This window comes from Drosophila ananassae (genome assembly GCF_017639315.1).
Source record: "Drosophila ananassae strain 14024-0371.13 chromosome Y unlocalized genomic scaffold, ASM1763931v2 tig00000097, whole genome shotgun sequence".
In the NCBI taxonomy this organism is placed as follows: Eukaryota; Metazoa; Arthropoda; class Insecta; order Diptera; family Drosophilidae; genus Drosophila; species Drosophila ananassae.
The window spans coordinates 264,646-336,734 of NW_025319059.1; the positions used below are offsets into that span (position 1 = coordinate 264,646).

General features: G+C 41.2%; 5 protein-coding genes across 5 annotated transcripts; 3 read left to right on the forward strand and 2 right to left on the reverse strand.

The window, feature by feature from the left end:
• The first annotated feature begins 4,947 nt into the window (after nt 1–4,947).
• On the forward strand, nt 4,948–5,814 carry LOC123258179. The gene has a single exon (XM_044718055.1). The coding sequence runs from the start codon at nt 4,948–4,950 to the stop codon at nt 5,812–5,814; it is 867 nt and encodes a 288-aa protein (XP_044573990.1).
• Nucleotides 5,815–18,191: 12,377 nt separating this feature from the next.
• Nucleotides 18,192–22,984, reverse strand: LOC123258180. The gene is made up of 2 exons (XM_044718056.1): nt 21,052–22,984; nt 18,192–18,499 (listed from the first exon to the last, which is right to left on the reverse strand). The coding sequence occupies exons 1-2, from the start codon at nt 22,982–22,984 to the stop codon at nt 18,192–18,194; spliced, it is 2,241 nt and encodes a 746-aa protein (XP_044573991.1).
• A 99-nt stretch (nt 22,985–23,083) lies between these two features.
• On the reverse strand, nt 23,084–24,855 carry LOC123258181. Its single transcript, XM_044718057.1, has 4 exons — nt 24,634–24,855; nt 23,823–24,579; nt 23,470–23,763; nt 23,084–23,280 (listed from the first exon to the last, which is right to left on the reverse strand). Exons 1-4 carry the CDS (start codon nt 24,853–24,855, stop codon nt 23,084–23,086), a joined length of 1,470 nt encoding a protein of 489 aa, XP_044573992.1.
• Nucleotides 24,856–56,834: 31,979 nt separating this feature from the next.
• On the forward strand, nt 56,835–59,804 carry LOC116655073 (rho GTPase-activating protein 26-like). Its single transcript, XM_032452126.2, has one exon. It carries the CDS (start codon nt 56,857–56,859, stop codon nt 59,521–59,523), a length of 2,667 nt encoding a protein of 888 aa, XP_032308017.1. The 5' UTR covers nt 56,835–56,856; the 3' UTR covers nt 59,524–59,804.
• A 5,208-nt stretch (nt 59,805–65,012) lies between these two features.
• Nucleotides 65,013–66,362, forward strand: LOC123258182. Its single transcript, XM_044718058.1, has one exon. It carries the CDS (start codon nt 65,013–65,015, stop codon nt 66,360–66,362), a length of 1,350 nt encoding a protein of 449 aa, XP_044573993.1.
• Nucleotides 66,363–72,089: the final 5,727 nt, after the last annotated feature.

The following is a 72,089-nucleotide window of genomic DNA, read 5'->3' on the forward strand; positions in this document are numbered from 1 at the left end:
CAGCACCGCGGACCCCGGACCAGCAGGGCCTAACGTGCTTGCGGCGAAGGCGGCTTGTCTCGTCAATCAAGCAAACGTTTTGGCAGCGATGGTCCCGGGAGTACGTCTTGGGACTACAGGTGCGGTCGAAGTGGCATCGGGAGCAGGAAGACGTCAGGAAGGGCGATCTGGTTCTGGTAGAAGACCACCAGCCGCCCCAACAGGGGATTACAGCCATGGTCATCGCCATGGTTAGGGTCGCCGTCGTGAGGACTAGCGCTGGAGCGATATTCAAGAGGGCGATCCATAAACTGGCTAGGCTGCCGGTTAGTTGAAGCCGGATGGAGGCCTTCAACGGGGCCGGTGTAGAATAATTAGATTAGATTAGTAGCATAATTAAAAGTCGAGAAAAATTGAATTGAAGTCTAGTCTAAGTTAGCATAGGGCGAAGCGAAATAAAAGCTCGGTTGCGCTTTCTGGAAAATTCGGCCTGCTTCGCCGCAATAGATAAGCTAGGCTTAAGTTCTTTTGGTTAAAATATAGCGAATTATAACGTTGAGTCGAACGCTTGGTTTTTCTTTTCGTCGTTGTTAAAATTATAGTAAGCAGCCACTTTTAGTTTTTTTTTTAAAGTGTGAGATAAACTACTCTCAATAAACATACCTCTATAGCATATTTTCGTCACTAAAATTGATATCAGATATTTTGGGTTTCGCATACAGGTTCGTCCCGGGTAATTTACCTCGTCAAGAGGTTTTTTTATATGATTGATGAATAAAGATTATTAATAAGAAAAATTGAGTGTTCGCTAAAGAAACGTGGGAGCCATACGTTCCGGCCATAACATTTCTAAAAAACTTCGTTCTAAAAAACTTCGTTACCTACGGATCAAAGCGTCGAATTCCTAGCAGATGACAGCTAGGTCGAGTTGATCACGTCGATTACAGGAACGAAAGGACTCTTGCGGATCAAGGCAGAGGTAAAGCTATTGCTGATTTCAGCAACAAGAGCCAGAGCAGCATTCAGGAAGAAGGATTCACATTGGTGGACGACACCGAAGACATTTAGCGGCCGATTTTTTTGTTTTACAAATACGTGATTTTTTCCCAGTCACCCCCAATCTTTAAAAGCTCAATGAGTGATTCCATTTTAAGTTGATTTGTCATAGTTAAATTTTCTTTATTTAAATTATTTTGCGTGTTCCTACTCTCATTTGCACGATAAGTGTTATTAAGTTAAATCTTTAACAATAAGATATTTTTAAGTAGGCCACCAACTTAAAATATGGTAGATATTATGTCTGTTATTATTGGGCTGCCGGCCTTTCAAAAATCGGATATACTTTTTGTGTAACTTCTTGATTCTTTATATTTACAACTTAACGCCAGGGATTGTTTTTTATATAGATTTGATTTTATTAGCAGTGAGCGGGCGCTCGGTTTGAGTTGCGTATTAATTGAATGTAAGCGATAATTTAAACATACGGTCATTCGAACCGTGTAAAATCTAATTCAATATGTATACAACTAATATATTTAATATAAATATTATTCCTATATCTATGTATATAGATCTATATGGTGTGAGTATATATTTGTAAGAAAAAAAGTTAGTAAAGAACATCGGTGTAAATATATTTATTCGTTGTATTTTAAATCATGCACTTAAAATGTATTATACTTTAATTACAATTAATTTTTATTATAATTTATATGCAACAAAATATATTTACGCATTGTATCGCATAAGTGGAATGTATTGTATGCAATATGTAATCAAATATACGACACATTGTACATTGCAGGCCAAAAAACAAAAAAAGGCGTGGCTGCCCTAGAAAGAAAAGCTAGGTAAGCACGCAGATCGTTCGAAGAAGCACACGTATAAATGCAGACGCGTCAGAACACGCTCCACGCCGGTTAGAGTCGCCGGGCACACATAAAAGTGTGCCAAATTTGCGAGAACAAGAACGAGACAGCGTCAGCGTGGTACCATTTTGAGTGTGCCGGCGTAGAGGACGACATTGAGAGTAAGGTCTGGAGTTACGATTTCTGCCTCGCGGGTTGCAGCCACACAGCACCGTACGGCAGTATGTAAAGACAGCCTCATATGGTACAGCCTCAAACACGCGAAGACGCAATGGCCACCACCGAACCGCAAGACAAAGCACTGGCTGTCGATACTCTAATCGACACGGCCGGCAGCGGAGATAAGGCAATCCGGAAAGGACTAGGAACCAATTGCTTTTAAAGATGCTAGGGGAAAAAGGGAGAAAAGGCAATCGGAGGCAAAGTTTATAGAAGAAAAGTATAAACTTCTCATGCAAATGAATCCCACTACAGATTCACCAACGAGCAGTCAAATAGCGGCCCGGCAAGCAAAGATTTTCCAACATTCAGTGGAGATCCGGAGGAGTGGCCGTTAATTATCAGCACATTCAAACACTACTGTGGAAACACTAATGTGGAAAACATGCTACGTCTGCAAAAGTCGCTTAAAGGAAAGGATCACGAACTGATTAGGGATAAACTTCCTCTTCCTAACCTAGTTCCAGATGTCATCAGCACTCTGAAGATGTTCTTCGGCAGACCAGAGTATATCCTAGAAAGAATGGTTTAAAAGGTGCGAAGACCGGCACCACCCAAAGACAGATTGGAGGCGTTATTAGAGTACGCGCTAGCAGTTCGCAACGTCCGTGCGATTATGGAGGCATGCGATCTGAAGGCACATCTTAACAATCCAAGCTCGTAGATAAGCTTCCCAACCAACACAAGCTAAACTGGGCAATGCACCCTCGAGACGATAGGATAGCAGCAGTTAAAGCATTCAGCGATCTTTAGTAGTGGCGCCACCGTTTTACAAATCGGGCGCAGTTATCACTCACAACAGTCGTGCAACGCAAAGAGATGAGGCGGATGAGCCTGGACCATCACGAGGACAAGCACCATCAAACGCGAGCCAGACGGAAGCAGCTCAGCACCAAGTTCAATCAGGTGCGACATCAGTCACCGCCCACCACAATGTCAGGTGTTCTTGAACCTCGACACGAATCACAGGTGGAAGATAATCACATCGAGTACAAAGTCTCGTGATTACGCATAAAGACGATAACCATAGAAGTCAATTTTTTCGCATCATTTCAGTTAAGCTGCGCAATGGCAGCAGGATGATCGAAATCTATGCATTCCTAGACGAAGGATCGTCCAAGACCTTAGAAGACGCATCTGTATTCCAAAGATTAAGAATGCAAGGCCAAGCTGCTCTAATGTGTTGGCTGTGGACCGCAGAAACAACCCGATTTGAGAGTGAATCCGTGGAAGCATCAGTTTAAATCTCGGAAACCAATTCCAATAGATTTTATTGGCTGAATAACGTCCAGACCGTTCAGAACCTAGCACTGCCAAAACAGACAGTCGAAATGAAAGAATTACGCAGCAGATTCCAGCATTTGAGAGACTTACCGCTAGATTAATATTCTGCACAGCCGATATTGCTAATCGGGTCAAATAATTGGAAGCTAGCAGTCCCTCGCAGGATCCGAGAAGGGAAATGAAACGAACCGATAGCATCGAAGTGTATGCTAGGATGGACCATCCAAGGATCGACGAACCCACAACGATCCATTGTCATGCATCACTGCGACTGTGATTGGCAGGAGCTTCATGACGACATCAAGGACCATTACAGCCTCGAGACGCTCGTACCACGTAAGCTATATTCAGCCGAAGATGAGCTAGCAGTTAAAATATTAGAGACCACGTGCCAAGAGAAGTCAGGAAAATACGAAGTCGGTATGCCGTTTCGTGGTGGCATCGACAAACTGCCAGAGAGCCGCGGTAACGCTCTGAAGCGCCTTACCTGCACAAAGAAAAGGATCTCGCAGGAATCTGATATGTACGAAAAGATTGACGCCCAAGTCAGGAATCTTCTAGACAAAGGATACGTGGTTAAGCTATCCAAGGAGGAAACCTGCCGTGAGAACAGCCGTACATGGTATCTGCCGATATTTATAGCGCGAAATCCAAATAAGCTGAGTAAGCTAAGGCTGGTATGGGATGCAGCCGCGAAGTCACACGGATCTGCACTGAATGACTACTTAGTCAGGGGACCAGACTGCCTGAACCCACTCATAGAGGTCTACTAGCCTTTCTTGTCAACAAGATTGCGATATGCGGAGACATTGCGGGAGTGTTTCACAGGATCAAGATCCGCAGGGAGTATTCTTATGGTTTGACAGAAGCAGCGATAAAAGAGAAACCTACGTTATGGGGGCTTTGACTTTTGGGATCAGTTGTGCACCATTCATAACTCACATTGTTCGAGATAAAAATGCAGAAGCCCATTAAGAAGATTTCCCATTGGCCTTAAACGCCATCCAAAAGGCGCACTACGTCGACGTCTACATATATAGCATGAGAAACGAACAGGAGGCCATCCAGACCACCAGACAAGTCATAGAGGTTCACCGAAGAGGCGGATTCGAGATCCGCAACTGGTCATCAAATTCAAAAGAAGTCCTTAAGAGCTTGCAAAGTAATGGCAATGTTGGTAGCCAAAAACCTGTGGATTTTTGTTCGACTGAAAAGATACTTGTATGTTCTGAGACCCACATAAGGATGAGTTTTAGTTCCTCTGCAGATCTGCAAAACGTAGTCCCGACCAAGCGAGAAATTCTGCAAGTTTTTATGTCGATCTTCGATCCATTAGGATTCTTGTCGTGCCAGACGATTGGGCTGAAAATACTTCTCCATTGTATATGGCGGCTAAATATTGACTGGGATGAGGAGCTGCCCAAGAAGATGCTGGAAGACTGGCGCCATTGGAAAACTCTTTTAGAGCAGATCATGATTTTCGAGGTGCCTAGATGCTTTTCCCCAGACACATCAGATTCAAGTCAAACTGAGCTCCACACATTCGTCGACGCCAGCGACGTATGCGTATTCTGCTGTTTGCTACTTGCGTGTAGCAATGGATGACAAAGTCGACGTCTCTTTGGTGATAGCGAAGTCGAAGGTGGCACCTTTAAAACCACTTTCGATTCAGCGTATGGAGCTTCAGGCAGCAGTTATGGGAGCACGCTTAGCCCACAAGGTGATGAGCACGCGCAACCTGCGAATCGATAACGCCACATACTGGTCGGATTCAAAGACAGTACTGCAGTGGCCAACTATGGACCCCCGTAACTTACATCAGTTTGTGATGCACAGAGTCGCCGAAATCCTGGAAACAACGCCAGTCCTATCGCCAGCGGTGGGTCCTTTCGCAGCTGAACGTAGAAGATGGACAAAGATAACCGACCAAACCCAGCAGAAGACGTGGATAACGGGCCCTGGGTTCCTTAAAATCCAGCCATTGGCCAAGACCGACAAAGCGGGAGATCATCATCGATACTTCAGAAATACGGAAGCATGTGATGACAACGCGTGCGAGATCAGCAGTTACGTTCAATGCGCACTTTTCTCGAACTGGTGGCGGTTGTATAGAGCAGTGGCGCTGTTCGTCGATCGGTTACGAGCGAAACGGGCCAAGCAAGACATGCCAACCGCCACGACGATGGACCATGTGAGCAAAGCGAAGATGCTACTTTATAAGCAATCTCAAGCCATCGCCTTCGCCGAAGAGTTGGAGCGGCGCTGCACAAAGGAAACAGATTGGTCGAACAGATTGAACGCATATCTAAACAACGATGGAGTACTGCAGACTAGAGGCAGACTGAACTCAATTGACATAGCTGAGGACGCAATTATACTAGTTCCAGGATGCCGGATAACTAACCTAATAGTGAGAAGCTTTCACGAGAAGTACCATCATCACGCTACCACCAGCAAGCAATAAACGACATCAAGGCTTCGTATTAGATCAGCCGCCACCGAGTGTTGTACAAATCCGTGCGGAGTACATGCCAACGAAGCAAGGTTGACAGTGCAGTTCCCAAACCACCCCAGATGGCATCGATTCCGAGAGCAAGAATAGGAAGCTTCAAGAGACCGTTTACCTACACAGGCGTCGATAATTTTGGCCCGTTATTGGTGAACGTCGGCAGGCGCCAGGAGAAGAGATGGCTCTGTTCACCTGCCTCACGTTGCGCGCGGTGCATTTCGAGATCGCCTACAGTCTTGACACAAGTTCATGCATCATGTGCCTATCCAATTTTATGGCGCTTCGAGGGACACCAAAGGAAATATTCTTAGACAATGGTACGAACTTCAGAGCCACAGAAAAAGCCGTGCAAGAGGAGCTGAAAAAGATCGAGCACGATAAGATCGCCACCAGGAGCATCACACATGGGTGAAGCATGGAAAAGACTCGTCCGGACAACAAAAGGAATTTCGAAGAACATTTGCTCAAATTACTCCTTCAACGATGAGGTCCTGAGAAACTCATAGATGGAGGCACAATTTATCATCAACTCGTGACCGCTTACATTCGTAAGTTTGGACACTGAGGATGACGCCGCTCTGACCCCGAACCACCTACTGTTGGGGTCAGCGAATGAATACAAGCCACTGCCAAAAGAAGGGATGAATCTGCAGCGTATATGGATTGTGACTCAGCGATGGTTTATTAACCTGGCGCACCAAAAGGTTTGAGATGGTACCTCCAATAACCATTGGGAGCATCGTAGTCATCGTGGATGAGCTGCTCCCCAGGAACCTGTGGTTAAAAGGACGAGTGATCGACACAATGATGGCCAAGGATGCTTTTCGGATGGAGGAAGGTAACTGACCACGAACCGGGATCAATTACGGGGAAGGGAATGTTGCCGCCGTAATAGAATTTTGATTTAAATTTGAATTGTTAGAGTGATATAAACTTATCGATAGGTTAGTGACGGCCAAAAGAAGGCAAGGCGTCGGTCATCACTAGGCCGATAGAAAAGAAAAATACGGTGAAGTTAACGTGTGGAAGAAGCAAGAAGTTTTTTTTAGCGGTTTTCATATTACGCATATTGATGAATAAAGATTATTAATAAGAAAAATTATGAGTTCGCTAAAGAAACAGTTTAGTCCTGCTTCAGCAAGCATATTGTTCCAATGGTTGTCGTCTTCAACCAAGCCTAGAGCAAGGCATGCATCTTGATACGTTGGAATGACAATGGTACGGTGATATTAACCAACAACAGTCGCAGATAAAAACACTCAATCTGCCGTGGATTAACTGTATATACACGACCCAAAGTATTTTATTTGAATAAACCGGGGCACGCATCAACTGGTGTCCCTTTCTTGCGGGGCATCCATTTTTTTGATTGAGCAAGATTGCACAGTTCAAAAAAATCGGTGAGCGTGTTTTTTGGTAGATTAGCAGCACGATCAAGCCCTGATTCGTTCGTGAAATATACGCGCTGGCCGTTTTTAAGATGAACAGCTAACGGTTGGATCTCGTTCATGAATTGGGAAACCAAAAATACGCCAGACAGCTTCATTCGAGCTGATATATCGGCCAATTTAATAATTAGTAATTTCATCATTTGTATTTAGCCGAGATGCATTTACATTAGTATTATCAATTCTAAACACATACCACTTCCTTTATTGACATACTTGCAAATATATTTCATATTCTTCACCGAACTACATGACTCGACATTAATATGAGCGTGGAATGTTTTCCTCAGTAGAGGTGAATATGGTACCACCCACCGATTGTTAATGTGGTTTTTTGCGTTTTTAATAGTTGTAATGAACGATTGTCCCCCTTTTTGGATACATCTGCGACGATATATTGGATATCCCTCAATATGCGTGATCGTATCATTAGTGAAATCCTTAGAAAAACGTTTTGTACATTTTCCGTCTACCATGCAAGGTAATGAACGATTCAAATTCCCGCACGGACCATGAATCATGTTTGTAGAGACAATGTCAAACAATAATTGATCAATAGACGGATCGGGAATCTCTGCAGAAATTAAATTATCGATGTCTTCAGGACGTATTTTATAAACTAACCAAATTAAAATGTGAGCATGTAAATACATGCATATGTATCCTTGCAAGTGACGTGGGCTACCTGTTCGTCCGTAGAGCGTTATGCGGCAACTACGTCAAACTTGAACACGCGGGAGTAGCGGTAGGTTCCGGAGTCGTAGTCAAAGACCGTCACTAGTCTGACTAAATTTACCTGGATTCTGCAAGGGACTGCTCGGGTTGACCAGGCGCTTGCTGTGATCAGGCTGGAGTTGATGTGGGGTGCTTGAAGTCCTGGGCTGGTTTTCCTCAAGTACCGGTGGTATGGTGGGTCGGCTGATTCCTTATCGGACGGTCCTACTGGCGGTCCGTTTCACGGGAGCACCACTCGAAGTAGGTTAGGTAACGCGGGGTGCACCGGTGGTCCGTTTCACGGGAGCAAACCTCGAAATAGACTGGTGTGGCGCGGGATCTCCTCATGGTCCGTTTCACGGGAGCAACACACGAAGTTGGTGATATGTACGATGATGGTAAGATAACAGAGTTACCAATTTCAGCAGTGTTAGCGCTGTTCGCAATAGCATCTGGCAAGTGGATATATTCTTCCGCACGCAGCTTCTGTTGATTATGTCGCAAGTATTGTAGTCGTTCACTCTCTATCTTCACATACATGTCGACCATAAATTGTTGACAAAGCTCACGAAATCGAAAAATGATATTGTCTCGGCCGCGTCTAATCATCAAATAATACAAATAAAAATCCTTCGAGCTAACCTTCTTGTTTGTTTCGGCTCCTTCAATAATATATACTCAAATAAATTGAAGTTTTATTCTTTAAAAAGACATTAATTAGTTGTTAAAAATTGATACCTGTTACGCGATCATGTTGTTTAATATTAATGCAATATCCGTCTTGTCCCTTCCAAAAAATTAATGGATATTGGAGGGCGTCATATGAACGGTGAGTGTCACTGCTGAAATGAAGATCATTATTTCTTCTTCGAATCACAATTCGAGTCCCTTCGCGACAAAGATGTACGGTCACCAACCATGATTCCAGCAACGTCCTTAACAACAGGAGCGTTGAATCTACATATATGCTCACCTGCTGGTGTTCTATCAGGATTGATGACATTTGCGTGATTGTCACTTTCTAGCTTTTGCATGTGCGATTTCAATGAATTCAATAAGTCATTGTGCTCATTTAACAGAGCGTCTAGCTCGCCGAATTGAGATTATGGTAGTCGCAACGTGCATCCACACGATTGGCGAGTGCACTTTCCAGCAATGAGCCCACTTTGTGATATACTTGGCCTTTGATTTTGAACGTGGAATTTAAATGTTGACCGTTTCCAGCAATGTTATTAACTATTTTTGTTGCTCCAAACGATCATTTAGAAGCCTGAATTGAATCTACGAATTGACTTCAGGAACAGGGTAGAATCTGGAACTGTACAGAGCAGTAAACCGCGCATTGGTTCAGGTGGTGTTTCGATTTCGGGTCAATTTTGTACTTTTCCTGATGAGCAACACATCCCAAGTGGCTCATTTTTAAATTTAAGTGCATAACAATACAGGCATTCCTTATCCAAAGTACCAATAATCACTTTGGAATGAGCAGAATATTCAACATCAGGATCGTACTGGAATGCAAGTCGAAAAGTGCAAGTTCATCTCGTGCCTCGTGCGATTCTGATTGACGCAACTGCACCATGCTCACACGTGCATTTGCATTGTCTTCTTCTATTTGTCCCCCTGATCTTCTTGCTTTTATATCTTGCTTCAAATTGAAACAAATCATCATTAAAGGAAATTTAAATGATAAGCTCTGAATAAGAATTTATGGTACTAAATTATTATATTCGATTGCCACTTTAATGTTCGTCTATTCACTTTACTTAAACTAATAAAAAGTAACAAAAACGTAGCAGTAGCGGGGGATGAGGCTATCAAGTCATTAGGAGCAAATGTGTTGTTTTTCTAGAGATGGCCTCCAGAGATATCGATATTCCCGAACCAAAAATTTTGTCAAAAAAAATAAAATAAAAAAAATTTGGGGCGAAGCATCATTAACGTTTACGGGGATGAAAAATAGATGTTGTCAGATCCTTAGCCCTAACGAATATGCCCACAAAATTTTACGAAAATCGCTGGAGCCATTTCGGAGGAGTAGATCTACTAACACCGTGACATATGAATTTTATATATTAGATAATCAAATCGAATAGGCAGACCTATTCTTCTCCTAATAATTGTTCCTCTTTGATATTAAATATGCGCATTTATGAGGCTGTTTGTAGTTCGGCACTGTTTACTATTTGTAAATGGTTGGTTAATATTTATTTCTATTTTTGATTTGGATGCTGGTGTCCACTTCCATAGGCTCGCTTCTGTTTTGGAATGTATAATTCCTTTGAGTCCATGTTATAACATGGATTATAACGAACATTATTGTGTTGATAGCTATTATGGTTTTGATAGCTATTACTATTTAAAAAAAAATTATTTTTTTTAAATTTGCCCATTTTATCTTATTCATGATGACGCATATTTAAAGATAACGGAACTTTTTTTATTTCGCTTATATCTGGCAAAATTCGTTAACCGTTCGTTAATTCGTTATAGTCCTATAAGTGCTGCTACCAATTTTGTGCAGCCACCTTTGAAGCTTGGGGAATAATTTTTTTGAACTTGTGCAAATTAACTAGAAGTTTAAGTCAAATTTTACATTAATACAAGAAAACCCAGCAAACGTTGTTTTGCCGTAAATATTTTTTCTAGAAAAATTTTTTTTAGATCAATAAGAATAAGATTATTCTCTCAGTGCAATGGAGTGCACAATATTCTTAGTTAGTCCGTCTTTAGCCAGCACAAATAAACTGGATGGTTTTCCCACGCAAGAACATGCCCCATATAGTTGTCCGTGGGAAAAGCATTGTGTTTCCAAATCTGCTTAGATTAAGATAATGTTTGGCCTTGTGACTTATTTATCATCATAGCGAATGCCAATCGAATTGCAAATTGAGTCCGTTTGAATTCAATTGGCACATCTGTAGGAATCATATTGATTCGTGGCAATAACACATTTTCGCCTCGATACTTCCCATTCAAAATGCTGGATTCAATGATACTTTTCATTAATTTCTTAATTACTAATCGTGTACCATTAAACATCCGTGGTGGGTTAGAATGTAGAATGATCGGACCTCCAATCTTCAATTGTAAATGGTGCGGCGGCATGCCTGGCAAATCCAATGAATTTAAAAACTCAATTGTATAATTCACAGTTTCGTTGCCATCACAAATTGCATCAATCGATTTGTATGACATCAAGTCCCTAGGCAAAAACTGTTGTATTTGTAAATTTAATGCATTGACGTCCACATTTTTGCTGAAAAATTCGCTTTTTCTGCCAACCACTTATAATTTTCATATTTTGTGCGTACATTAGGAAATATGCGATCAATGAGAGTATTTTGCGAGTCGACGATTGTGCAGAAGTCCGTTTGTATTTTTATACATCTAGCATTTTCATGTACAGCAAATTTTCCCTCGCCAATATCTAACAGTTGTTTAGAGAATGTAAGCATTTGAATGCGAATGTTCTTCGTCAGTTGTACTTTTTCAACATTACGCCAAAGTCGCGATGATTTTAAGCAAGCATTGATTTCATCAGCGTACGTTGAACGTGGAATAACAGGAAGAGTTTGTATGAAATCACATGAAAGGAGTAACAGAGAGCCGCCAAATAGTATATCATATTTTTTTATTTCCCTGAATGTCCTATCCAATGCCTCAAGCGATTGTTTATGAGCCATAGTGCATTCATCCCAAATAATTATTTTACATTGTTTCAGCGCTATGCTCATAGACGATTGTTTTTTTATGTTGCACACTGCATCTGGATTATTTTAAATGTTCAATGGCAGCTTAAGTTCTGAATTAGCTGTTCTGCCTCCATCTAATAAAGTTGATGCAAGGCCAGAAGATGCCATGGCCAAGGCGATCCCATTTTTTGATCGAATCTCGGCAAGAATTAATGTTTTGACAGTTCCACCAGGTGCATCAACAAAAAAGAATCTTCCTTGTCCTGCCGCAACTGCGAGCATAATGCGGTCGTAAATAATTTTTTCTTTGTCATTAGGTATTGCTACTTACAATGCCTGTCATTTCTACAGTATCGTACTGTAGTTCACGATTCATATCTGTGTTGTGTAAATCAGATGCACTTCGATTCGGTGATGTCATACCGAAATGACTGATTTGTAAATTCGCAATAGCAATACAAAGATTCTCGATGTCCATCTACTTTACTACTTTACTGGACTTCCTGATGTCCATCTACTTTACGTATATCTTGAAATGACAATCGTCTTGTGATATTAACCAACAAAAGTCGCATATAAAAACACTCAGTCTGCCGTGGATTGACTGTATATACACGAACCAAAGCATTTGTTTGAATAAACCGGGGTGTTCGTCCGTAGAGCGTTATGCGGCCACTACGTCGAACTTGAACTCGCGGGCATAACGTTAGGTCCCGGAGTCGTAGTCAAGGAATGTATGAAATCTTGACTAATTTACCTTGACTAATTTACAAACTGGTATGCCGCGGGATCAACTCGTGGTCCGTTTCACGGGAGCCACACGCGAAGTAGGTTAGGTACGATAGGTCAACGAGACGATTGACTCTGATTTTGCAACTATCTTTATTTCAGAAGAACAATTTTTATATAAGATGATTAATTATACATAATTAAATATAAGGAAGGTCAATGTTATGGTCAAACTAATGTTAATGCCATGGTCACCCACCTCTGACTCTGCTGACTCAGACTACTTTTACATACATTACGGCTTAAGCTGCTTTTTGCTTGCTTCGGTCATTCTTCCCGCTGATAATGCTGATTTCTGCTTCTGGCGCCGTCTACTAGTGCTGGGTTATTAGGTTAGATATTGTTTAGTGCTTATTGCTAATAGGTTAGTGGGTTTGTATATTGCTACATGCTGATGACTATTGATTCTATCAACTTACTAAGTGTGCAAATAGGGTAGTCGGTCTTGGCACTAGATGCCAACATTCTCCCCCCCCCATTGAGGGACTCAATCCAATGCGGCTGTGCATTGTTGTTGGACCGTCTCAGTGAACCGATGTTTACCCTTGCACTAGAAAATATTGTGGATGTTAAAACTAATTACTAAAAATCTAATGTTAATACCAAAAAAATTTGAATCACATGGGTGAGATCTCCAACATTGATAAGATACCATAGATAATAATATCCGACCTGTTGTCTCCTTCGCCTTGTTGCGCGCCCTCGTAACCATTCTCCTTGGGCATCCCATGAAGTACTAGACCTTCTTTCTGGTTGGTAAGTGCGCATACAGGACTCATGATACTCTCTTGACCTTGCTTCTTGCTCCCTTTTGGAGATGCATGTTACCCATACCAGATAGGAGGTGACTTCTACTCCTTGAATTTCCTTGGTTATTGGCGGTTGCACTCTGTGTTCTTCAGTTGTGAGTTGACAACCTTGGGCTTGTGGTTCGGGGTCCGTCTGCGGCTCTCCTTGTTGACCCGCAATGAATGGGGAACTATGTAATCTTCCGGATTTTACTATTTGCTCCTTGCCGATGCATGCAATCAAACATTGTCGTGGCTCGTTAGCTTCCGGTGTCCAAGCCGTCGTATAACCGACGACTTGTTCTGCCTTGATATTAGGAGCTTCTGCCTTGATATTAGGAGCTATCCGGTCGCACTGGCTTCATCACAATCCATCCAAGCGCGGTATTTTTTAGTAGTGGCTGTCTTTCTCCCAAATATGCCTGTTGTGGCCTCATAAGTTGGGAGATGATTTCGACGCCCAACAACAGATCAATATTCTGGGGCTGCGTAAATTTAGGATCGGCTAAGCGCAACTGAGGTGAGATATTTCTTGGCGCTTGAATAGGGTGGGATGGTTGATTGGGCATTATGTCCGGTAGTACAACGACGTTGATTTGATCTTCGAAGTCAGTAGTTAATGATGATAGGGTCACCACAGCATTTTTTCGTGATCTTTTAGTTGTTCCTTCCAGTGCAGAGATTTTCAGGGTTGATGGCTCCAATTGTAGTCCAAGTGTGTCAGAAATCCTTCTGGTGATTATGTTAACCTGTGATCCAGAATCTAGGAGTGTGCGGCATTGCTGAGGGGTTCCGGCTGGTCCATGTATTGCCACTTGGGCGGTTGGTAACAGAACGGTGGGCTTATCTATAAGCAGAGCTGTGGCCGAGCACACCAATCATGATGAACTGGATCGAAGTCGAGCTGTCGACGTATTTTTTTGCATTATTACTTGACTGGTTGCCTGACGCTCAAGGTTTTCTGACATCTGCTTCAGAGATTGTCGATTGGATCGGTGATGGCTAGTTCTAGAGATGACAGCGTGTGTGGGTCCAATCTTTCCTTAATGATGTGTATCAAGATTGGCTCCCAATTGTCTGTTGACAGCTTGAGTGCGTTGAGAGTGGCGATCGTTTGGAGCAAGGTATCATGTAAGCTGCGCAGCTGGTCCGCTGATCCATTTGTTCTGGGGTGTCCGAAAAGCTCTTGGATCGCGGATTTAATCAACAGCCGATAATTTTAGTATCAATTCTTTAGTCGTTGCCAGGCATCCTTGTAACTGGTCTGTCCGCCAATTGAGGTTGAGATTAAATTTTTTGCTTCACCTGTTACATAATTCTCCAAATGACGGAATTTTACAGCATCGCGGTAGTCTTGATTGTGGATGCATTCCGTAAAAATTTCGTAGAATCTTAGGAGGTGCGATCGGAGGTGCGAAATACTCATTCTCAGGACTTAGTTATAGCTCATGGAGCTTGGCATTATTTTTTTTAAACTCTCCTCGAAGCATTCTCCTGATCTTTATTTCAGAAGAACAATTCTTATATAAGATGCTAAATTATACATAATTAGATATAAGGAAGGTCAATGTTATGGCGTGCTCAAACTTATGTTAATGCCGTCTACTAGTGCTGGGTTATTAGGTTGGATATTGTTTAGTGCTTATTGCTAATAGATTAGTGGGTTTGTATATTGCAACATGCTGATGCATATTGATTCGATCAAATTACTAAGTGTGCATATAGGGTAGTAGGTCTTGGCACTAGGTGCCAACACGGGGCACGCTTCAACTGGAGTCCCTTTCTTGTGGGGCATCCATTTTTTTTGATTGAGCCCATGTAAAATATCGTGGATCATCAGAATACAGCAATGTTCTTGCGAAGTTACCAAAAGCATCAGCACGATTGCACAGTTAAAAAAATTCGGTGAGCGTGTTTTTTGGTAGATTAGCAGCACGATCAAGCGCTGATTCGTTGGTGAAATATACGCGGTGGGCGTTTTTAAGGTGAACAGCTAACGGTTGGATCTCGTTCATGAATTGGGATTCCAAAAATACGCCAGACAGCTTCATTCGAGCTGATATATCGGCCAATTTAATAATTAGTAATTTCATCATTTGTATTTAGCCGAGATGCATTTACTTTAGTATTATCAATTCTAAACACAGCCATACCACTTCCTTTATTGACATACTTGCAAATATATTTCATATTCTTCACCGAACTACATGACTCGACATTAATATGAGCGTGGAATGTTTTCCTCAGTAGAGGTGAATATGGTACCACCCACCGATTGTTAATGTGGTTTTTTGCGTTTTTAATAGTTGTAATGAACGATTGTCCCCCTTTTTGGATACATCTGCGACGATATATTGGATATCCCTCAATATGTGTGATCGTATCATTAGTGAAATCCTTAGAAAAACGTTTTGTACATTTTCAGTTACCATACAAGGTAATGAACGATTCAAATTCCCGCTCGGACCATGAATCATGTTTGTAGTGACAATATCAAACAATAATTGAATAATTGATCGGGAATCTCTGCAGAAATTAAACTATCGATGTCTTCAGGACGTATTTTATAAACTAACCAAATTAAAATGTGAGCATGAGGTAATCCACGCATTTGCCACTCGACTGAATACATCCAACAACGTGTGGTCCCAAAAACATGCAATTTTTATTACATTTGTAAATACATGCATATGTATCCTTGCTAGTGACGTGGGCTACCTATGTAGGATGATGGTAAGATAACAGAGTTACCAATTTCGGCAGTGTCAGCGCTGTTCGCAATACCATTTGGCAAGTGGATATATTCTTCCGCACGCAGCTTCTGCTGATAATGTCGCAAGTATTGTAGTCGTTCACTCTCTATCTCCACATACATGTCGACCATAAATTGTTGACAAAGCTCACGAAATCGAAAAATGATATTGTCTCGGCCGCGTCTAATCATCAAATAATACAAATAAAAATCCTTCGAGCTAACGTTATTGTTTGTTTCGGCTCCTTTAATAATATGAACTCAAATTAATTGAAATTTTATTCTTTATAAAGACATTAATTAGTTGTTAAAAATTGATTAACCTGTTACGGGATCTCGTTGTTTAATATTAATGCAATATCCGTCTTGTCCCTTCCAAAAAATTAATGGATATTGGAGGGCGTCTTATAGATATAGTGTCATATACATAGAGTGTCATCATCACTTCCTTTATTGACATACTTGCAAATATATTTGATACTCTTCACCGAACTAAATGACTCGACATTCATATGAGCGTTGAATGTTTTGTTCAGTAGAGGTGAATATGGTACCGCCCACCGATTGTCAATGTCGATTTTAATAGTTGTAATGAACGATTGTCCACCATTTTCGATACTTCTATTTGTATTGGACGGATATATTGGATATCCGTTATATATATCTAATATATCAAATTCTTTCTAATATATAAATTCTCATGTCACGGTGTTAGTGGTTCTACTCCTCCGAAATGGCTCGAGCGATTTTCGTGAAATTTTGTGTTAGGGCTGAGGATCGGACAACATTTATTTTTCATCCCCCTAAATGTTAAGGGTGGTCAACCCCTAATTTTTTTTTATTTTATTTTTTCGACATTTTTGTTTTTTTATTTTTTTATGATACAGCATATAAAAATATTATAAATAAATCCGAAATAGCTTTTCTAGGTGGCAATCGAATATAATAATTTAGTACCATAAATTCTTATTCAGAGCTAATCATTTCAATCCTTTAATGATGATTTGTTTCAATTTGAACTACGAGTATCAATCGATCAGTTATCCCCGCCAGGTGATTTATTCTCAGTTTTGGTTTGGTAATTTATCATGAATAGACTCACGCCTGAACAACGCTTGCAAATAGTGAATCTTCCGCAGCTGCAGCTGGTCCGCCAGCCTTGAAGTGACAGCCTTGAGCTGGCGAATTGCCACCAAAATGCAGTAGACTATGATGTCTGTGTCTAACTTCGCCTAAACGATCGTCAGGCGACAAGCTTAAAAATCTTGGGCGGGTTCACAAATGCAGAGTTACCTGGATGAAAGGGTCGTCGGCAAATCAATGCTCTCCAAAGTCCGCATCTTTGTTCAAGAAAACTGACGATGGACTCCAACGTTGGAATGGAATCCAAGGAATCCGAGTCAGCTTGCATTTCCTTCCACTTAGACTGCGTAGCATCATCAACCTTCTGCAACATCACTTGGATTATGATGCAGCCAGTAATCTGCTTCGCTGTGCCCATGCTTGACAGGGCTCGCATATGCGAATTAAGTTTATCCGAAAGCTCGCGAAGCCTCGTCGCCGATGCGGACTCTAAGGCCCTCAGATGCATTATCTCATTAATATGAGCTTAAAAAATATGCCTGCGATTATCAAACCTTCTGTTTTGCAGCTCCAATGCAACCTCATAATTTTTGTCTGTGAGCTCCAACGATCGAACAGTCTCCAAGGCAGAATCACGAAGGCAGGACCGTAACCGTTGAAGCTTCTCGACCCGACTAATGAATGGGTTTGTGTCCACCATGATCGAGAATAGTGACAGAAATTCAAGCCACTCCGCATAACCTCCACTAAATGTGGGCAGAGGCAGTCGCAGCAAAGCCTGGAAAGATCTGCCGAACGACGCCGTTGACAAGCGTTGAACTCGCCGGCAACAAACTGGAGCGCCGCTTAATATCCTGGTCCAGGATGAATCGTACCTCCCTCGCCGCATCGTTGAAGTTGGTGCGCAAATCGCTCCTGAGTTCTGAAACATCCAGTCTCCAAGGCAGAATCACGAAGGCAGGACCGTAACCGTTGAAGCTTCTCGACCCGACTAATGAATGGGTTTGTGTCCACCATGATCGAGAATAGTGACAGAAATTCAAGCCACTCCGCATAACCTCCACTAAATGTGGGCAGAGGCAGTCGCAGCAAAGCCTGGAAAGATCTGCCGAACGACGCCGTTGACAAGCGTTGAACTCGCCGGCAACAAACTGGAGCGCCGCTTAATATCCTGGTCCAGGATGAATCGTACCTCCCTCGCCGCATCGTTGAAGTTGATGCGCAAATCGCTCCTGAGTTCTGAAACATCCAGCTCGCACAGCTCCTTGTGTGCGCTCATGAAATCCACGACGATGCTTTCCAATTCGCCAAGCCGCACATTTATTATCGCCTCCGGAAATTTCCCCACTTCTTTTAAGGAGAACAGCAATTCTTGAAGGTCCTCAAAAAGGACAACTGCACTTTGGCTCAGGAATTCTTTCCTTCCAGGAGAGGCACAATCAAAAAACGGATTCATTTTCGCAACAAAAATATTATTTTAGTTTGATTATTTATTGTCAGCTCACGGCCCACTGTGCAACTTCTATATAACAGGGTAATATGCACTGTGCAAATAGCGTATGTATGTATGTCAACAGATGCTAATATTTCGCGCACAAATTACAAACCGAATAATGTTTTCTTAATTTGTTTTTTTTGTTTATGTTTAAATATGTTCAGTTACCGAGCGTTTTCGGGAGCTATATTCAACGTTTTAAATATTGGCTTTAGTAAAAACAAGCACAGTTCAATTTAGAGATATTCATACAATTTATTTGAAATGTGTTGGGTTTATAAAAATGATATATGAATAGATGTGACCGCGAGGGGGTGAAGACCGAATTAGAATACAAACGCGTGAGCGCGGCTCAACGCTTGATGCTGTGGAGCGATCGAGAAAGCCCGGGACAGAGCGAGACAAACGCCTAGTGCATGACGGCAGATGCAGGTGGCCGATCGAATGCACGAGAGCGGGCGACGCGAACATAAGTATAAAAGAAAGTGACGTCACGTACTTAATAAATTATTGCCGGCCAAACATCTTTCCGACGGCGGCTTGACACGACAATATATTTTAAGCCGCGCAGCACAAATCCTAAGCACAATCACGTTCCAAATATTGTCTTTCATAAAAACAGTCACAGTTCGATTTATAGATATTGATACAATTTATTTAATGGTTTTGGCGTTTTTTCAAATGATATATGTACATATGTTATTGAGTAGGGTTGACGGCCGATGTGATTACATTGATGTGATGTTTTAGTGTCCTTCTGATGGGATGTTGATTTTTTTTCATCCTTTTCGGTTAAAATACAATGCCATGTTAGATATAAGATCGGAATACAAATGAAATCTTATAAAGTTTTTTAATTTAATAAACAGTCGTGATTATAATTGGCGCTCAACGTGGGGCACGCGGTAATTAAAATTTCGATAAAAAAAAATATTCGCGACCTGAAACATAAAGGTTTCTATGTAAAGAAACTTATATATCACGAACCGGTAATAAATACAATAGCCAAAGTGGAATTTTAAAATAAGAAAATACGACAACAACCAACCCGAAGAAAAATAAAATTAATAAGTCAAGAAAAAAGTGAATCAAAAGGAGAACAAAAACAGAAAAAAAATACAAACTGAATAAAATTTCTTTTAACCACCAAAAAGTGAATATTTTTACTTCAAACATACAAAGACGAGTAAAAATAACAAGTCAAGGAACAAAATCGAAAAAGGTGAAAAATTAAATAAAAATAAAAAAGAAAAACAAAAATTGAACAAAAAATTTTAAACCAGCAAAAAGTAAAAATTTTTACTTCAAACATACTAGAAGAGTCAAAATAATAAGTCAAAACTCGAAAAAAACTCTAAAAAAGTGAAAAACTTAAATAAAATAAAATAAAAAAACCAAAAACACAAATCAAATAAAAAAAATTTAAACCAAAAAAAATGGAAATCTGTATTTCAAACAAAGCAAGGAAACTAAAGTGAAGCCTCACAGGAACCAAAACAATTTCTGTAAAGCTTTACTAAACAAGCTGAAACAATGATGGTCATCTTCATTACACGGCCTACATAATTCAATATATCGTAAAATTTGATACATTTCTTCTCTTAGGTGTCCCGTGGAAACTGTGGGTGATAGAACCTATGTTTGTTCTGGACTTTGGTTCAGGGGAGCTTAAAAATTATGGAGCAGGTGAAATTATGCGTGGAGATTTTTTGCTGTTGACGTGTGTTATATAAGAAATTTTATTCAGTTTGTATTTGTTGAGCTATTAATAGTTTTTAATAGCAGCCGAATAACTACACGCGTTTTAAATTATATTTTCAATATATTTATTTTGGGTTAAATTTAACCCTAATATATGCGGCTCCAAATCACAACAAACGCTAAACCAAGAGCTTGCGCAGAAGCTCAACCAAAGCTCCCCAAAGCGCATACGCTACAAATAACAATAAAGCGCATGCGAAACTGGGAGAGAAAACAGGAACGAAAACATGCTGATAACAACAGCTTCATCTAAGCATATTATAATTATTTTATTATATAATTAGCATATTATAATTATTTTATTATATAATTAGCATATTATAATTATTTTATTATATAATTATTTTATTATATATGTCGTCTCTCGTGTGGGAGATGCCTTAAACAAATGTACGGCGGCGATGGGGCAACCCGCTTCCAAAACACAAGCCAATCTGTATGCGTACAACTTATGTTTTATTCTATGGGGATACATGTTAGGGTAAGAAAGAATTATAAATTACAAAGCTTACCGCAGTTTAACCTCCCACACTTTATCACAACAACGACAAATTCACCACACGCGCCATTATTTTCTATCCTAGTGTGCCCAACCTCTTCACGAGTGCACAATAACAAAATTCTACTTAAATACTAACTATCGATAATCGATCCGCGATATCCCCACCTCCGTGAAGAACTTCTTCACTCAAATCCAAAGCCGCCAACTTTGAAGCGGGGCGCATTATCCAGCGGGTCCGATCTCCATCCATGATCCTAACGCGGGCTCGTCTGACCTCACCATCCGTTCCAGCAAAGGTCTCCTCCACGACGCCTTTTCGCCAGTCTCGACGCGGAATGGCTGGATCGCAAACGAAGACGATGTCTCCTCGTTGAATCGGCTTCTCTCTGCGGCACCACTTCTCTCTCCGTGTCAGCGTAGGTAGGTACTCCAAGACCCACCTCCTCCAGAATCGATCTCTCAACATCCTTGCCACGCGCCACTGCTTCCGCGTAGCTCCTTCCTTGACGAGGCCTCCATCCAGGCCGGGGGTATCCGGTGGGCAAGCTGCTCCCTTGAGGAGATCATTGGGTGTAAGAGGGGCTTCCTGGTCCGCACTCACTGGCAAGTGGGTAAGTGGACGAGAATTAACGACGTTCTCCGCCTCTATTAGGAAACTCTCCAGGACGTGCTCCTTCGGCGCCACTTCCTTCACTGTGTGGCGTAGCACCCTCTTCACGCACTGTACCATTCGCTCCCAAACTCCACCCTCTGACGGGTTCGCTGGGCAGTTGAAGATCCATTCAATTCCTTTGCTTGACAGCTCCGACTGGATCCTCTCGGGTTCGAAGATCTCCGCAAATCTCTTGGCCTCTCTGTCTGCTCCAACGAAGTTCCTGCCATTGTCGCTGCGCAGTCTATGTACAGGCCCTCGACGGCAGATGAAATTCCTGATTGCAAGTATGCAGGAATCAGTCGACAGGTCATGTGCCAGTTCCAGATGAATCGCCCTGGTCGTCAGGCACGTAAACAAGGCCACCCACCGTTTCTCCTGGTGCCTAGCAACGGTCACTAGCAGCGGCCCAAAGTAGTCGAGGCCTGTGCTCTTAAACGGCCAGCCATAGGCGTCCAAACGATCATCTGGCAGGGGTCCCATAATCGGCGGCATCGGCCGTGCTCTGTGCAGCTTACACTCGCTGCATCCCGAGATCACATTACGAAGCACTCTCCGTAGTCTCGTAATCCAGAACCTGGTGCGGATCTCCGCCATCGTAGCATCCACGTTTTGATGCTTCATCCTCACATGGGCGTCGCGCACAATCATCTCCGTGAGACCATGCCGGTGGGAGAGGATCACTGGCCTCCTGGCGCTGTAAGGTATACATAGCGCCGCATCGATCCTGCCATACGCTCGCAGGATTCCATTGCCATCTAGGTATGGCGCCAGTCCACATATGTCGGTTCCTTTAGCGACGTCCAAGTCCTTCTCTGCGGCCTGCACCTCATCGGGGAACGCCTCACGTTGTGCTCTACGGAATAACAAGTCCTCAGCTGCTTCACACTCAGCTACATTGAGGCCGTAGTTCTCCAGCTCATCTCGTTGTCCACGGCATCGACGTATGAACCTTAGGACCCAAGCCGTAGTCCTCAGCAATCGCCTGTAGCTTGAGAATCTCTCCAGCGATATGAATGGGTCACTCGCGCCAACAAGCACGAACTCACCCGGCATCTCCTCTTCGTCTTCTGCATCCGCTTCGTCGGTGGGTGTAGTTCCTGGCCAGCTGCCCGCTGGTCTCCTCAGGAATGCCGGTCCTCTTAACCAGCGTGACTTCTCGCTTAGGTTCACGCTGCGTTGCGCTCGAGTTGCATCATGTGCCACGTTGTCGGCGGATGGTAGCCATCTCCATTGGGCCACCTTCGTCGACTCCAGAATCTCGGCTACTCTGTTCCCTACGAACTGCTTGTAGCGCCTGTGTGTGCTGCCAATCCAACGCAGCACTGTCTTCGAATCCGTCCATAGCACAGTCTCTGCAATGGCCACGCTATGGTCCTGTCTGACTGTCTCCATCAACCTCGTTCCTAGAACTGCTGCCTGCAGCTCCAACCGTGGAATCGTCATCGTTCGCATCGGTGCACACTTCGTCTTTGCGCACACGAACCTCACTTGCACGTCGCCGTCCTCGTACGTGATCCTCCAGTAGACCACTGATGCGAATGCCTACTGACTCGCATCCACAAATACGTGCATCTCGATAGTCTTCACCAGTCCGGATCCAAAGTAGTGACGTGGGCTCCGAAATCGTTCCACTTTCTCCATCTCTTTACGCCATTCCATAAAGGCGTTGTACATCTCAGCCGGTAGTGGTTCATCCCATGAGATCTTCCTTCTCCAGACCTCTCGCAACAACAACTTCGCTGTTATCATTAGACAACACAGGAATCCCAAGGGGTCGAACGTTCACATGACCATACTCAAGAATTCCCTTTTTGTGGCAATCTTCCCATCGGACACGACGGGGGCGACTTTGTGGTACTTCACTCGAAACCTGAAGTCGTCCGTGGCTGGCTGCCACCGCATTCCCAAAATCTTTTGCTCGGCCTAACCCCATCCAATACTCTGGGCGTGATCACTGGGTCCAAGCATCCTCTCCACTGTAGGCGAGCTGGACGAAAACTTGCAAAGCTCAAAACCGCCTTCTGCATGTATCTTCTTCACTCTGCTAGATACTTCGATAGCTTCGCTCTCTGTGGCAAAGCTGTCCACATAGTCATCCACGTAGTGGTAGTCGACGATGGCTTTGACTGCTCTGGGATCCGAATCCAGGAATCGATTGGCATTCACTGTCTTCACATGATGCGCCTCGGTGAGCATGCTGCTCCAAAGGTCATCACGCACATCTCGTAGACGTCGGGGTCCCGTTGGTCATTCCCATCTCTCCACAGAAATCGTTGCGCACATCTATCCTCGGGTCGGATCAGCACCTGGTGAAACATCTCCTTAATGTCGCTGCAGACTCCGACGGCACCTTCCCTAAAATGGAAGAGGATAGATGCCAAGGCCTTATAGTGTTGCGGCCCCTTGCTCAGCGCAGAATTCAGCGATACTCCTCCAACTCGTGCCGCTGCGTCGAATACTAATCGGATCTTCCCTGGCTTGTTGGGATTCTCCACTCCAAAATGCGGCAAGTACCATATTCTATCGCTTTCCGAATCGAACTCCTGCCGTTCCAGACGCCGAGCGTATCCCTTGTCGACATAATCATTGACAATCCGTGAATACTCTTGGGCGAACTGCCCATCTCGCTTTATTTTCTTCTCGATGTTGACCAATCTATTGTACGCCATATCATAACTACGTGGCAGCACAACGTTATCCGTCTTCCACAATAATCCCGTCTGGTATCGGCGGCCAACTCGCACCGTAGTATCCTCCAAGATCTTCTGAGCCCTCACGTCGTCGCTGGCTGCGGCCGCTGGCGCCGCCTTCACACCGAAGTTCTCGATCTCGAAGTAGTCCTCGACGATCCGTTCCACGTTATCATCCAACGACGTGGCTAGCAGACAAGACCTCGGTGATAGCGTGTCTCGTCGTCCTTCTACAGGCCCAAAAACAACCCATCCTAATTCGGTTCCGGCCGCGTACGGTCCCTCGCTGGCAAACCGTCTCGTTTTCAACGGCAGTCCTAGATGCCCATGGTCCAAACCAATAAGCAGCTTCGGCACTGCATTTACTTAGGGCTTCATAGGTAATTGAGCGTCCTTGTTCACGCTCCTAACATCCCTTCTGTGCAGGCTCTGCATCGGCAGACTCAAGTTCGAAATGGCATAGACGTTCCTCAGCACATGTCGGGAGGACTTGCCTGCTCCACTGATCTCCAGACGTACCACGTTAGTAGGCTCTCTTGTGGCCCTGCCTCCGAACCACTGAACGTTCAGCTGACGACGTACTCCTTGTACGCCTAGCTCTGCAACCAGCTCGTTGTCGACCATCGTCACCGAAGAACCTTCATCCAGAAGAGCGTACGTGTCACTTGAACGCCTTCCCTCGGTCCGGCTGCCTGCCGGTTGTAGCCTCTCCAATTGCCGCCTCGCTGTGGCGGTCTCCTGAAGCCTTCGTTGTTTTCCTCATGAAGAAGACGGTGATGCTTCCTCCTGCATCCATTCACGGGGCACTCTTCTGACGCAGCGCAGGATCCAGTCATATGCCCGGTTTGCAAGCACATGAAGCATAGGCGATGTCTTCTTGCGAGTCTCCACCTCTCTGTAGGTGTGGCTCCAATAAATCGTTGGCAGTCCCGAACTGCATGTTGTCCAAGGCCTTCACAAATTGCACAATTCCTGCGGCAGCTCTCCTGTTGCTCGTCCTGCTCTCGGTCGACGCTGGCATGAAGCAATCGACGCCTTGGCTCCCTTCCATCAATGTCCGCAACCACGCAGACCACGTTGGCTAGTTCCATCAACCACGAACTGAAGTCCACAATCGTCGGATAGGGCTGAATAGTTGCAGCGTGCCTTGCCCAGTCCACTCGTTTGCTTATTGGGAGCTTGGCCACAAGTTCTTCCATCAGCATAGGGTTACCCAGGTGCTGCTCCGCCTTCGCTGACTGTAGGAAAGCCTTGAGGTTGCTGACATGGGTGGCGAATGCGACGAGCTTTCCCAGGTTGTGCTCCGTAATTGCAGGCACATCTCGAATGCTGTTGAGCTGGCTGCGTATTAGTTGCTCCGGTCGGCCGTATCTAAAACGCAGCTGCTCCACCGCTGCATTCGCATTTCTGGGGTGAATCAACAACGACTTCACCGTCTCACGCGCGTCGTCCTTTAGAGCCTTCAGTAGCCTTTGGTTGTTCTCCAAGTCCGTACAACCATACGCTTGCGTCGTCTCCGTAAACGCGCAGTAGAAAAAGGGCCAGTCCTCTGGCTTCCCTCCGAACGTAGGCAGTTCAGAAAGCTTTCGTGGCACCCAGCGTGCAGTTCCTCCAATGCTCGTCGCCCAAGCACCGTCTCCAGGAGAAGGCGCACGTACCGATGTTCCGCCGGCCACTTCATTCTGTAGCCCGAAACCATGCGCTGGAACAGTAGTGCCGGTAGCGTAAAATGGCGATGCGTGATTAATCCTCGTGGTACAGTTCTGCGAGCACGGTACCGTTTGAGATCCGCTCCAGGATGGCGGTCTCTCTGACGCCGCATGATACACACTTGTTGCGTTGGGTACGGTCAGGCCGATTGCAAATGGCGGCTGACCTACCCCAACCTCACTCGACATAACGGGGTCAGTGCGTTCCATATTAGCGCTGCGAGCGCGTTCCAACTCCTTCTCCAACTCGGCGATCCTATCCATGAGGTCGGCCACCTTCGTGGTTTCCTGGTGGCTCCAGATGCTGCCAGCTGCGCTGATGACGCCGGGGCTTCACTGCCTCGGCCGCCGGCTTGCGACGGTTGCGGGGCCAAAACGCTGCCATCTGCTTGCGGTGCGATATTCTGTCCCTCGTTCAGTCGGGGACTCCTTCTGGGCGAATGGTGCATCATGTCGTCCAGGCAATATCGATCCTCTCACCAGGGTGTTGTTCCAAAACAATGTCGCCAGTCGCCTGACTGCGAATAAAAGCTTCTGTCGTCTCTCGTGTGGGAGATGCCTTAAACAAATGTACGGCGGCGATGGGGCAACCCGCTTCCAAAACACAAGCCAATGTGTATGCGTACAACTTATGTTTTATTCTATAGGGATACATGTTAGGGTAAGAAAGAATTATAAATTACAAAGCTTACCGCAGTTTAACCTCCCACACTTTATAACAACAACGACAAATTCACCACACGCGCCATTATTTTCTATCCTAGTGTGCCCAACCTCTTCACGAGTGCACAATAACAAAATTCTACTTAAATACTAACTATCGATAATCGATCCGCGACAATATAATTATAATATGCTTAGCTGAAACTGTTGTTATAAGCATGTTTTCGTCCCTGTTTTCTCTCCCAGTTTCGCATGCGCTTTATTGTTATTTTATAAAATTTTTATTCTTTGGTGGCTGCTTGGCCCAACATCCTCCCCCCATTGATGGGTCCTCCCCCCTTCAATAACAATGTTGGAAGGGGCAGCAGTCACATTATTGCAGAGGTTATTCCGTGGGTTGTCCTCCCTACCACAGAGCGCCGACACATCCCGTGATAGTCCACCGCGGCCAGAAAACACCCAGCCAAATCGAGTGTTCTGAGCAATGGGGAGCCCGTGACCTAACTGGATTTGGCCAGCCGACAACAGATCAAAGAATAAGCCGGCTCCAATCAGCAGGTCCACTCGCTGCGTTTTGTGGAAGTTGGGGTCAGCTAGATCCATATTGCCAGGAATCTTCCAGCCCGAAGCATCTATGTGCTGGCTGGGCTAATAGTCCGTTATATGTGAAGCTACAACAGCCTCAATTTCAACTGAATATGTGCTAAGGCGGGACTTCAAGCAAACATTAACGGATCTGTTTCAAATCCAGCGCCGCCGAAACCGGCCACCGTTGTGGAGCATTTGGAGCGGCCAAGCTGAAGTTCATTTGCCAGCCGCGACGAGATGAGATGCACTTGTGGAACGGAATCCAATAAAACTCGGCAAGGCAGGAAGTTTCCAGATCGACCTCGAACGAGTACATTTGCTATTGGCAGGAGCACTAGCTCAGCATTGCGATCCTGGGTCACAACAGTGTTAATTGAGCGGGATGGATTCGCACCAGCAACTGCACCGATGGGACGTGAGACTCGTGCGGGTGAAACCTGCCCGCGAGGGTGCAACAGAATATGATGAAGGTGATTGCACGTCGAGCAGCGGGAAGCTGACCATCCGCTAGATAAACAAAACAGCGAGTCAGACGCCGCACTTCGTCGTACCGTTCCTCAATTGGCAAAGCACTAAACTTTCGAAGCTCGTGCGCCGAAACACCACACAGGGCGCATAGAGCAGGACTGGCGTTAATAACCATGATCGGCACGAGGATCGGTTATTGCCATAGACTCCCAAGATGGAAGGCTGTTATCAGTGCTTCCTGCCAGAGAGTCTTCCCATTTGGCCTTTGTAGCAGGGTCCAGCTATTGGAAGATGATCTGGATGAGGAGGCACCCTTGAATTTCGGCCGACGTCCCGGAACTCATGAGGGCCCGCATGTATCGATTGAATCGGTAGGATAACTCCTGAAGAGTAGCAATGGATCCCGGCATTGGCTCAACCACCCTTAGCTGCAGGATCTCGTTGATGTGAGCCTGGAAGATTAACCGACGGTTGCTGAAACGGTTGCGCAAAAGGTCAAGGGCAACATTATAGTTAGCGTCGGTAATCTCTAGCGCCCTCACAGTCTCCAGGGCTGAGTCCTGCAGGCAGGAAATGAGCCACCTGAGCTCTTCCATCCTGCAGCGTTATGAAGAGATCGCGCAAACGCTTCTCCATAGTCTCGAAGGTCAGTATAGTTGAATCGTCGGTCTGCATCGCAGCCTTGACCTTCCGATGCAGTACCTCCATTTCTTGGCATGTTACCTCTGCGCATCTCCGCAGCATCCTTTCACGCAGCTTGAGGCAGTAGATGCATTAGCTTCAGCTCCCGTTTCCATTGTGCAATTAAATGAGTATGCTACTTTTTGACAACAAAAAACAACAACGGTGTTTTAGTGGCACTTTTAATGCTGATCACGATAATTAAACGGGATGCGATCACGTCGGGGTCACCAAATGTTGAGCTATTAATAGTTTTTAATAGCAGTTTTTAATAGTTTTTAATAACTACACGCGTTTCAAATTATACTTTCAATATATTTATTTTGGGTTCAATTTTCTTTGTGCATGGAGGGCCAGACGAATCGTTGTTTTAAAAGTTTTATAGTTGCCTTAACTCCATCGTGTGCAATGTTGTGTAGCTTCTCAATGATTTTGTTTCTAAGCGGCTGTGGTATGAAAGGCCGTACGCTAAAAGTAGACATATCGCAAATTAGTGAGTGATGTATATGAGGAATATTTACTGCTTTTAACTGAAGCGAGCTGGTGTTGGAATTGAGTAGTTCTGGAATGGAATGGAGTGAATGGAATGGAGTCTGGAGTGGAATTTGAAGTTCTGGGCGGCGTAATTGCGCATCGCTTATTTTATTAAAATTAATGCAATCGTCTCCGATGGCTTCGATGCAGGAAAGCGTATCTGCGGTTGTATTTTCGTCTCCTGCTACGTGTGATATAGATGTGGTGAATTGTCCTATGAAATCCCATTGGCAAAGTTGGGGATGCTTTTTCGGGTTTTTGATCGAAGGCGTATACTAAAGGTTTGTGGTCTGTACGGATGTGAAAAACTCTGCCTTCCAGCATGTGGCGGAAATGTTTTATTCCGAGGTAAATTGTTAGGAGTTCCCGTTCGTATGTGCCGTATGTGCCGTTCGTATTTTCGTTGTGTTTCTGAGAGCTTAAGCTGAAGAATCCCATTGGTTGGTATTCCGAGTTGATGACTTGATGTAGAACAGCTCCCACTGCTATGTTGCTCGCGTCTGTGCGAAAGGTTTGCAAACAAAGTCCAAATCTCTGAATGCTGTATGCATATAGCGTTGAAATGTTTGAGCTGCGTTACACAGTCCTGTGTGTGAGTTCAAACAGACCAAATGGAGTTGTTATGGCCGTTTTAGGGATGTCTTTAGGTTCTATTGGGATTTGATTGTATGCGCGGTTGAGATCGATCTTGGAGAAAATAGTTTTTCCATAGATCACGTGTGTGCAATCTTGTATGTGTGGTAGCGGATACCGGTCCGGTATGGTTTGCGCATTGAGGGCGCGGTAGTCACCGCATGCTCTCCATTCACCAGTAGGTTTTCGTACCATGTGTAAAGGTGAAGCATATGGGCTCTTAGAAGGTCTGCATACTCCCATGTCCATTAAATATTGGAACTCGTTCTTTGCTGCTCGGAATTTCTCTGGGGTCAGTCTTCGTACGCGCGAAGAGTGGTGCTCCTTTGATGTCGATGACGTGGGTGACGCTCGTCGTTGACGATGGACGATGTGTGATTGTGTTGAATTGTGTTATGTCTTTGAATTCCTCCAACAGTTGAGCGAATGCGTTGGATGTGTTGAATGTTTTAATAATTGATGAATTTTGATGGGTGTGGATACCACAGCATATCAAGCGTGTTTTGGCATCAACTTACTTAGCCTCCTTGATGTTGACAAGGAGGTTGTAGTGGTGTAGAAAATCGGATCCAATGATTGGAGTATTGGTATGTTCCAAGTGTAAGGACGACTTAGTCCTAGGTCCAGTGTGAAGCGGATGGTACCGTATGTTTTTATTTCTGTGCCGTTCGCTGCAAAGAGTGTATGGCGATTGGCGTTTTGTATATTCTTGTGAATAGTACTGGATGGAATGATCAAAACGTCGGCTCCTGTATCGACTTTTAATGTTCATTTTATTCACTATATATTTGCTTAAAACTAATGAAAATTAACAAAAGCGTTGCTAGCTGCGGATGAGGCTGTCGATGTTGTGAGGCGCAGAAAAAGGTTGTGTTTCTAGAGAGGGCCTCCACTCTAGACTCTTATAAGATATCGAGTTCGATTGTGTTATGGTAAGCACTTAGGGTTGCCACAGTACCCCCCTCCTAGAGTTCCTGTTAGGAAAGATATTTTGCTGGGAATCTGACTCGTCGTCCTGATCTTGATAACTGCTCGGTTGGCTGGGCAGTTGGCGCTGTCGTTTTCTCTTGAGTCGAGACGGATTCGTTTTGGAAGATGTATGCCGGTTTAAGTCTGTCGATAGACACCTTGTTGTCTTTTGTATGTCCTTTGAGTGTAAAGTACTTGTCGTGCTTTGCTAGCACTTCGAACGGACCCTCGTAGTTTGCTTCTAGAGGGGTTTTGACTCGATCCACTCTGACGAAGTCGTGGGTACAATGGTTTAAATCCGGGTGCACAAATTCCTGCGGTGTATGATGGTGCACTAGCTTAGTAGTTGGTAGCTGAGATATGGTTTCTTGAAGAGCCTCGGCGAACTCAGACTCGGTATGTTTTTGTGTGTTTGGTGTAAAAAGTCCGCCAGGGACACGTAGAGCGGTGCCGTAAACCATTTCAGCTGGGCTCAACCCGATGTCGCTTTTAACTGTTGTACGTAGGCCTAGGAGGATTAAGTGCAGGGAACTGCTCCAGTTAATAGGATCGGCGCATTTTAAGGCCTCTTTTAATGTTCTGTGCCAGCGTTCGATCATCCCGTTGGCTTGTGGGTGGTACGCCGTCGTTCGCAGGTGCTTAAAACCGCAAATTCTGGCGAGCTAAATCTGTTGTGATGTGGAGAGGGATTCCGTACAGAGCGAACCAGCCCGAAATCAAAGCGTTGGCCACCGATTGTGCTGTGATGTCGACTAAAGGGATTGCTGCGGGCCATCTTGAGAAGCGATCGATACACGTGAGGCAGTATCGGTATCCGTTCGATGATGGCAGTGGTCCAACGATGTCGATATTGATGTGTTAGAAACGGGCGTCGCTGGCGGCATACTCTCCCAGTGGCGATTTTGTGTGTCGTTGGATTTTAGCTTTTTGACACGGGATGCAAGAGCGTACGATTTTGGCCACATCCTTCGCCATGTGGGGCCAAACATAGTGTTTGCCGAACAATTTATTCGTCGCCTTAACTCCCGGATGGCTCAGCGAATGGCTCTGGGCTCGGATGGCTCTGGGCTTGAACCACGGTTTGGCGTAGACATCTGGGCACGAACGGGCGTATCTGGTTATTGGCGACGTGGCAGTACAATTGTTTGTTTGAGCCTGAAAGAGATAATTTGGTTAGTGAGATGGTATTTTCTGGATCAGAATTGAGTAGCGATTGTAGTTCGTCGTCGTTTTCCTGTTCCAGTGCCATCTCGTCGAAGTCGATGTGTTTGATGGCTTCGATGCGTGAGAGAAGATCAGCCACGTTGTTTTCCTCTCCTGTGATGTGCCGGATATCGGTACTGAATTGGCTGATGCAATCCAGTTGGCGCGCGCGTCGCGGTGATGCTTTCTCGCTGTTTTGATTGAAAGCGTACATCAGCGGCTTGTGGTCGGTGAAAATTATAAAGTTTCTGCCCTCCAATGCGAACTTGAAGTGCAAAATGGCCTGATAGATGGCAGTCAGTTCTCTATCGTAGGTGCTGTACTTCTTCTGCGTCGGTGTGAATTTCTTGGAGAAGAAACCCAGTGGTTGAGTCTGCTCGTTGACAATCTGATGTAACACCGCACCCATGGCGTCATCGGAGGCATCGGTGGTTAGTGTTAATTGCGAGTTAGGTGCCATGTAGTTCAGCAACGTTGCGTTTGCAAGATCGGCACTTCTCAAAGTTCACGGTGAGATGTGCCTTGCGAAGGCGGTCAAGGGTCGTACGGAGGTGTGTCTCGTGCTGCTCCTCGGATTCTGAAGCGATCAGAATGTCGTCGATGTATGCGAAAACAAAGTTTTCGAGATCCTGTATTACGTTGTTTATGTGACGCTGAAAAGTTTGCGCTGCGTTGCGTAAGCCGAATGTCATGAACAAGAATTCGAATAGCCCAAAAGGCGTGATAATTGCTGTTTTGGGAATATCTTGCGGTTCGACAGGGATCTGGTGATATGCTTTTTGCAGGTCGATTTTTGAAAATATCTTTTTACCGTTTAGGATGCTTGTTACATCCAGTATGTACGGAATAGGGTATCGATCCGGCACTGTTACGTTGTTTAGTGCTCGGTAGTCGCCGCATGGTCGCCACTCTCCGCTTGCTTTCTTTACCAGGTGAAATGGACTGGACCAGTGGCTTTTTGAGGGGCGACATATTCCTTTTTCGATGAGGTAGGAGAACTCTGTTTGTGCGGCTTTGAGTTTGTCGGGCGCTAGTCGTCGGGCGCGGGCGTGAGTAGGCGGGCCGTTGGTCGAGATGAAGTGCGTTACTTCGGACTCTGCTGGCAGCCGGTTCGAGTTGATCGTTGCGAGATCGCGGTATTCGTGAAGCAACCTAGCGTATTGGTTGCTCGTGTCGTAGGATAAAATCGCGTTGATTTTACGTTGAGGCGCGTGACATGTTGATTCGTGCAGCGTAGCTCGATCGATGAGTTTGCGTCGTTTCATATCGACGAGTAAGTCGAAATGTTGAAGGAAATCAGCTCCAATGATAGCGCAGTTGACGTCAGCTAATACGAAGGTCCAAACGAAGTTTCGTCCCAATCCCAGCGACACTGTTATGCGTTTTTCTCCATAGGTTTGTATCTTCGTACCATTGGCGGCGAAAAGAAGCTTTGGAGTGAGCATAGTTTTTGCGATTCTGCAGGGTGGCATCACTGAAATGTCGGCGCCGGTGTCGATGAGAAATTGAGTTTTGGAGTAATTGTCGTTGATGGCGAGGCGGGCAATTGTGTTGTGGTCTTCTTCGGATTTGTCCGCCGAATCCGAAGACTGTTTTAGTTTTTTGGTTCGGAGGAAAACGTGCACAGTTGGCGACATTTCTTGGCGGCGTTGCCAAATTTGCTGTGGTACCAATACAAGCCTGAAGTCGGGACGCTGTTGCGATCCGTTAATGTGGATGAATTGTTCTTGCGGTAACGGTTTTTGAAAAGCGCGTTGATTTGTTGCTCGATGCGGTCTAGACGTTCGTCGAAAACGGTGCTGCTGGGTGGCGCCGATTTGGCGTCAACGGTGCGTATATGATGAAAATCGCCGACTTCCATGACTTTGTCTGCCAACTTAGCTAAATCTGCTAGGCAGGCGTCCGATGCTTGCAAGATCGCTTGCACTTGTGTTGGTAGGCGCTGCAGCCACAGTGCTTTTAAGAAAGTTTCGTCTACTTTGTTTGCGGCGAGTGCGTTTAACTCGTTGAGCAGTTGTGTGGGGCGCTTGTCACCAAGGTCAGTCTCCGAAATCAACTTCTGGATTTTCTTCTGCTCGCTTTCGCAGAAGCGTTCCAAAATGCACGACTTTAAGTTTTCGTACTTGCCTGTGCCTGGTTGGTTGACGATGGCGTCGGCGATTCGGGCCAGTACCGGTGCTTCGATTGACGCCAGGATCGTGTTGAATTTCGTGTCGTCTGTAGTTATTCCTGCCAGAACGAATTGGGCTTCGATTTGCGACAGCCATAATTCTGGGTGCTCGGTCCAAAAGGGCGGAATTTTAACCGCCACGCGGTTAATAACTACGTCGGAACCGCGAGTAACGGTATCGTGAAAGACGTCGGCGTCCTCTTGTTTGGTGTCGTTGTTTGCCACTGTAAGCACCGGTACTCGCGTCTATATAGTGATCACGTCGGGGTCACCAATTTAATGTTCATTTTATTCACTATATATTTGCTTAAAACTAATGAAAATTAACAAAAGCGTTGCTAGCTGCGGATGAGGCTGTCGATGCTGTGAGGCGCATAAAAAGGTTGTGTTTCTAGAGAGGGCCTCCAGCGATATCGATACTCTTATAAGATATCGAGTTCGATTGTGTTAGGGTAAGCACTTAGGGTTGCCACAGACTAAAAATTTTCTACCAGATTGGTCGTCTGGTACGAGAAGTCGGTTGACATCGATTTGAAATGCTTGATGATAAGAAGAGGCGAATTTACTTAATCCGTCAAGGCTGCCTCCTGATCCTCTGACGGTTGCCATTAGTTTTTTTGGTCGTCCTCGTTGAACACTGTAAAGGAGCATGGTTGGCTGCAACGCTGTGCATCTTTGCCGTACTTGTTGTGGTACCAACACAGTTGGTGGGACGATCTATTGTTAGAAGGTGCATTGTTGCGGTAATAATTTTGGGGTTGCTGATTATTTCTGCCACGCGTTTGATTGTGATTTAGTAACTGTCCCAGTTTGTTGTTAATCTGCTGCAGAGCCTTGTCGTTATCGTCGAGTCTTTTGGTCAGCGTTATGACGCGTTCTGCTTGATGAGACTGCTGTTGTTTGTTTTTTGAAAAAGCATATACGTGGTCAGCCGCATCGTCGTTTAAGGAATCCATGACTGCATCGGCTGCTTTTGCCAGTTGTGAGAGTTTGGTCTGCGGTGAGCTTCCTAACATGCCGACAATTACCGCGCGCACGGGAGGAGGCAAACGTTTGATCCAGTAGCGTCGTACTACTGATTCGTCGCAGGTTGCCTTGGTTTGCTGCAGTTGGCAGAGTAAGTGGCTTGGGCGGCTGTCGCCGAGCTGATTTCCAGTTGCGAGTCTGTCCAAAGGTACCATTTCCGAGTCCGTAAACTTTGAAAGGATCGCTTCTTTTAAGATGGAATAAGGGGCTGTTTCGGGTGGATTGTTCACAAGATCGTGTACTTGTTCCAGGTATTTGGGGTCTGCGTAGGCAATGACTGCAGCGAACTTTTCCTGTTCTTTTGTGCACCAAGTCCTTGTAGTGCGAACCAACTTTTTAACTTCGTGAAGAACATTTCTATGTTTGTGATTGATTGTAAATTTGGGAACGGCATTTTTCCACATACGGATTGGATCATGGCTGTGCTAGTGAATTGCGCAGCGTCTTGCGCGTCAGCGAAGTCTTCGTTTTCGGCCATGTTGTGAAATACTTGTGTGTATGTACTCAAGACTTTGATGTGATTTGGAAATTGTTCTAGTTGTCGAGGGTCACCAATTATGGAGACTTATATGCTCCAAATAAATATTTGGTTAATAACTATTAATTTGGTTAATAACTATAATAACTAAAGTTGGTTAATAACTATTAATATTTATTAAAGATAGGGTGGATACAAAGATTTGGTTTAATGTCTAGGTTGTGAAAATTTAGACTTCTTGAAGAGTGAAGCTTATTGTAGCCAGTAGTCTTTCAGTATCCCCAAAGGGTTTTTTGATACTATGGCGAAAAAGAATTTATTCGTTGCTATTCGTGGCTGCTTGGCCCAACAGTATTTTTTTTCTGTTTTTGTAATATTATAGTTTCATGTTATTTATGTTTTCCTTTGGTGTGGTTGTTGTCTTATTTTTTTATTTTAAAATTCCACATTGGGGGTTGAGGCTATTGTAGCTATTACCGGTACGTGATATATAAGTTTTTTGTACATAGAAACCTTTATGTTTCAGGTCTATGATTTTTTTGAGGCACTCGCGAATCTTTTTTAATCGATATTTTAATTAGCGCGTGCCCCACGTTGGGCTCCAATTATAATCGCGACTAGTTATATGTTATATTAGTTTTTATTAACCTAAATAAATAACAAATATAATTAATAATAAAAATTCATTAATTTTCAACGCCTTCGATTAAATAAGAAATATTATTCAGTTTGTATTTTTTTTCTGTTTTTGTTCTCTTATTGTTTCACTTTATTTTACTTATTATTTATATTTTTCTTCGGTGTGGTTGTTGTCTTATTTTTTAATTTTAAAATTCCACTTAAAATTCCACTTTTCCTTGTTGCTTCGGGATCTTTCCCGAAGTATGTTACAAACGGAATTCTGAAAAGAATTTACCGAATGGGATTGTTGTGATCAGCATGGAAAATTTGGGTACCAATTCGGATGCTTAAAAAAGGGAGCCACAGTGGCGTGATTCTAGCGGATGTTTAGTCTAATGTTGTTTTTGTCGTTGCCGGCTCAATACGGCAAATTTTTTTATTTCATTTCTCAAACTTGGTCCTCCGTTAGGGTGCTAAATGCGAGTGTGGGAATGTTTACATGATAAGAGCTCAAAAGAGCTTGGTGGCAAGTTCCCAAATAATTATTTATAATCTAATATATAAAATTCTTATATAACGGTGTTAGTAGCTCTACTCCTCCGAAATGGCTCGACCGATTTTCGTGAAATTTTGTGGGCATATTCGTTAGGGCTGAGGATCGGACAACATCTATTTTTCATACACTTATTTGATCTCCCGCCTTCGCCGGTCAATAATTTATCAACTACGAGTATCAATCTATAAGTTATTCCCGCTCCAGTTGTCATTCCGGTCCCCTATCTTACTCACTACACATTTTTTAGCCATTTTGTATTGTGTACAATCGTAGCAGTGACTGTTATACGTATTAAAAGCACGTGACTTCGAGATATAAAAGCACGAAGATCAGGCGAACAAATCGAAGAAGACAATGCAAATGCGCGTGTGAGCATGGTGCAATTGCGTCAATCAGAATCGCAAGAGGCACAAGATGAACGTAATCAAGAAAGACAACTGCAACAAAGAGAAGCAGGCAGATTCATAGTTAATCGACTTAGAGGAATTGACCAACAACACCAACAAGTTTGTCGAGCGAATGATCGAATGGTATCTTCGCAAAAACTCTGCTGTATTCTCATGTTCCACAATATTTTACATGGGCTCAATCAAAAAAATGGATGCCACGCAAGAGAGGGGCACCAGTTGATGCGTGCCCCACTTTATTCAAATCCAATACTTTTAATCCATCAATCACACTTTCAAATACAGTCAATCCACTGCCGACTGAGTGTTTTCGACGTCCCTGGCGATGATCCACTGTTGGGGCGGCTGGTGGTCTTCTGCGACCAGGACCAGATCGCCCTTCCTGACGTCTTCCTACTCCCGATGCCACTTCGACCGCACCTGTAGGCCCAAGACGTACTCCTCATAAAATCATAGAAGACCAAAAATTTATGTAGAAAATCTGAGATTATTCGACTCTCCAAAAGACATTTACCTAGAAGATTTTATATATCGAGTGAATACTTTCGCTCATTAAATGGGAACTTTGATCTTTTGTATCAGTACGCGAATTTGTTGTTTGAAGACCCAGCTTTAACCTTCTTTTGGCGAATTGGCGATTACTCTGTTCTCTAGCCATCGCCGATGCGCTATCTGAACCCATTTCAGACTCAGAGTTGCTCCCAAAAATCGGGAAACTTCCAGACGGACAACCGTGCCAATCCGAGACCGGATGCCCGTGTGTAGACTCGGACGAGGAGAAGTATAAATCCAATGAAAGATCTTTTGAAGAAAGCTTTTGACGAAGTCAAATCTAAGTTTTGTGCTGCGCCTTTTCTAATTCATCCTGATTACGACAAGCCATTTATAATCCAATGTGATGCGTCAATGTGCGGAGTTGGGAGTACTAGCACAATGCGATAAATTAGGCAACGGACGTCCAAGCGCATACATGTCTTAAAAATTGAATGGGGCTCAACGTAACTATACGGTTACCGAATTAGAGAGTCTGGCCGTTGTGTTTGCCATCAAGAAGTTTCGCACGTATGTAGAAGGGCATAATTTTACAGTTGTTACCTATCATTCAGCCCTGCGATGTGTAACGTCCTGGTTCTGATCGAGAGCACGCACTGTCTATTGCCGGCCTAGCTCAGGGCCAGAGGGAGGGTTCTTGTGCTTCCCCAAATCAGGGTTACCAAATAAAAGAAGTCTTCGACAGTGCTAAATAAAGGGGGTGGCCAAAGTTGTGGGGGAATAGGGAATGAGAATACCAGCTTGGAGACTCAGGTGTAAAAGATCTCCTCTTTACCCGCCCTTCCTTGTTGCACCATTATCATTGGGCAACCCATGTTGCATTAGCTTGTCTCTGGAAACCCCACTGAAATATTTAGACGCGATTCATTATATCTTCATTACTTCAATGTATTAAACATGGGCATTTCAGCGTTTTGTTCATTATTCCTAATATAATAACATTCTAATCCTAACTCAATATTATTAGTTCAAAGCAAAAACCTTACAGCGATAATTTAAGAATTTACGTTTACTACGTTTTGAATTTACAAAATTAAGAAATATAATCTACTTTATGATACTTAAATGAACTGACTTTACTCCATCCTGAATATTCATATACATATATCTTGTTTATATTTCACTCTAAGACATATTCTTCAAATTGTTGCGGCTATGCCGTACTTACAGCTCGTCCCTCGAGGTCAGCAGACCTGTCGACTTCCGATGCAGCTATATATATATATTCTAAATCAAAGTCTTACTACATAATAAGGTATATATATATGTAAATATTAAGGGATGTGGTACATGATTAAATTACGAAGGCAAAATTTTGGAAAACTTAAAAGTAATAGAAATTAACAATAATGATTCAAAATGCTATGCCATTTTACATTTTCTACAGTGGCGGAGCTAGTTTGGCAAACAAAACTGTGTGCTTTACAAGTTAGCGATTTTCGTTATAGATTCTTATCTTGGGGGAATAACGGATCTATGGCCGCAGCATGGTAGAGAGCAGACTCCAATCCTCGAGAGTGTTAACGTTTAGGCGGGAGAAAAGGGGGGGTTGATTCCAAGCCTTATGGAAACCTCGTGTTCCTTATGTAATATCAGGGACGTGCAGGGGGGTGAGTTTTATATAACCTCCGTTACATTTTCTCCATATCGATCCTCTGCGTTATTTTCTTCTATCGGCTTCTTATTTTCTTTCTTCGCTAATATACGTTTATATAAGCTCGGCCAAATACCAGGCCACCATGGCTCTGTGAAATACACGGTTGTAAGAACCGACACAAGAATTGCAATTTTCTTTCTCACCTGATTTGGCCGAGCCAATTTGAAGAATTTAAACTGCAACTCTCAATTGCACTTGAAACTGGTTTGGACTGATTTTGGTCTAAGAGGCAATAATTCACTTGTGATTTAAATATATTTATTGGGGAGCACGTGTAATGACGTAATACCACGTGATTAGCGTAAAGTCTAGTAAAAATCGTTGGTCTTAATAAACCATCCGCGAAAGTCCAAGTGTGGTTCGAAAGTGAAGCGGGGCTTATCTTTGAAACCTAACCCAAGCCTACTTGAATATGCATCTTCCAGGGAGCTTTAACGGGTTCAATTAATTGCATGGGAATGAAAGGGATGACCAGCATGCATTTTTGGAGACCACTGGAATCTGGACAATGGGACGGACTGCAATTTTTTTGTCTTAAAACCTGCTCGTAAAAGTCCCCCTCACACCCACAGGTTAGAACGAAAAATCTATTTTTCGGCTCAAAGCTGAAAAAAGGGTGAACTTTACCAAATATCCTTAGCGTGAAAGGTTCCTAATTCTTTCCCAGACAAGTCTTCTAGTAAATACAGTGATTGTCCGCACTTTCTCTTTACACGGACTTTTACTCCAACCGGTGCTAGCTTGGCATTGAAATTATATGCTGCATTGCTAAGCTTAAAGTTTCGTTTCGTCACTATCTGTCCAATTTCAAATGTGCTGTGATGGCTTCGCAAATCATACGTACGTTTGTTGGTCTGATAAGCTTTCTGCATATATTTTTGAATGTCGCCTCGAATATTACAAAACTGGTCTATCCGATTAAGGGTAGTGGATCCCTCATTCATTAATCCCAATTTCTCTAACAGCTGGTAGTCTCTACCATGAGTAGTCATGTTTTGTCCAAAAACTGCTAAATATGGGGGCATTCCAATGGACTGATGTAGATTATTACGCAAGGCGCTATTAATGCTACTCAAGTACTTATCCCATTCCCTCTGATCGGACTGAATGTAAGATCTTAACGCCGCGTTAATAGATCTATTAACTCGTTTTGCCGCGTTGGTCTGAGGTGCGCATGCTGCTGTGCATACGTGTTGGACTCCGTAGCGATTCAAGAATGCTGAGAAATCGTTTCCCTTAAATTGTCTACCATTGTCAGTAACAACAACCTGTGGAACTCCAAAACAATCAAAAATATCCTCTTTAAGGATTTTAACAACTATCTCAGATGTAAATTTCTTTACAGCCTTTAAGAAGGTAAATTTTGTGAAGTGATCTAAAATTATGAGTATTCCTATATGTCCTTTTTTTGTTCTAGGAAAAGGACCAATAAAATCAAGATATAGTCTCTGAAAAGGTCTCTCGCTATTAGTTTGGTGTCCCATTGGAATTTTCATTTTCTGTGTGGGGTGTTTGCACGTTTGACATACCTCACATTGGCGAATGTAGTCGCGAACATTTATAAGCATTCCTGGCCATGAGAAAGTTCTGCGAATTCTCTCTAAGCACTTTGCCATGCCACAATGCGAAGAGGATGGTTGATCATGAGCGGCTTTAATAACTTGTGTCCTCAATTCTCTTGGGACTACTAATTTCCAGCTCTGATCGTCTTTATCCAGATCGCCTCTTGAAAAGTTACAACGATGATACAGCAAGTTGTCTACTACCTGATAATCGGGCATGTTAGTTGCAACTATTTTGTCGATAAGTTCTTTATATTCCGAAGACTGGAACGCATCGGAAGAAAGATCTATCTCGGGCCATACTTTGTCTATATTGGCAACGTTAACTTCTCCTTCGAAAGATCGAGAGATGGCATCGGCTACAACATTTTCACTTCCCTTTCGGTGCTCTATGGTCAACTGGTATCCGTGCAGTTTCATAGCCCATCTTTCTAGTCTACCTCTCAAGTCGTTCTTTTTCATTAACCAACTTAAACTAGCATGATCGGTGATTACTTTGAAGGGGTGTCCTTCGATGTACATTCTGAATCTATCAATGGCTAAAACTACCGCTAAACACTCTAATTCGGTTACCGAATAATTTCGTTGAGCCTTGTTAAGCTTTTTGGACATGTAACTGATTGGTCGTTCGTATCCGTTTTCATCACATTGTGCCAATAAGCCTCCTACTCCATAGATGGATGCATCGCACTGAATAATGAAAGGTTTATCGTAATTGGGACTAATTAATACTGGGGATGAGCATAATTTGTCTTTAATGGCTTGGAAAGAGTTTTGTGCTTCTTCATTCCATGTTAAAGTTTTTCCTTTCAATAATTCTGTGAGTGGAAAAACAATTGTCGAAGAAGAATGCCCAAGAATCGTCGTAATTGTTTCTGCGTTGAAGGGACTGGATAGTCTGATATTGCACGGACTTTGTCGTTGTTCGGTTGAAGAGTGCCCTCTCCTACTACATATCCTAAATATTCCACTCTAGATAAGCCGAATTGGCTTTTAACTATATTGATGGTCAACCCTGCCTTGCGTAAATGGGAAGCAACTGCGGTTAAGTGAGTCAGGTGTTCATCAAAAGTAGAAGACAACACCAATAAGTCGTCTAGGTACACCATCACGTGAGACTTTAATTGATATGGTATAACCTGATCCATTAATCTGCACATCGTTTGAGGTGCATTGCACAACCCAAAAGGCATGCGCTTAAACTGATATAGCGGTCGATTTGGGGCAACAAAAGCGGTTTTTGGTCGAGATTTTTCTTCTAAGGCAATTTGCCAAAACGCATCTTTTAAATCGATCTTTGACACACATCGAACTGCGGGCAGTCTACTCAATAGACCTTCTAAGTGTGGCATAGGATACGTATCCTTTGCGGTAACACTATTCAATTTTCTTGAATCCAGACAAAACCTTATCTTTCCTGGTTTTACTAATAGGACAATCGGTGAAGACCATTCCGATGGAGGTGCTTCTTCTATAATGTCTAATTCTAACATTCTGTCAATTTCACTACACAAGAGTTTCTCTTTGGCTGGCGATATAGGATAATATCGCTGCTTGATAGGACGCGTATCCTTTGTATCGATAACGTGTTCTACCAGCTTTGTTAAACCTAATCCGTCACATTCAGATGTAGGAAATAGCTTAATGACAGTCTGTAACTTGCGGTTTTCTGTGGCTGATAAAGATAGTTTGTCGTTACTCGTTTCTATCGCTTGCACCTCGGGAAGTTTGGGTTCATAGTTGATAGAAATTCCGAATTGATCCCAAAAGTCAACTCCACATATTATGTCTAGTGAAATAGAAGGAACAATTAAAAACTCAAAATTGTTTTGAAAGTTGTTGTATAACAATGGTATTACTATTGAACCAGAAATTTCTTGACGTTTCCCGTCTGCTGTACATACTCTTCCTCTTCGTTTTATATATTGCTTTGAATCTACGATTGTTTTTGCTAAATCTCCGCCTATGATGCTTTTGTTTGCCCCACTATCTAATAAAGCATAGTGAGGTTGATCGAAAATGTGAAGCTTAACAAATGGACGATTATCTTGACCATTTCGTGTAAGGCTCGAGACTTTATACATTGTGGACTTCTTCAAACTGTTCCAAAATTCGCGCATTCGCCTGGCTGAGCGTGAATTTCGGTATTTCATTGAAAATAATTCAGATCTTCTTAACTCATATTCTTTAAGTCTAATGTGATACGGCTTTATAATTTTAGGATTAATTTCTACGTCTAACAGTTCTGGTTGAACTGGATTTAAAAGTAGGGTTTTATTTTCGTTTGAATCTATTTGCGGACATCCCTCTGGTGTGAATTGCGGATGTCCTGTGGACCGTTTCCCGAATGCGGATTACATTTAATACATTTTGGTCGATAGGTATCTAAAGCTCCACATCCGTAGCAAAACACACGCCGAGGTTTAAGACAATCTAAATACCTGTGACCTGGATCATCACAATTCCAGCACTTCATTAATTGTACGTCTAAAATTATTTTGTGAATTCCCTTGCTTGTACTTATTGTTGCCAAAGAAGGCCTCATGTTTGTGACACTCTCTTCTCAACGCTGACAATGATGGGGTATCCACATGCAAAAGCTCATGATATAACTCTGGTCTTAGATTGTTTCTAACTTCTGCTACGATCTCTTCATCAGACAATGGTTCTCGTAAGGCATCAGTAATTGCAACCATGGCATCTAAGAATTCATCGAAACTCTCGTTTCGGCCCTGTTTCCGTCTACGTAAGGTATCTTTAATGTCTCTTTCTGTACGTTGATCTTTGTACCTCTCTCTTAAGTGCATAAATCGAACCATGTGGTTTCCTCATTAGATCTATGACAACGCCAATAAAAATTCAATGCTGGTCCAGCAAAAAGTAAATGTCCAAATTTGTAAAGCAATACAAAATTTCCATTTAAACTTTGGGATGTTAAGCAGTTAACTCTATAAATAAAGTCTTCTACCGAGATATCGCTAAGCAGCCCTGTAAATTTGATATGCCAATTCGAAATTACATTAGCAGTTTTATCTGAGAAATCTCTAACAGGTTCTCTAACAGGCGAGTTATTATTACGTCTGTTACAATGATTGGATGGTGCTCCACTATCTAAACTTATACGAGGATGGTTTAAGGGTGCAGGAAAATCCCATTCAAGTTGCGGTTCTTCTGGGTTTTCTCGCGGAATACCGTTTAACGACAAGCTATTAAAAGCTGTACGAACTTCTTCGGACAAGGTTGCTGCCATATTTATACGAAACGACTCCATAGAACTTGCTATCAATTGTTGGATTCTTTCTTCGCTAATACCATTAGCATCGGCATTAGCCTGAGGATTTGTTAAATCCTGACGCGATGTAGCTCCTAGACTCGTTCGAGGGTTTACATTTGCATTCGGCCTTTGGTGAGATCGGGTATTAGGTCTGTTTCTAGGAATCGTTCCGGTAGTTGTGTTATTGTTTCCAACAGCTCTAGTTGTCCTAGAGGGGGGAACGTTCACTTCTGCATTTGTCGGATTCTGACTTTCAATCTGAGCTCGCTGACAAGCACTTCGACAGATCGGACAAGTTTCATTATTATCTAACCACGATAATATGCATTGGCGATGGAATCTGTGTACATGCAGTGTCCACATATTCTCCTTGAATATTGGTATCATTGCATATAGTGCAGCTTATGGTAGTATCTCTCTCACTGGACATTCTTGCTACCAAGTTTTCTAAACTGCGTCTGACTGCCATTATATAAATCTATATGTTTTGTTAGTAATTTATTTATTTGTTTTTCATTGTTGTTGGAGTTTTACTCCGAGACAAGCTAACTTCACTTTTCAGCTCAGCTCCCTCATTCCTTTCATTTGGGTCTATTGAACTATTGTGTAAACTGATGTAAACAGCTAAGCAGCAATCAAATGTAGGATAACAGAAGCTGTTATCGAATAGTAGAGGAGACTGTTAATAAAGCTGCGGGTAGTTAGTCTTAAGCAAGAAATAGAGCAGAAACGACGCATAAGTTAAGATCAACATGTAAACTATATCTAACATATCCACACATTAATAAACCTATGAGACCACTAAGAAAACCATCCTCTCACAGTTCAGAAGTGGGATACTAATGTGTTGGTGCAGTGTAGTGGAGATATAGTCAGGAAAATTGGAACAGAATCGTCGGCGTGGAAAGTTGGTAATGGGTAGCAGCCCCAGAGATTACTCGATACTTGTGCGTGGCAGACGGATTTAAAGAAAAAGCCAGACAGTATAACACAAAGGGATTGTGTGTATATGGGCGTCGTGGTGAAATTCGCATTGAAAAGAACATTTTGGAAAAAGCATTGAGGAAAATGGTCAAGATAGCAGAACTCAAGGTGGACCAGTTGAGATTTTTGTTAAGAGAACGAAATCTTGCAGCTGCGGGATCCAGAGCAGAGTTAGTACAGCGACTAGTTGAATTTGAGGAATCAGAAGACGTGGAGATGCCACAAGCTAGTGGAAACGTGAGTCAACGAGAGGAATCGGTGACGTCACAAGCGGCAGCTATTTCACAACTGCAGAATGAAATGACCGAGCTGAAGAATATGATGGCGCAGTTGGTGAGCATGTAGAGGCCAAATGCAGATGATGGAGTTAATAGGCAGGAACGCACAGAGGAAACCAGGAGGAATATCACAGGAGACGATATTCCTAATCTACAAGCCAGAAACAACGTGAGACAAGCGTCGGTAAAGGAAATCGCAGACACTTTGCCAGAGTTTGATCCAGGAGACGAGAACGCTATATCAGTGAACCAATTCATCGATCGTGTCAACAAAGTGGTTGGTGCGTATCATTGGGACGAGACGTTTTTGTTATTGGCAATTTATACAAAGATCAAGGGACCAGCCAAGATGTGGTTCGATTCTTCGCCAGTGGTGCACACTACGTGGAGTGACTTCGCGCAAGCTATGAGGGATGAGTTTGGAGCAAGCCCGGATGAAGCGGAAGTGCATTTCAACATGACTAATGCAACCAGACGAGCAAAAGAAACAGTGAAGGAGTATTGTTTCCGGATGTCAGCCCTAGGAGTGCGGTACAGTCTGAGCGAGGCAGCGGTTATCAGATATGTTCGCGCAGGATTACAGCACCGAGAGTTGCAAAACAGCATTGCAGCGATACGTTTTTCAATAATGAAGCAGCTTAGAGATGCAGCCGAATCTTATTTCGTAAACAGAGGTCGGACAGCAGCAAACAAAAAGGAGTTTGTGCCTAAATACAACAATTTCGAGATGAAACAGGACAGCGATGTGAAGACAGCAAAGCCAAAGGATTTGAAGACATGTTTCAAGTGTGGAGAGTTGGGACACTTTGCCAATTCGTGCCCAAGTAAGGAGCAGAAGCCACGCTGTAACAAATGCAATACTTTTCATGCAATCACGGAAAGTTGCCAAACTGCAAAGGTGATGCGTTTAGGAGCAACAAATCAAGACAAGTTATTCACCAGAATAGTCCGTATAAATTCAAAGAGCTATAACGCATTTATAGATACGGGTAGCCAGGCTAGTATCATTCGACAGTCAGTTGCGGATGAATTAAAGGCAGATCGGCATGAGTGCTCTATGAGGATTAGAGGCATATGTGGAGGATCGTGTATTCTTTCTGAAGAAGTCGTTATCCAGATGGACGTTGAAGGGAAGACCATTGATGCCAAGTTATACGTAGCAGACGACGAGCTTTTGCAAGAAGACCTTTTGCTGGGACAGGATTTCATTGTTAGCGCCCAGTTATCCCTAAAGTTTACGGCAGAGGATGTCGAAGTCAAGCGAGCGGTGCAGCAAGCAGAAACTATTGGAAGCGTACGTGGTACTCATAAGCTTCTTGTTAATATGCAAAACAATCAGGAAAGAAGTCAAATGAATCAGTTGTTGAGCAAGTTCGAAGATGTCTTCTCTACAGGATTGCAAGGAATAGGAAAAACAAATATTGTCCAAGCCAAAATAGATGTTGAGAGCAACCAAGTAGTTTCCCAGCCACCATACAGAATTCCCGAGCCAAAGAAGGAAGTTGTCGCCAAGATGTTGGACGAGTTATTGCAGCAGGATATTATCCAACCATCTACGTCAGAGTATGCTAGCCCTGTAGTACTCATCAAAAAGCCGAACGGTAGTGACCGACTATGTGTTGATTACCGCCGTCTGAACAAGCTGTTAAAGAAGGAGAATTTTCCGGTCCCGAATATAGAAGAGCGTCTTCAAGGGGCGAAACGATTTAAGTATTTCACTTCACTGGATTTAAATTGCGGATATTACCAAATTGAGATAGCACCTGAAAGCCGAAAGTTTACCGCATTCATCACCACGGATGGACTTTACGAGTTTAAGCGACTCCCGTTTAGGCTAAAGAATGCCCCAGCCATTTTCAATCGTCTCATGGCAGAACTACAAAAGCGAGTGCATAAAGGAGATATGATTCACTACATGGACGACATTCTTATTGGTAGCAATAATTTCGAGGAGATGTATGCCAAGCTAGAGAGAGTCCTTACAGTATTGCGAGAGTGTGGACTAACTCTCAATCTGGATAAATGTAAGTTGTACGAGCAGTCTATTACGTTTCTAGGACATCAAATTCACGATGGAGGTATCAGCCCAGGAGAAGTAAAGACGAATGCCATTTCCATGTTCCCCACACCGTCCAATGTCACCGAAGTACGTCAGTTTTTAGGATTGACAGGATATTTTCGAAAATTTGTCGCCGGATACGCTATTATATCAGAGCCGTTACGTATGCTGTTGCGAAAAGCACAAACATTCAAATGGGAGCAGCGCCAAGAGGACGCGTTTAACGAATTGAAAAGAAGCCTAACGTCAAGACCTGTTATCACAAGCTATCGCCTAGATGCTGAACACGAATTACACACAGATGCCAGTGCTGTGGGTTTGGCCGCCGTACTGATGCAAAATGAAGAGGGTCAACTAAAGCCAATTGCTTATTTTAGTCGAGCAACGTCTAAGTCTGAGAAAAATTATCACAGTTATGAGCTGGAAGCTCTAGCCGTCGTCGAGTCGTTGGAGCGATTTAAGTATTATGTCTACGGTAAAAATGTTCGAGTAGTTACCGATTGTAATGCCCTGAAATCTTCAATGGATAAGAAGGAACTTATACCCCGAATTGCACGATGGTGGTTAAGGATTCAAGAATATGACATCGAGATTGTACATCGAGCTGGAATACTGATGTGCCACGTTGATGCTTTAAGCCGAGCACCTTTTGAAAACGCACAAGAAATGGAGACTGCATGTCTGAAGATTTCCAAAACCCTGATTGACGAAGCTGACTGGTTATTTGCGATACAACTACAAGATGAGAAGATCCAGAACATCGTTGCGGATATGACAAGTGCGAAGCAAACCGAGAACGATGAGTATGTAATAGAGCAAAATCGCCTATTTCGAAAATACGACAACAAGTTGCTATGGGTTGTGCCGAAACAGCTAAGATACCTTATACTACACGAATGCCACGACAAAGCAGGACACATGAGCACAGAGAAAACAATGCAGCGCATTCTTAATTTGTTTTGGTTTCCCCGAATGCGAAATTTCGTCAAGAGCTATATAAAATCATGCATAGGTTGCGCGCTAAACAAAATACGAGGTGGATGCCAAGAAGGAGAGTATCATTACGATGACATTAAGCCTATCCCATTTTATACTGTACAAATGGATCACCTAGGACCTTTTCCAAAGAGTTCAAAGAGGAATGAGCATATTCTAGTTATTGTCGACGCCTTTACGAAGTTTACTATAGTTCGAGCAACAAAAAGTACTGCAACTAAACATGTCTTGGATATCCTGCAAGAGGTTACGAGCTACTTGGGAATGCCAGGACGAATTATCACTGATCGAGGTACCGCCTTCATTTCGAAAAATTTCGAAAAATATTGCAAGTCGAACAACATAAAGCACATCCTTAACGCTGTAAGGACACCGAGAGCCAACGGTCATGCAGAGAGGACGAACAGAATTATTTTGTCCATGCTACTGCCTTCGAATGAAAACGATAAGCGATGGGACGAAATGCTACGATCTATCCAGTGGAGCATTAATACCATGGTAAATAGCACAACTAAATGTTCCCCATTTCAGCTTCTCTATGGATACGAGCCAAGAGATATTTTAAAGAACACCCTGACCAGCGTGATCCAGAATCAAGAGCAGAGGCTGATGACAGATGTCGAGTTAGATACGCTACGAGCAGACGCTGCAACTAGAGTCAACGATCAAAGAGCTGCAGCCAAGAAACGGTATGACGCAAAACACGCTAAGCCCACACAATATAAGCTAGGAGATATTGTACTGGTGGAGAACGAGCCAAGCAGCACGGGTACTTCCAGAAAATTGGAGCCTCGCTATAAAGGACCTTTTATTGTCAACAAGGTGTTGCCGAACGACCGATATCTAGTGGAAGATATCCCCCAGGCCCAACGAAAGCAGAGACATTATAAGTCGGTTTATGCATCCGACAAGATGACCAAGATGACGACGATGACTCGAAGGACGACCCCATCTACGAATCTCGCGAGGACGCTGAGAATTTATCAGGAAAGGCCGAATGTAAACAGCTAAGCAGCAATCAAATGTAGGATAACAGAAGCTGTTATCGAATAGTAGAGGAGACTGTTAATAAAGCTGCGGGTAGTTAGTCTTAAGCAAGAAATAGAGCAGAAACGACGCATAAGTTAAGATCAACATGTAAACTATATCTAACATATCCACACATTAATAAACCTATGAGACCACTAAGAAAACCATCCTCTCACACTGACAATTAAAAGAGAGTCTTGCTAAGAATGCTCAGCAAAACTAATCTCGAATTCTAATTGTTTTCCTAAAATAATGTTAGGAATTACATTCAGTTGGTGTCGATTCGATATAAATTCAGAACGAAAAATCCAAAACTGATATTGTAAAGCCTAATGATATACAAGAAACAGATATATTAATAAACGTGAGTCTTGGTCACTCGATTGGCTATCACCAAACGGTGTCATCCAAAGATCTCTTAATTTAATTTTTGAACTTTTGGCCATTAAGGATTTTTTTTGGGATCGGGTGAAATTGTATCTACATATCGTGCTTCACGCATGGTCATCTTGTACTATATACCTTGTAACCACGTGTTCCACGTTTGCCCACGTTGGCTCCACGGTTGGCTCCAACGTCGGCTCCACGATTGGGCGCCATTTTATCTGTAACGTCCTGGTTCTGACCGGGAGCACGCACTGTCTATTGCCGGCCTAGCTCAGGGCCAGAGGGAGGGTTCTTGTGCTTCCCCAAATCAGGGTTACCAAATAAAAGAAGTCTTCGACAGTGATAAATAAAGGGGGTGGCCAAAGTTGTGGGGGAATAGGGAATGAGAATACCAGCTTGGAGACTCAGGTGTAATAGATCTCCTCTTTACCCGCCCTTCGTTGTTGCACCATTATCATTGGGCAACCCATGTTGCATTAGCTTGTCTCTGGAAACCCCACTGAAATATTTAGACGCGATTCATTATATCTTCATTACTTCAATGTATTAAACATGGGCATTTCAGCGTTTTGTTCATTATTCCTAATATAATAACATTCTAATCCTAACTCAATAATATTAGTTCAAAGCAAAAACCTTTCAGCGATAATTTAAGAGTTTACTACGTTTTGAATTTACAAAATTAAGAAATATAATCTACTTTATGATACTTAAATGAACTGACTTTACTCCATCCTGAATATTCATATACATATATGTTGTTTATATTTCACTCTAAGACATATTCTTCAAATTGTTGCGGCTATGCCGTACTTACAGCTCGTCCCTCGAGGTCAGCAGGCCTGTCGACTTCCAATGCAGCTATATATATATTCTAAATCAAAGTCTTACTACATAATAAGGTATATATATGTAAATATTAAGGGATGTGGTACATGATTAAATTACGAAGGCAAAATTTTGGAAAACTTAAAAGTAATAGAAATCAACAATAATGATTCAAAATGCTATGCCATTTTACATTTTCTACAGTGGCAGAGCTAGTTTGGCAAACAAAACTGTGTGATTTACAAGTTAGCGATTTTCGTTATAGATTCTTATCTTGGGGGAATAACGGATCTATGGCCGCAGCATGGTAGAGAGCAGACTCCAATCCTCGAGAGTGTTAACGTTTAGGCGGGAGAAAAGGGGGGGTTGATTCCAAGCCTTATGGAAACCTCGTGTTCCTTATGTAATATCAGGGACGTGCAGGGGGGTGAGTTTTATGTAACCTCCGTTACATTTTCTCCATATCGATCCTCTGCGTTATTTTCTTCTATCGGCTTCTTATTTTCTTTCTTCGCTAATGTACGTTTATATAAGCTCGGCCAAATACCAGGCCACCATGGCTCTGTGAAATACACGGTTGTATGAACCGACACAAGAATTGCAATTTTCTTTCGCAATTTGAAGAATTTAAACTGCAACTCTCAATTGCACTTGAAACTGGTTTGGACTGATTTTGGTCTAAGAGGCAATAATTCACTTGTGATTTAAATATATTTATTGGGGAGCACGTGTAATGACGTAATACCACGTGATTAGCGTAAAGTCTAGTAAAAATCGTTGGTCTTAATAAACCATCCGCGAAAGTCCAAGTGTGGTTCGAAAGTGAAGCGGGGCTTATCTTTGAAACCTAACCCAAGCCTACTTGAATATGCATCTTCCAGGGAGCTTTAACGGGTTCAATTAATTGCATGGGAATGAAAGGGATGACCAGCATGCATTTTTGGAGACCACTGGAATCTGGACAATGGGACGGACTGCAATTTTTTTGTCTTAATACCTGCTCATAAAAGTCCCCCTCACAGATGGCGGATGACTAATACCGACCTAGCGCGAGCGAACATCGCAAGGGGAGTCAAAACGTAGTACCGGACGCCCTATCGCGATCGTTCGAGGAGCCAACAGAGATACTGGCGATAGAAGTAGACGTATTTCCAGAGATTGACTTGCAGTCAGATGCATTCGAATCGGAGGGTCGAATTCGCTAAGGGACCGTGTCCAAAAATTCAGTGTACCTGGATTTGGAGTCATGGATATCTATATCAAGCAGGCTTTGCTAGATGTGCGCAATTATATAGCGCAGTGCGATATTTGCAAAACCTGTAAACAACAATCGCACAATCATTGGTCCATTCCCAAGAACCCGGCACGGAAATATAGGCATATTAATTCTCCTAGATCATCTCTCCAAATTTACTTGGCTAAGGCCAGTAAAAAAGTTCACATCCAAGGTAGTGATGGATTATTTAGATGAGATTTTTGTTTGCTTTGGATTAGCGATAATGGCATTCAGTTTAAAAGCCATGACCGCAGCCTTTACATAAACGCACGGAATCCAACATATTTTTACTGGTGCTTACTCCCTGGAATCCAACGCGGTGGAGCGGGTCAACCGGTCGATCAATGCGGCCCTACGATCATATATTCGGTTAGATTAAAGGTTGTGGGACTTGTATATAGGAAAAATCAATTCAGCCTTGAGAAATAATATTCACCAATCCGTTGGAGAATCCCCCTAATATGTAATCTTTGGCCAGCACATGCTAACTCATGGAAAAGATAATAAGAGGGATCCGCAAAGGTGCCTAGAGTTTCCGAGAATAGGAGCTGAAATCGTGAAGAGATTGACAAAAGCTTACGAGAAAAACCGAAACAACTACGACTTACGTTCTCGACATCGAACATTCGAAGTGGGTCAGGAAGTCATAAAATAAAATTTCGTTTTAAGCAACCAGGCTATGCAAATAAACACAAAATTCTCACCTGTTGGAATCAAGGCCAGAATAAAAGAGAAGAGAGGGGAGTCGTTATATCTGCTTGAAGACAACAATGAAAAGGGGTTAGGAGTTTTCCATGCCAAAGACCTTTGGTGAAGTACCCTTTTTCAGCTTTCATCTCCTTCTAGTATCAGGTCGATAAAACCTGAGGTGTGAGGGTACGAATAAACATAAACAAAAAAAGGCCAATTCTAATAAGGTAAACAAACTTTAGTCGATAGTTAGTAGTCGGTAAACATTAGTCGAATAAAATAAGTCGATAACAGATCGCTGTTACAGCAAGTGTTCTAGGTGGCGCTCAATCCCCACAATCGTTTGCGTAGCGCCTAACAAAAGCCTATGACAAGCAACGTTTTCCGTTTCGACAAAGAGGTATACGGCGGAGCCACCGCTTGTGTCATCGGCCAGGCATCCAGGAAAAGATTTCCTCGATCAGCCCCTAAACGTGCGCGAAACTGGTCTAGACTCGAGCCACGATAGGCGAGGTCTGTGACCGGCGACGTGTGCGTGATTGAGGCCGCAGTGGATCAGGAACGTTGCTGGAACCTGGCCAACCAGCGTGGAGGTGAACATAACCTCACTTTCTGGCGCAGAACCTCATATTCATGTAATTCGACCTCGGCCATGTGATGGGTTAGATCGATGATCGCTGCGGCAAACATCTCGTCCATAGTGACGGTTAAACAACAACAACCAGAACAGAAGCGCGACAAGCTGTGCCAGGATTAGCGTATTAGCGTATTATTGTTAAGTAGAATTTTACTCTTATATTTTATGTAAATTATATTGGATCGAACCAAGACTCATCCTCTTTTCCTGTAGAGCATTGATCAATTGTTGGCATCGTGTACACCACAACACCATGATTTTTTTTTAATTTAACCCGTTCACCGGAAACATCCAGCGCTCTTGTCTACAGGCCTGCGGATGTTGTTACATCCTAGTTATAGGATAGTTAGTAGTTAAAATTATAGTTTTATGGGCACCTGAGCTGAACGTTGTTTATTCCTTTCAGGTAGGGCGGGCCAAGCAGACTTCGTATCCTTTCATAGGACTGTAACCCCTTCCAAACTCTGTCTACAAATTTTTTTTGTGTGGCGGTGATGCTGATTAGGAAGTAACCGACCCCCTTGCCTCTTCCCTATGCCGTTCCCGTAGGCAGAGTATGCAACCAATCGGTATCCACTTCACCGTGTTCGTCACAATGTTCTATTACCCAGAGTTTCCTTGGTACACCTAAGAGAAGAAATTGATAAAATTTTGCCATCGATGACCATCATTGTTTCTAGAAGATATTAAAAAAATGGTATCTAGCAGTTACCATATTTTTGGAATACTGATCCAAAGTTGAAATCTCCGATTTTCTACATTAATTTTTGGTCTTCTATGATTTTTTCCCAAACATTTTCCTATGGAAGATTTTTATTTTTTATTGAAATCAGTTATGATCTATGTTATGATCTCTGATCCATGCATTAATTTTGGATTTAAGGAAAAACTCTAAATATTTTTTTTGAATTTATTATAGGTAGTTAAACAAGATTTTCTTCAATTAAGTATAAGTTTTTTATCTCAAATTTTCAAAATATCATGGGTGTCTACAATTTCTGTAAAGCTTTACTAAACCTGCTGAACCTGCAATAGAAGCTTTACTAAACCTGCTGATCCTTCAATAGATACGTTTTGAACATAGAAACCGTATCCGTGTTCTAAATTTTCACCTCTCTTTATTAAAGACAAAGTGAAAAAGAAAAAAAAAGAAAAAAAAAAAAAAGAAATTATGACTTTCTTACAGCTTTTATTATGAACTGGTGAATGAATCAGGGAAAATTTCAGAAACCTTCCACTTAAAGGACATACTAAAAGTAAAATAAAATAAAAATATTAGTAGATATTAGGGATTTCAGCTAATGACCCCTGCTAATAAGATTTTTGGAGCATTAACTGTGGTGTAGTATGTGGATTTCCAACAGGGCACTCATGCGAAATGCGGTTATAAGATAGACAGAGAAAAGCTTGAAAACTTTCCATCTAATATCATTGATCTACCAGTTACTTTGAATAAGCGAACAAAACATCACCCGATTCTTATCTATGGGCTAGATTTGCATTGGAGAGCTTTGACATTAATTGGCGAGTCTGAAGGCAATACGGCTACCATCTTAAGCCTACCATCTTAAGGCTACCAGATTAAGAAATATTTAATGAGTACTAGGTATGTTTTATATTCAGGGCAGTGCAGTTTTTTCATTAAAAATATTACCCCCCAGTGCCACGTGCCAGTCCGGCTAGTACCAGATTATGCAATCGGCTAGTACCAGATTATGCAATTGGCTAGTACCAGATTATGCAATCGGCTAGTACCAGATTATGTAATCGGCTAGTACCAGGTTATCCAACTGGCATGAGGTTATCTGGAAGCCGAAATGGATGAATTATTGGAATTAATTAGTGCAGAGATCCGACGTGGGATTGTAATCTTTTAATATATTTTGGATTCGACGACAACCCCAAACTAAGAACCAATTAGTTCTCGACGACCTTCGTGACACCCCTTTTTCGCTACATTTCGCTAAAACTCCAGCGAATTATTTATAAATTTGTAACTATTAGCAGTGTAATATTGTGAACATCATCCTGCTGAATTTTATACAAAGCTTTCAAATTCATTTTGTACATTATGAAGTTATTCTATGAAAGAAAAAATTGTACATTTATTTGGATTTTGCACACCATTTAGTTTTTTTCGATCATTAGTATCTAAATATCCTTTGTTATTTTTTTATGAATATATGTATATATATATGTAAATTATATGTTTTAATTCCCGATTTAAAATAAAAAAATAAAAATTAAGATTTTTATTTTATAAATTTTATTATTAAATTCAAGAATGAGTTATAAAGATATCCTATTGGATTGATTGTTGATTATAAACTGATTTTACAAATTCAATTTTCTTACAACTATAGCTTTTATCGGTGACAGCGACGCTGGCAGAATAGATGGACTTTGGTTGAATAGTTTTGATTGGTCAGATTTTTATGCTGACATGTAGGTTCCCAGGATGGGCACTTGTTTATGAATTTGGAGCAAAAGGGGTTTGATGTTTACGTCTACTGTCGTCGATAAAGGCGTGTGAATGGTTTATGTCTATGTTTATGTCTGGATGCCAATGATAATGCTATGGGAAAGGGTTTGTGTCTAGCCTATTTGAATTATTCCCACAGTAGGCTCTGGAATGTTGTTTATATATGATTTGATAGGTATGACAGGTTATACTGGTTTTATGGAGGATTCGTTATCTAGGGTATTTGCAGATACATTAAGTGTATTTGCGGATACACTACTCGCCCCTCCTTTAGAAATTTCAACATCCTTGTTGAATTCGACAACAATTTCCTTGTGGTTGGCTAAACGCTTATAAGTGAATATTATATAAATTGTTATGCTTACAACTATAAGTATTAGGCTTATAAATACAATCCATTTGTATACAATATCTTGTTTTTGTTGATTGATTAATGATTCTTTAAGTTTTAAAATTGGTGTTGGTTCATGTAGAGTTACATTGGTACTTGACAATATTATTATTTCTTATTTCAAGTGTACATTGGCTTAATTGTATAATATTATATCCTTCAATTGTTTTATTAAATAATTCACAATTTTGGTTAATTTGCGATTTACTTAAATTATATGTTATTACAATATTTGGTTCAATGTATTTTATAAATTCTTTTTCTGAAATAAAAGTGTGTTGACAAATTGTTAATTGATTTGTAAGGATCTTTGAAATACATTGGCCAGTTACTAAATATTTTTGACCCATTACACCCACTAAAGGATTTGCAGAATTTTCCAAATAATAAACACTTTTATTATTATTCATAAAATATTCAAATTTATCATTTATGTCAATTTGGCGGCCTAAGTTATCTGGATATTTAATTATTCTGTATTTTTGAGTTTCATTAAAAGATGTTGGTATATGGGCTAAAATAAAAGTATTTTTTTTTGACTGCAGTCTTTATTGATAATAATTTTTCTTCATTAATGTCATCTAACTCTTCATGTTTTAATATTTTAGGATTGAATATTCCAATTCTTTTTAACTGAATTCCCATTTGTAAATCTTCAATGTATTGTTGAAACATGTGTAAAGAGTATCTAAAAAGGTGAAAGGCCTCATTTTCCTCTTCTTCCCGTATTAATTTATGTTTATTTATTATACCAATGATTTCATTAAATTCTGAATTTTCTATCATATTTTCTTTTATATGTAAATTATACGCATTATAAAGGAAGTTAAAGACCTCATGACTGCCGCTAAAGTGCTTTCCACTAGAATGAAACAACTGGCCATTTTATTGAATGACTTCAACTTTGAGTGCATAGGTAACGCGCAGACTGATGATGAGAACGTTATTTGCGAAAGCTTAAAGCGATTTTGTGCGATAATTGGAAACATTGAAGAAGAAAGGGAAAAAATGCTAACTCTTGCTGATAAACATATTATTGAGTCACTGGAAGAGTTTCGAAAAAAGCAAATTGGAGGCGTAAAAGAGAACAAAAAGAAATTTGACAAAAAAACAGAAAAATTTTGTCAGTCTCAAGAGCGTTTTTTGAATATGTCCACCAAAAAACCAGAAAATACTCTGCAAGAGGCTGATGCAAGCTTAGGCATGCATGAACGTGAATACATCCAGGAATCTTTAAGTTATGTTCTACGCATTCAGGAAGTACAGGAAAGAATAAAATTTGAGTTCGTTGAGATATTGCTTGCTTTTATATCTGGATGGTTGGTATTTTATCACACAGCACATGAACAAGCGGAAGATCATAGAGATTACCTGCAAGACCTAAGGCATAAAGTGCAAAAGACACGTGAAAATTTTGAGGAAGCCCGAGAAAAAGTGACAGAGCTAAAAACAAAATATATGGAAAAACGCACAAAACCTGAGGAAATTTTTATCAAGCGCGGCTATTTATTTTTGATGGAGAAAAGTTCCCTTTTAAAAATATCCCTTTTGGAGCCATTTAAAGCATCATGGACAAAGTACTACTGCACCTTCAAAAAACAAAAACGAGAGTTTACCATGCTTCAATTTAATCAAATGAATCACAATTTTACAAGACCAGAAAATCGTGAAGATGAAAAACTGACGTTATTTTCCTGTTACCGGCGGGCTTCTGAGTTTGAAAAGCGGTTTTGCTTTGACTTAACTTTTAAAGAAAAACCTGGGGTTGTTTATACTTTTCAGGCATTAAGCGAAAAGGATCATATTTCATGGCTTAATGCAATGGATGGAACGGAACCTATGAATATGGTTCCAGGTAAAGTAAAATCAACTGACTCATATCAACTTAACGAATCTGGATTTATATTTGTTCGCCGTTGCATTGAAGTCTTAGAAAGTCGGGGCTTGGAAGATGAAGGTATTTACCGGAAAAGTGGCGTCGGAACAAAAATCGGAAAGCTTTTAACAATGGGCTTAAATTTAAGTGAAACTGAAGATATATTTACGGATGAAAAATACACCGATTTAATAGAAAGTAATACCATAGCAAGTGCTCTGAAAATGTATCTTCGAAATTTAAGTGAGCCCTTAATGACATACCGTTATCACAATGACTTCATTGAATCAGCAAAGATAGAAACCCTTAACCAACGAATTAATGAAGTTCACAAGCTGGTCCACAAGTTACCACATATTAATTTTGAGATGTTAGATATGGTTATTTTCCATTTAACCGAAGTTTCACGGAAATACGAAAAAAATAAGATGTCGGTTTTCAATCTTGGTGTAGTGTTTGGACCAACTTTATTGCGACCACGGGAAGAATCAGTTGCGGCCATATTGGATATTAAATTTAACAACATAGTCATCAATATATTGATTGATAACTATGATCGGATTTTTAAAATTAGTCCCAACAGTAAGGAAACATTTTCAGAATCCACCAGTGCCCTAAAAATTAACCATACCGGTAGACACAGCCCACCAAAGCGAATGCCTAGAGCGTCTCAGTTACAAAAATCTTTGGAAGGATATACAGTTTGTTGTGCAAAGTATCCTTCCCAAAAAAAAATATATCGAGTAGCAATGAAACCGGATTATACTGAACCTACAATGTCATCAAGTTTGCAGAGTATTCCAAATGTTGTTAAATATGGGTATAATTCGGGAAGTAATTTATCAACTTTGCATAGCACAGGTGAAATAGGACAATCAAACATTGGAATCACAAATACAATGATGCAAAAAGATAGAATTTTACAGTGTCCTGCTACTAGTTCAAGTGCCGATAATGTCGTTTTGTCTTCTTATGAAATTACTAATAGTGAGATACAAAATCTCGGAATTCAAGCATCACCTTCAAGCAGTTCCAATAATATGCGCCATCCAGAATTTGAAAGGACTGCATCATCAATGGGATCACAGTCTGGCCCCGGTACTCACTTTTTTGCAAGTACTTCTAGTTCTGAAACGATACCAGCTAATATATTAGCTAAAAAAACTATACCAACGACTTTCAAAAAACCCCCAAAAGATAATTTATTGGGTAATGATGTTTCTGGTCCACAGCAGCAATACCCCAACAAAAGTGGCCATTACTCATACAGGTTGGGTAAAAACTATTCTTCTATTATGACTGCATCAACATCAAGCTCTAATGAAAGTGTATCCGACTGCTCAAACAGTGGTTTAAATAGTACTAAAACTGAGATTCGGGATTTTCGCCGTCATGGCACAAATGAAATTGTAGCAACGATTGCACAGAATTTACCGTTATCGACACTTCTTGGGACAATCTCAAATGATATTAACACAGAAAAACCTAGATGCACTGCAGAAAGCGACAAAGCAACTTCGACTTCTATCCGCAATGTTAGTAGTGCAACCAATGATAGCTCTTTATATGTACCACCCACTAAAATGCATCGCACTCGTGACGTAAACCAAATTAAACGGGATTTATGAACAGGCACTGCGCGTGTGCGCACACTTTATGCTTGTATGGGAGAAAGCGAGGGTGAGCTATCGTTTGAGCCCAATCAAATAATAACAAATGTACGATTTTCTCACGAACCTGGTTGGCTCCAGGGTACATTAAATGGAAAAACGGGACTCATTCCTGAAAACTACGTGGAACACTTAAAAACCTATAAATAAAAACAAAACCATTATATAAAAATTGTTTTATTATTATACTAGATAAACAATCAAAATTTTCCATTACATTAAAAAAGTCTTTCTTAGCATTTTTCTTATTTATACATAAAAAAAAAAAAAAAAAAAAAAAAAATATTATTTAATTTTATTTCTAACTCTTTTTTATCTTCTTCTGTTAGTGTACCAAACAAATATTTGTGAGCTGATCCTACAATATTTACTAATCCCCGTTTTTGTCTATTTGATGGGATAATCCCTTTTATTTCATGTTTTAATTGTTTAAGTGCTAATGCTATATCTGGAATTGTTTTATATAAATTTTCATATTTTATAAATTCTTGGTATGTATTTAATATTTTTGTTTGATTTATTTCTATCATGTGGTGTTCGTAATTAAGAGGTATTTTTATAGTTCCTGTATTCAATAGTAAATAGCCATTTTTTGAAGTAATTGGGAAAATACTAATTTGTTGAGCCGTTATTAATGGTAACGTTGTCCATGGTACTATTATTATCACTTTCAATATCAGAGTCAAAATTTTCAACATTTCTGGAATAACGAGAAAAATTGCGTTTTTTAAGTTTTTTAAATTTACTTTTGTGTTTTATTACTTTGTGACCCCTATTTATTTCCTGCCAGTGTTTTTCATCTTTTTGTATAATTTTTCCTGTTTTCTTAAATGGATTAACAAGTTTCGGCTTACATTTCATATCTTTTTCAACTTTTGCATAATTTAAATCTACTTCATATTCTTCCCGTTTTTCATTAATTTTGTCAATTTTTGATTCTTTTAATTTTTGGACATTTTTATTAGGTTTCATACCGAAAATAAATATTTCAGCAGGGGTTCTACCTGTAGTGTCATGTGTTATTTCATGATTATAAACATATGTAGCTTTTTCGATATTCATGAGCTTGTCTTCCGCATCATTAAGTGTATTTATGATTCGTAATTTTTCATTAATTGTTTTGTGAACTCTTTCTATATCAGCTATACCATTCTTGCTGCTAGTAATTTCAATCTCAATATTTTCTTTTTCTAACCAATTTTGTAATGATTTGCATACTAATCCGGGATCTTGATCCATTTTTATTATTTTTGGTTTACCTAACATATTAAATATTTTAAGTAATGCTTTTTTACTTTCGATCCAATCTGTGGTATGAGTTTCTATAATTGAAACAAATTTTGAATAGATATCAATACAAGTTAAAAATTTTCTTTGATCAATAAAATAATAGTCAATTACATATTTTTCACGGATATTTTTACTTTCAGGGGTTTTTTCAAATGTTAATGCTACTTTTCTATGTTCTGCCTTGCATAAAATACAAATATCGCATTTATTAATTATATTTTGGATTAATTTTTGTGCATCTGGAAAATAGTATTTAGTTTTAAAATCGTCATATGTTTTTTTAATACCTTGATGAATAGTTTTCTCATGAATATTAATTACTTTCTCGTGAAAATCTGCGTAGGTAGATATATTAGGAAGTATTACTGATGTTTTCATTAATTTTGTTCCAAAATTTGGTTTAATTAATTCCATGAAAGCCCTTTAAAATATAGCGAAATCCTCGTCATTATTTATGTACATTACAAAATTGTGTCCACATACAAATTTAAGAATAATGTGTTTTGCTGTACGTTCCGTCATGTTACTATATTTTATTGTATTAATTGTTTTATTAAAATACCGGACTAATTCATTACTATCTTCATTTCCCTTTTCAAATATTAATTGGTGACTGAAAACATTAATTGGACGCTCTGTAATCTGAATACAATTGCCATTATCTTCTTGGGCGCTATGTATAGTAGCTCCTGTGCTTTGTAAATCATCTTCGTTTTGAAATGTTTCTTCTAGTTGTTCATTATTTGATTCTTTTTTAGGTAGCCTAGATAAGGCGTCTGCTACATAATTTTCCTTTCCTTTAATGTAATTCATACCACAATCATATTGACTAAGATATATTTTCCATTTTTGCAATTTCATATTAGGTTCTTTAATATTGTGTAACCAAACTAGTGGTTTATGATCGGATGTAATTTTAAATTTTCTTCCAAATAGATAGGGTCGGAAGTACTTAGTTGCCCAGACTACGGCTAATAACTCTTTTTCGATAGTTGAATAATTTATTTCATGATCATTTAATGTTCTACTTGCGTAGCAAACTGGTCTACCTTCTTGAGCTAGGACAGCTCCTAAAGCATAATTACTAGAATCAGCAGTTAATTCAAATGTTTTTTTCAAAATCTGGATATCTAAGGATTGGATCATTTGTAATTAGTGTTTTTAATTTTTCAAATGCTTCAACGTAATTATTATCTTTGACATTTATTTTTGAACCCTTCTTAAGGCACTGGGTCATTGGTTTAGCCATTTTTGCAAATTCTCTAACAAACTTTCGGTAAAATCCACAAAGACCAATAAATGATTTAATTTGTTTAGGAGTACTTTGAATTTTAAAATCGTGAATAGCTTGAATTTTATTTGGGTTTGTTTTAATTCCTTCAGTAGTAATTATATGGCCTAAAAATTCTGTTTCTCTTTTCATGAATTCACATTTATCTAATTGAAGTTTAAGATTGGATTTTCTTAATCGGACGAAGACTTTTTGAAGGGGCTGAATATGTTCTTGTAAGGAGGTTAAAAATATAATAATATCATCTAAATATACTAGGCAATGAGTTCCTATTATATCATGAAGAATATTATTCATACATCGCTGGAATGTAGCAGGAGCATTTTTTAGACCGAAAGGCATTCTAGTATGTTCATAGTGTCCTTTCTTGGTGGAAAAGGCTGTTTTTTGAATTGATCTTGGGTCCATTTCAATTTGATGGAATCCCTTTGCCAGGTCTAACGTTGTAAAATATTGACATTTACGTAACTTATCTAGTATTTCATCCATATTGGGGATGGGGAATTTATCGTCAATAGTTATCTCGTTAAGTCCTCTGTAATCAATAGCCATACGCAATTTTGGAATGCCCGATGCATCCATTTTCTTGGGTACTATTACTATAGGACTACAATAGGGAGTTTTAGATTTGCGGACAATACCTTGTTTAATCATATCTGCTATTTGGTTTTCTACTTCATTGTCATAAATATAGGGATAAGTATATGGTCTTCTATAAATGGGATCTTCATGTTTAGTTTTTATTTTATGTTTGATTTCATTTGTGAAGGTCAAATTGTCACCCTCATGATACTGAATATCAAAGAATTTAGACATTAGAGAATGTAGTGCCGATTTTTCCTCACTGTTGAGATGATCATCTCGAATATAACTAGTTTTTAATTCCGTTTCCAATGCGTAAATGTGTTCTTCATCCTCTAACATGTTTGTATAATTTTTGTTATGTTCCTTTATTATATTGATCATTGGAAATTCGTAATTATTTAGTTTAACAGTATTCTTTCCAAAATCTATTTGGGCTGATGTAAGGTTTAAAATATTACGTCCTAAAAGAAAATCGTAATGATTGGAAAATTCTTTGACAAAAAATTTTTGTTTAGATTTAAATAATTTTGGAATTATAAATTCAATGGATTTATTCAAAGTGACTGAATTTCCTACTGTTTGAACTTTTATATTATACTCTTTAATTGGATATTTTAAAAAATTTTCATTTATTAAACTTATACTGGAACCTGTGTCAATGAGGCAAATGCATGGTCTATTATCAATTTTTATTTTTATTGCTGTTGTGTTTCTTCCGAGGCTTGTGTCTGAAAATTTTCAACTATCTCCATTGGTTCTGGTCTATTCTGTTGGTCTGATAGTTTTTGAGGAACATTAACAGACCGATTATAATTTGGAAAGTTTTGACCTAAAGGATGTTGAGAGTATCTATAATTATTATTATAGTTTGAATTAAAATTTCTATTTGAATCAAAAGTATTTTGTCTTTGTTGATAATTATATGTCCCACGATTATTATAATTTTGACTCCTATTGTTTCCTACATTCTGATTGAAATTTGGGTTTCTGTCCCTCTGATTATTATTAGAATTATTAGTATTAGGAGTATTAGATGTGGAGAACATTGGTATATTATATCGATTTTCAACACTTCGGGAAAAATTGTATATATCATCATCATCATAAAGACCTACAGCTTGAGCAGCTTGTTTTAATTTAGTTGGAGTTGATATATCGTATTTGCATATTGATATGTACACTCGTAATGGTAATTTTTCACGAATTACTTCTGCTATATGATCACCTAATACTCTCGAAAATATAACAATGTTTGCTGCATTATTATCCAGACTTAACTTATTACAAATTTTACTTGTCTGTTTATCTAATTCATCAATAAACTTACATAAACTATTTTGATATTTAATTTTATGTAAATCCATGATCATGAGATGTGGGGGTTTTGATGAGTTGAATTCACTGATGAGTAAGGTTCTTAATTCATTCCAGTCCTGGGTTGAATTCCTAAGAAGAATTGTACGTGCAGGTCCAACGATGAGGTTTAGGATAGCTCCTTGAATGATTTCATTCTGAGTAGACGATGTTGTTTTGTATTTGGTAATCAAGTTATCAACACTTTTTATAAATAGTGCTAAATACATTGTATCACCATCAAATTTGTCAATTTGCTTTAGTTGCATGAAGAAATGATTCATATTGCTGTCAGACAGGATGTGCGTTGCTGTAGCTGATGTGGATGTTTGTTCAGATTGCATTTTAAAGTTTATTTATTTAATTTGGTATATATATGTTTTTTATTTTTTAAATTGTCTTGATTATGTTAATAATTTTATTTTATTTGTTTATTTCCAATAGACATTAGAAATCCTCATTCGTGATTTAACTAATGCTGAGTTCACTGGTGTTTATCGAGATTATTTTATATCTCTCAGCAGACTCCATCTATAGACTAGAGTTGTGCGCAGCAGTCCTAGGCGCAGAACTAACGCACAGAGTCAGACAAGATTTACGCTTGTCGCTAGACACGGTTGCGGGGTTCTTTTGGACTGATTCATCCGTCGTGTTAGGGTGGATCAATGCAACAGCTTCCACTTACCACACGTTTGTGGCAAATCGGATAGCTAAAATTCAAGAAGTGACGGAGCAGTGTCAATGGCGTCACGTATCATCCGCCAACAATGCAGCCGACTTCTTGTCCAGAGGAACAACAGCTAGCAAACTCTCGAGCAACAGTATGTGGTTTTATGGACCCCTGTTCCTATATGGATCAAAGGAAAGCTGGACAAAGATGCCAGCCATTATTTCGACGAACTTAGAACAAAAAACGAAATTCGCCAGCATGGCGGCCGCTAAAGACATATTCAGAGGGGAGATATACAACTGTAGGCACAGTAACTCCTTCTACAAATTACAACGAATTGTTGCGTACATGCTGCGGTTCTGTTATAAGTCTAATAGAGCGCCAACGAAGGCGCTATGTCTGGAGGAGCTAAGCCAGGCACGCATTATTATCCTGCGCACGATTCAGCAAATCGAATTTAACGCAGAGCGTAACCAGCTCAAACGGTACAAAACAGTGGACAAAAAGAGTTCTCTTGTATCATTGGCTCCCATCGTTGGATCTGATGGGTTAATTCGAGTAGGAGGCAGACTCGAACATTCAAACCTATCCGAAGACGCAAAACATCCAGTTCTGCTCCCCTACAATGACACAATTGTAAAAATGATCTTAAGAGAACTACATGAGACCAACATGCATTGCGGTGCCCAAGCCTTGCGCGCCATTGCTAGGCAACAGTATTGGATCATCAATGACAAAACAATGGCAAGAAGCATTGTACATAACTGCGTGCGATGTACCAGAGTCAAGCCCAAATTAATGAGTCAAATCATGGGAAATCTACCGAGCGAGAGAGTCACACAGGCTCGGCCCTTCTTTAACTCTGGAGTAGATTACTGCGGCCCCATATGGATTCATCACAAGATTCGAGGAAAACGTCCCGACAAGGCCTATATCGCAGTGTTCTGTTGCTTCGCCACGAAAGCAATTCATTTGGAGTTGGTAAGCGACCTCACAACAGACGCCTTTTTGGCCGCTCTCCGCCGGTTTCTTGGACGTCGAGGGAAGTGCCAGACAATCCATTGCGATAATGCAACAAATTTTATTGGAGCCAACAATAAATTAAAAGAGCTCGAAACCAGCATCTTCTCAACCAATGCGCAGGACTCCATAGTTCAGCATTGCAACAAAAGAGAAATAAACTTCAAATTCATTCCCCCACGAGCACCATCCTTCGGTGGCCTATGGGAAGCTGCGGTGAAATCCGCAAAACGGCTGCTAGTATCAATTACAGCCACGGCGTCTTTGACGTTTGAAGAACTCAACACTGTGGTCGTTGAAGTTGAAGCGATCCTCAATTCACGGCCGATTACTCCCATGTCATCAGACCCCACTGACGAATCAGCTTTAACGCCAGGACACTTCCTGATTGGAGAACCACTAACTGCTCCTCCTGATACCAACATCATTCCGGGCGGCAAACCATTAGTAAAAAGATGGGAACTGGTATCACGACTGAAGCACGCCTTTTGGAAACAATGGTCATGTGAGCAAGATGTCACCTGCAAGAACTTCAGAATCGACACAAATGGAAGCATGCATCTCCGAATATTAAAGAGGGATTGTTAGTCCTTATAAAAGAGGACAACGTGCCTGTAATGAGCCTATGGGAAGAGTTCTCAAAACATATCCCGGACCGGACAACCTCGTTCGGGTAGTGGATATCAAAACGTCATCTGGAGTATTCAAGAGACCAGTGACTCGGCTAGCGCCACTGTTCCCAGAAGAAATCAACAACAAGCACCCATTAGACAACACCCTCAAGGCGGACCAGTCTGATGAGCCGCCTGTACAACGCAAAAAGGAAACACTCTCATCAATGCCTGTGATTCTAGCGCTTATGTTGTTACTTCCACTAGCCATGGCAACGCCAATTAAGGTAACGGAGTTCAGTAATAAGCCAGGAATATTCTACGAACGGTTGGGAACCACGAGAATGGTAGTGTCAGAATGGACGATGATAGTATACTACGACTTGGATCCCTACTGGAATGATATGAAGGTACTTTCAGGTGGAGTAACGGAACTCGCACACAAATGCCAGGAATTGACCAACGTAGCAGCATGCAGTTCCATCCTAGAACATTTTAAACATATAATTGCAGAACTTGAGGCAGGAAATAACCTGATGCATCACTCTCGGCAACGTAGATCACCGTTTAATGTTGTTGGAACTATGGCCAATTCATTATTCGGTGTACTCGATTCCACATACGCAGAAGAGATGGTCAAAACTATCACTAAGGTGAAGGGTAATGAGAACTTCCTCCTACAGCTGCTTCAGAACCAGACGTCCATTGTTGACTCCACCATCAATTTGGTGCGAAAGGGAAGGTTGGCTACCAACAACCGCTTACGATCTTTGGAACAGCAGATGACCCTCATAAATAAGCAACGAGGACAGTACCAAGGCGCACATTTAGAGCAAGCGTTTATGATCCTCACGACACAATTGAATCTACTTGCAAATGGTTTACACCGAATGCAGAGTGAGATAACTAATGTATTGACTGATGCTCGCCACAAAACAATCAGTCCAATTTTAATATCACCTACACAGTTACGAGACCAGCTCGACCAAATGCGGGATCATTTACCACCCGACCAGATCTTGCCAGTAGCCACAACGGATGTTGTTCAGCTATACAAAATAATGTATGCGCAAGGCAGTACGACTGATACTCACGCCATTTTTCGAATCACAATACCATTGGTGTCGTCAGAATTATTGGATGTCTTCAGCATCGTGCCCATTCCAATATGGGAATCGAAAGGTTGGACGCTGTACAATCTTCAGACACCGATCATAGCTGTCAATGCCCATAGAGATCGCTTTATTGGGTTTAGTGAAGACGAATTCAAAAGATGCACTTCTATAAAAATTGAGCAGCATATTTGTTTCAATCACTTAACGGCATACAATGTTGACAGTCGATGCGAATTCCAGTTATTTAATAACAAGACTGGAACAGAATGTCACAGAAATCCTGTGCACTCTAGCATGGTGTGGTTAAAAACTCACCAATCTAACCAATGGATCTTCGCGACCAAGGACTCCATGGAACTTCAGGCAGTATGCAGTGGAGTTTCATCAACAGTCAACATAAAGGCGACTGGTATACTGAAATTGCCCATTGGTTGCACAGCACGCAATTTCAATATAAGTTTGACCACATTCGGCACTATGACCACTGAAGTACAAACTTCGTTCAGTCGATTCGGAAATATCTCCGAGCCCCTAAAGCCCATAGAGGAACCATCAGAATTCGGGTTAAGGGCCCAATCACCAAGTATAGACGACACAGAATTACAGATCCTACAACATCGGTTAGCCGATCTACAAAGAAAAGATGCACCGTACCAACTGGACCACCTGACAACTATGTCATACACAGCATTTGCCATTTCCGTCATCATACTGATACCGATAGGCATTATCATCATGCGACACAGACGGTCGATTTGGACGCCAAAGCTTAGAGGGACTACAAGAAGTTCAATTCCCGAACCTACCCCAAGACAATTTACTATAGAGCTGGACGACGGTTGAACACCTGTTCAACGGCCGGGAGAATGTTAAGTCATAAGCATTTAATATTTAGGTCACAAGAACACGATTTTCACATAACAAAGACACAAGTACAATAAATATATAATAAAGAAAATATTAGGTCAAAAAACCTACATAAAACGATGAACATTAAAAAAGACCAAACACTACAGAAACAACAAACTGAAAAGCAGCAAGGACTGCTGACATTACAAGTTCATGCAACCGACAAAATATTGCAGAATTACACTTTTTAAAATTGTTAATTTATCATTTTTTATATTTTTTGCTATATTTCCATTAATTTACCACTTAAGCAATATCTATGTATCGAATTAGCTATAAATATTGAACCTTTATATGAATAAAATCAGTCTCAGACAAATCTACTCTGAACTCAGTAATTTCTCCACGTCCAATTTGTTCAAGTGCAAGTTGCGGCAACAACCCAGCAATCGGTTTATGTACCCTTTGCTTCTATTCAAACATTTCAGATAAACAATTGGTTCGCCTATTATTCTCCTCCATAATTTGAATCCACTTCAATTATGTAACGGTCATCAAAAAGATCACCGGAAACATTCTTGAAGCAACCATTTTGGCTGGGAAGTTTAAAGAAAAAGTGGTCCTGCTGCCACGTATTCCGATGATACCATCCGATTCTACCATACCCTTCAAAAGGCTACAGTTTCCAATTCGTTTAGCTTTCGCCATGTCTATAAATAAATCTCAAGGTCAAATAACGTCCATTTGTGGTTTAGATTTGAGAAATCCATGTTTTTCTCATGGGTAACTATATGTTACCCATATATGAAAAACATATATGTACCCTATATGTACCGTCGAATCTATTTGTGTTAGGTAAAGACAGTGTTGGGCTAAGCAGCCACCAGATAGGCTAATTAGAATATTGATAATTTGTTTATCTGCAGCGGGATTTAATCTTCTCTTTTGTCTCCCAGATTCGCATGCACTTTGTTGTCATTTTTGTAGCGCATGCGCTTTTGGGAGCTTTGGTAGAGCTTCTGCGCCAAAGCTGTTCTTCTTTTTGTTGTATTTTGGGAGTTGTTATTGACGGGCCGCTATTTGTTTTATTGTGCGGAATTAGCTCAATAAATTGAATATCAACTATTGAATCTCGTCTTTAATTCGGTCGCTATCAAAACTCTGATCGCTCAACAGACAGGTTAACCAAAAACATTGTGCACCGATTGGCGTTAAATTAAATGTAATATACTGTATTTGTTATAAATTTAAATAAAAATAATAAATCTGAAAAAATTTGTATTTTTTACCTATTGATTTCTGCTTAATACGAAGTGTAAGAACATTTTGATTAATTGTGTTCAACGTACTACCCCTTCGAATCTCAGTCCAGTGAATTTGTATACCAACATCAACATTTTCGTCTTTGTTCGTAAATAATTTCATTGTACTAAAGGATTATAGTAGTAGAAAGTCAAATAAGGAGATCACTATATTTTCTTACAAATACCATATGTGTGAAGAAGTCACAGCAACGCGTGTCCGGGTCAGCTAGTATATGTATATTTTTTGCTTTTTTTTGTTTAAATAATAAATTTAAATAAATTTTAGTTTCAATTCCGGTACAAAAAACGAAAACAATAATAATTAATTATTTTAATAAATATTACTTTTATTTAAATTTTTATTTTAAAGTAATTCTGCGTATTATAATTTTTTATTTTTTATAATAAAAAATAAATTATTATTATTAAAACTAAATTATTATTTTTTAACCAACGAAAATAATTAATTAATTAATTGAGAGTCGAATAAATCTATAGTCGAGGCACTCAGATTTTAAATATTTGTTCGCCAGTGATACCGAAAACAATATACCGAACCAAATTGTAGGGTATCGCGTCACTTGGCGTTCCGTTGAACCAAAGGCGCCAAAAATGCATATACGTGCATACATACAGCAGCGGATAACGTAGGGAGGCGAAAACGATAAGTTCACCGCTGCATCTATTTGTTTGTACCAAATTATTTATGCAAAAATATAAAATAATTTTTTGGCTGCACTTTATCTAATTTATTAGCAAATATTTACAATATCGAGAACGAGGGGTAGGGGGCGAAAGTGATTTTGAAATAATTTATGCGTATTAATTTTGGACACAGGCAATTGTTTCTTTATATTGGCAATATTTTATTGAAATTTAAATACAACGTTATAATTCACTTTAGCTCTAATATTTTGAAGTACGTATGCCACCACGAATTGAAAGAAGGGTGCAATATTCCAGCACAAGACGAATATTAGTTTGTCTTTTCTCTACTTTCAATTTTTTGCACAAATACCTGCGGTTCTGAGTTCGGATCCTTTAATCCTGCGGCTACTTTTCTAGTACACACGATGCAAGTGCATGGCATGGGGATGACGATGACTTCTTCAATAAAGACGCTGAATAAATCCAGTTGATAAATTAATGTTGTTTCGCGACGCGAACTTTAAATTGTTTTTTGTTTATAGTTTTCAAACTTCACAGCACTACCGTCGCGAGCAACTTTTTTATTTTTTTATTGTTTTCCATGTATTCTTTGTGACACTGTCACTAGTTGCTTTAATTTACAAATTATAATAAAAAAGTCCAACCGGGGGCGCCAAAATGTAAAATGAGATTAGTTTATCTCAACAATTAAAAAAAAAAAACTAAACGTGGCTGTTTACTATAAATTTCGACGGAGGAAGAGATTAAGTAAGAGATAAGCTTACTAAAATAGCGCAGATTGGTTACGCTCTCATTAACCATTAGGGGTTGATGCTGGTTGACTTCATGTTGACGGGCGATTGCGGAACTCTGCGCTGGATTTTAATGGACGTCATCCGATCATTCTTCCCAGAGACCATCCCAATGAAGTGGCCTCTGGCCAGGATACTGGAGCTGGACCCTGGGCGTGTAGCCATACTTAAGACAGCGGTTGAAACGACTAAGCGTGCGGTGTCAATGCTGTGTCCGCTGCCTATGGTTTTTACGTCGCGCCCCAGCGCCTGGATGAATCCTGATCCTGATATTAACTATACCGGGGTGTCCCTGTTTGGTTTCACTGTTGGGCTTGAGATCTCGAGCTGGCTACCTCTCGATTTACAGGATCACACCTGGTCTTAACGGTTGGGAATTGACAAGGTGTATTGATCTCTACTCCTTCGATGATTCGCGTACAGCCGCCGGACTTACCCACAGGGTGTCCTTGAGCCACGGATCGCAGATCCTTGCGCACTCGCTTTAAATTCCGCACTTGAGACTGTCGGACTTACCCACGGGGGGTCCATCAGCCTATACTCCTAATTCCTTTAAGGAAACTTTCTCGGTTCACTGTCAGACTTACCCACGGGGGTCTTTCACTCAACTCTTCCAGCTTCCCTGGAAGACTCGGTTTCTGGAGGAGGTGCCACCTGCCTTGCAGAGTGTTATTGGACTCTGATTCACAAGTTCACCTTATCTCATCGCGGCTGGCAAGTCAACTTCAGCTTCGTCGCACCAAAAGCTGTGTAGCGGTCGCCGGTCTCGGCGGCACTGAGTTTGCTACGGATGGATCCTCCGTTAATGTGTGTGTGAAGTCTCGACTAACCATATATTGTGCGAACCTAGAGGCGGTTATAGTGTCTCATATTGCGGATTGTCAGCCCAGCCTTAAAATTGATATTTCCAAATGGAAAATTCCTCACGGCATAGCGCTGGCTGATCCCAACTTCCACAGACCGCAGGGTGTGGACT

Coding starts and splice junctions, on each gene's coding strand:
- LOC116655073 (XM_032452126.2), top strand. CDS start 56,857: ATGACTGCCGCTAAAGTGCTTTCCACTAGAATGAAACAACTGGCCATT.
- LOC123258180 (XM_044718056.1), bottom strand. CDS start 22,984: ATGACGATTCCACGGTTGGAGCTGCAGGCAGCAGTTCTAGGAACGAGG. Junction 18,500..21,051: donor TGAAGAAGTTCTTCACGGAG/GTGGGGATATCG, acceptor AGGACCTTCAAG/AATTGCTGTTCTCCTTAAAA.
- LOC123258182 (XM_044718058.1), top strand. CDS start 65,013: ATGGCGGCCGCTAAAGACATATTCAGAGGGGAGATATACAACTGTAGG.
- LOC123258181 (XM_044718057.1), bottom strand. CDS start 24,855: ATGGTCGACAACGAGCTGGTTGCAGAGCTAGGCGTACAAGGAGTACGT. Junction 24,580..24,633: donor ACAGAAGGGATGTTAGGAGC/GTGAACAAGGAC, acceptor GCAGTGCCGAAG/CTGCTTATTGGTTTGGACCA. Junction 23,764..23,822: donor GATCCGACCCGAGGATAGAT/GTGCGCAACGAT, acceptor GACGTCTACGAG/ATGTGCGTGATGACCTTTGG.
- LOC123258179 (XM_044718055.1), top strand. CDS start 4,948: ATGGATGACAAAGTCGACGTCTCTTTGGTGATAGCGAAGTCGAAGGTG.